The 66720-nt window shown below is 35.5% G+C and overlaps 7 protein-coding genes and 2 long non-coding RNA genes across 9 annotated transcripts in view; 5 read left to right on the forward strand and 4 right to left on the reverse strand.

Annotated features, from left to right (window-relative positions):
• Positions 1-379, reverse strand: part of LOC148768563 (uncharacterized) — a 2813-nt gene extending 2434 nt beyond the window's left edge. Inside the window, exon 1 of the long non-coding RNA XR_016033159.1 lies at positions 1-379. This exon is cut by the window's left edge and continues 362 nt beyond it. This is a non-coding gene — a long non-coding RNA (uncharacterized LOC148768563).
• A 31212-nt stretch (positions 380-31591) lies between these two features.
• On the reverse strand, positions 31592-32872 carry LOC148768564 (uncharacterized). The gene is made up of 5 exons (XM_088821132.1): positions 32646-32872; positions 32452-32544; positions 32294-32377; positions 31838-32175; positions 31592-31729 (listed from the first exon to the last, which is right to left on the reverse strand). Coding segments are annotated over exons 3-5 (405 nt in total). The 5' UTR covers positions 32360-32377; positions 32452-32544; positions 32646-32872; the 3' UTR covers positions 31592-31728.
• Positions 32873-33386: 514 nt separating this feature from the next.
• Positions 33387-33981, reverse strand: LOC148768565 (uncharacterized). The gene is made up of 3 exons (XR_016032865.1): positions 33806-33981; positions 33615-33716; positions 33387-33510 (listed from the first exon to the last, which is right to left on the reverse strand). It is a non-coding gene; the product is annotated as an uncharacterized LOC148768565 (long non-coding RNA).
• A 6895-nt stretch (positions 33982-40876) lies between these two features.
• On the forward strand, positions 40877-42797 carry LOC148768566 (uncharacterized). Its single transcript, XM_088821267.1, has 4 exons — positions 40877-40917; positions 41020-41982; positions 42503-42680; positions 42792-42797. Exons 1-4 carry the CDS (start codon positions 40877-40879, stop codon positions 42795-42797), a joined length of 1188 nt encoding a protein of 395 aa, XP_088677393.1.
• A 673-nt stretch (positions 42798-43470) lies between these two features.
• Positions 43471-44667, forward strand: LOC148768567 (uncharacterized). Its single transcript, XM_088821268.1, has 3 exons — positions 43471-43755; positions 43794-43931; positions 44054-44667. The coding sequence occupies exons 1-3, from the start codon at positions 43475-43477 to the stop codon at positions 44646-44648; spliced, it is 1014 nt and encodes a 337-aa protein (XP_088677394.1). The 5' UTR covers positions 43471-43474; the 3' UTR covers positions 44649-44667.
• A 398-nt stretch (positions 44668-45065) lies between these two features.
• LOC148768568 (uncharacterized) lies at positions 45066-46201 on the forward strand. Its single transcript, XM_088821269.1, has 3 exons — positions 45066-45524; positions 45687-45744; positions 46037-46201. The coding sequence occupies exons 1-3, from the start codon at positions 45070-45072 to the stop codon at positions 46199-46201; spliced, it is 678 nt and encodes a 225-aa protein (XP_088677395.1). The 5' UTR covers positions 45066-45069.
• Positions 46202-46535: 334 nt separating this feature from the next.
• Positions 46536-48326, forward strand: LOC105969284 (uncharacterized). The gene is made up of 4 exons (XM_088821270.1): positions 46536-46646; positions 47044-47352; positions 47648-47944; positions 48030-48326. Exons 1-4 carry the CDS (start codon positions 46536-46538, stop codon positions 48297-48299), a joined length of 987 nt encoding a protein of 328 aa, XP_088677396.1. The 3' UTR covers positions 48300-48326.
• Positions 48327-50855: 2529 nt separating this feature from the next.
• On the forward strand, positions 50856-53811 carry LOC148768569 (uncharacterized). The gene is made up of 5 exons (XM_088821271.1): positions 50856-51085; positions 51475-52435; positions 52658-53474; positions 53592-53664; positions 53757-53811. The coding sequence occupies exons 1-5, from the start codon at positions 50856-50858 to the stop codon at positions 53809-53811; spliced, it is 2136 nt and encodes a 711-aa protein (XP_088677397.1).
• A 2484-nt stretch (positions 53812-56295) lies between these two features.
• On the reverse strand, positions 56296-59540 carry LOC148768570 (uncharacterized). Its single transcript, XM_088821921.1, has 8 exons — positions 58966-59540; positions 58746-58889; positions 58522-58677; positions 57904-58404; positions 57726-57829; positions 57192-57366; positions 56853-57119; positions 56296-56773 (listed from the first exon to the last, which is right to left on the reverse strand). Exons 1-8 carry the CDS (start codon positions 59536-59538, stop codon positions 56495-56497), a joined length of 2199 nt encoding a protein of 732 aa, XP_088678047.1. The 5' UTR covers positions 59539-59540; the 3' UTR covers positions 56296-56494.
• Positions 59541-66720: the final 7180 nt, after the last annotated feature.

Consider the following 66720-nt stretch of genomic DNA (forward strand, 5'->3'; position numbering starts at 1 on the left):
AATTTGGACGGATTATGTCCAATCCAAAGCCTTGTAGATTGCGCATCCATCCGTCAATCTTGATACATACTTTGCAATCATATCATGGATTAGATTGCAATCTTGTAATGACCATCCCAACCCATGGTACTTTTCGTTTGCTGTGGAAATCAGTCGGTAGGAGACTAGGATGGGTTGCTTGCCTACCGATCTCTCAAACTCGTATACAAGATACTCGAGCTTTGGAGAAAGCTCTACCTCAAATTTGAAACTCGTCTCCTCGCTCACACTCAAATCTGGAATAGCAATGTGGATAGGATTATGTTCGTCAAGTTCCTCTACCATCATCTTCATCCCACTCTCATCACACGCTAAAGTATCTACAGAACTGGGATGAATAATTCCCTCAAGGTGCTCAACCTCGTCGTTTATACGAAAATCTGTAAATACCTCGATGTCTTCATAAAGGATGGTCGGATGTGGTTTGTGAATGTGACATCTCTTGAAATTTTCGAAAATATTTGCCAAAAAGTGGAGTTCTTCTTGTAGATAGCAGAAATGCTCATTTGTTTGTGCAATTCCATTTTCTGGGTTCAACCTTCGATGTCTTTCAATATCCTCCAACTCATGTTGAATGTAATCAGCTCTGGATTGAATCTTGCAAAGAGAGAGATCATAAATCGAGGCCATCGATGCATACAAATCTGCTATAAAAATAAAAAAAAAATCAAAAGAAAAAAAATTGTCTAAAGTAAAGTAACGATAGTTGGTAACGATATTAGTAAATTCAAGATTAACTAATTCCCCGGCAACGGCGCCAAAAACTTGATACGCGTAAAACCTACGTATAAATAACCGCAAGTGTACAGTATCGCGTTTTGTAGAATAGTGAATTCCAGATATCGATCCTCAGGGAATTAAGTTCCTAAATCTACCAAGTACCGTAGTTATACTATCCTAAACTCTATCTAGACGAAGGAAATAATGGGGGATGAAATGAAGCAAAAAGAAAATAAAAATAAAAACAACGGTCCGCCAGTATAATCGAGGAATTCCGACGTGTGATGGCTTCTAGGGTAAAATCCACCAGTGTATTATCGATAAAGATCTACAAATCCGAATCTATTGTCAATTCTATGTTCGCTAACCCAGACACTAAAGTACCCTAACCCCCGTCTCCAGTGTAGTTAGAGTCTACCCACAGGTCCGACGTCTCCGTTCAGAACCTGATATTAAGAGAGCATTTAGGTCAAGTCCTTAAGGGCTACCCGAGGTGCATCACGTCTCCGTTTCCACAACCCGAGCTATGCTTTCCTAAAATCAAACGAGAAATCCTCTCTCGAGTTCATTCCCATTTAGAATCAATTCAATTGTTGGCCAAACAATCGAAAGCATTTAATACAGGAAAACATAAACAGAATCAAAGAACGACAAATAGATCACAGATCTGGAAATCAAAATCAATATATACAAGGTTTCATTTCCCTAAAAGAAAATGCTCAGTTCATTACAAACATAGCATCAAAATGAAGAACACGAGAAATCATAAACTAAACGTAAAGAAAAGCTTATGAAAAACCCGAGTCGAAACCCTCGTCGAAGCTTCCCGCGAAGAACTGGCGAGAACCGAAGAGAAAACCGAAGAAAAAGTCCAGAGAGAGTCGAGAGATAATCGAGATGTCGAAAAATGAAAAGGAGACCTTCTATTTATAGTGAAATATCAAAGAAAAATATCTAGTCTCGATTTCTGTGCCCAGATCGCGATCCGGGCTTCTTGGATCGCGATCTGGCAACCTCGAAAACTGCGCACCGCCTTCCAGATCGCGATCCAGGAAGTGCGGATCGCGATCTGCCCCAACTTTTCGCTGTTACTGGAATTTGCCACCAGATCGCGATCCGGTGATTCTGGATCGCGATCTGGCCTCTGCATCAACTTCAAACACTTTTTTCACCCTTTTTCAGCCCGAATTCGACAATTGTGCATTTCACAAAAGTTGTAGCCCTTGAAGTTAGCTTTCTAAATCCACTTGAATCAGCCCAATCGGAGGTCATAAGCAAAAGTTATGCTTGAAATACCAAACACTGCCACAATCCGCGAGAATGCACTTTTGCACGTGTTTGGTTTGGTTCTCGGCTTCGCTTCCAAAATCGTTTCGAATCGGCAAAAATAGCTTCTCTTTACCTAAAATAGAAATAAAACAAGAAAAGCATAATATATACAAATAAAGCCGAAAACTCGGACAAACGAAGACCAAAACTCGAAGATTCGATAAGTAAAAGTTGTGCAAAACGAACACTTATCACCGACCATAAGGAAGGATGCGATACAGTTTGTCAAGAAATGCGATAAATGCCAAAAACATGGACCATTAATACACGTCCCAGGCGAGGACATGACGGTCATCTCATCACCTCACCCATTCCCACAATGGGGGATAGATATCGTGGGACCCCTACCACTCGTTAGCAGACAGAGAAAGTTCTTAATAGTCGCAAATGGGTAGAGGCAGTGGCAGTGGCAGTGGCGAAAATAACGGATTCATAAATCATGAAGTTCGTGTGGCAAAATATTTACAAGATTGGTGCGAGGAGTTAGGAGTAAAGCAAGGATTCGCAGCCATGGCACACCCGCAAGCAAATGGCCAAGTTGAAGTAATTAACCGCATACTACTCGAAGGAATAAAAAGCGATTACAAAAAACAAAAGGCAACTGGGTAGAGGAATTACACACGATTCTATGGGCATATCGAACGAGACCAAAGGAATAAACGGGAGAAAGCCCTTTCTAGATGGTTTACGGATCTCAAGCAGTAGGTCCAGTCGAGATAGGCATGCCCTCGAGCATCATTATGAATTACCAACAAACGTCCAACAACGAGCGCTTGCGAGAAAGCCTGGATCTAGTAATTGAGAGACGAGAAGAAGCCAGGTTCAGGATGGAGGCAAATAAAGCAAGAGTCAAGGCTGCATCGATAAAAGAGTGAAGGCAAGGGTGTTCCAAGTAGGAGACTTGGTCCTCAGACAAGCGGACCCATTAAAACAAGTGGGCAAGCTAATGGAAAAATGGGAAGGGCCATACAAAGTGGAAAAGGTTCTTACAGGTGGAGCGTATATGTTGAGCGACATGTCAGGGAAGCATGTGGCACGTGCTTGGATTATCTGTCATCTGAAAAAGTATTTTGTATGATATAGTAGGACGCGAAAGGACACACCTCGCGCTTAGAATTTCTAGATATTTTATGTAAATAATTAAGGCCGATATTGCCATTCACCTCGCATGGGAAATGTGAACATTTTTACTCGTAACAACGTAATACAAAATGAAGGCCTCTTTTTTGACATACTTTAGCATAGATCTAGATAACAAAAACAAAGTTATTACAAGGGCACGATCTCGAGAAAGATCCTCGATAGAATTCGAGGATCGCACGAAAAATGAAACAAGAGCACGAGCTCGAGAAAAGATCCTCGACAGAATTCGAGGATCGCACGAAAAATGAAACAAGAGCGCGAGCTCGAGAAAAGATCCTCGACAGAATTCGAGGATCGCACAAAAAACAAAACTAAGAGCACGAGCTCGAGAAAAGATCATCGACAGAACTCCAGGATCACACGAAAAATAAAAGAGCGCAAGCTCGAGAAACGATCCTCGACAGAACTCGAGGGTCACACGGAAAATGAAACAAGAGCGTGAGTTCGAGAAAGATCCTCGACAGAGTTCGAGGACCACACGAAAAATGAAATGAGAGCGCAAGCACGAAAAGGATCCTCAACAGAGCTCGAGGAACACAAAAAATGAAATAAGAACGCTCGAAAGGAATAAAAGTGCGATCTCGCGAAAAGATCCTTAGTGAAAAAAATCATCAAAGATCACACGATAGAATGGGTAGCGCAAGCTCAAGAGCAAATCCTTTATTAGAAAGGAGGGTCATATGAAATATAAAAAAAAAGGCGAGAATTTGAAAACTTCAATAAATTTAGAGGTTGAACTAGAGCGCGAACTCGACAAATATATTCCACTAAACACAACGTTAAGGAAAAGTAAGAGAAAGGAGCAGTAAATATTGATAAATAACGAAGATAGAGATTAAAGTTATAAAGAGTACAAATACATAAATAAGTTCGAATGTTTGGAATGCGAATAACAGTCAAGCAAAACCACAGAAAATTACAGGACGGAAGCATCGTCTGTGGGAGCAGTAGGAGTCAAATTATCAGAAGCAGGCACTAAAGGGTTTGAGGCTGCGGGAGCAGGTGTGGAGGAGGATGGCAAGTCAAAGGTAAAAGGATGGACAGAATCCATAAGTGCCACATTAGAGGGATCATGGGAGACATAACGATTCAACGAGGCGAGCATACTCTCTAAAACCCGGGACCACCAGTCATGATCGATAGGTTCTGAGGGATTAGCCTCCCATCCTGGGATTTCATCGCCAAGCAGATCAAGCAGATAACCAATTTCCTCAGAAGGATCGGGGTAACCATTCTTTACCGCGTACAGTCGAATCCTGCGCTCGAAATAGCCAACTCCTATGGATGCAGCGTTGGAGGCAAAATGCATCGACAAAGGATAATTGTTGATTAGAGCCTCGCGATACTTGAACAAAAAATGTTGCGCGCTGGGCGAGTAGAGCACCTCATAAAGCCCCTTGGCCCTCTCGTGTGCCACAGCACGTATGCACTCTACCTCCATGTTCTTCGTAGTTTCGCGGGCCACGACTATCGTTTGCTTTTTTTCTGCCTCCAGTCTCCTAACTTTGCTCTCAAGGGAGGATTTCATCTCCCTATATTTCTGAGCCTCAAGTTGAATCTTCTCTTCTGAGGCCTCCTTGGCTTGTTTCAACTGACGAGCATAATCTTGTAATTGGGCCACCTCTACCGCCTTCTCGCTAACCTCCTGCCTCAGACGGGTAACCTTGTTTTGGCGAGAAGAATCTTCAGCACCAAAACCATGAGCCAGAAGCACATTGACATGGGCAATGGGATAGAAACTTGAGAAAACGAGCATATAAAAAAAAACGTGAAAACTACCTTAGATGCATGAAAAAACAGGCGTGCGTGCTTTTGCTCATAAGATAAACGCTCAAGAGCCTGAGCTTCTTCGGTACACTTCAGGTGGTCGAAATAAAGCGACAAGTCCTGCACAGGAATGTCAGGATGATAGGAGGATAAAAAGCCACCCTCGCGGATGCGAGAGCGCTTCGAAGAAAGATAAGTCCCCTCGTTCTCCGCCAAAAACACCTGCTTAGAGCCACCCAAGCCCGATGGATTTCTTTCGGCCGAGACTGAAAGGTCGGGTACACCCTGAGGAGCAGTATTCTCGCTGCCCAGCTCGATCACCCGCTCCCACAAAGCAGCCATTGGAGGGACTGAGGATAGGGCTTCTGGTGCAGCGCTAGTTACAGCCTTGTTCGGGGAAGGTTGGCGAGTGGTGGAAGGTGCATGGCTAGTTCATTCTGAAACTTGGCGAGCAGAGGCTTGCGCACGCTGTTTGGCGTGGGCTGCCTTCATGGCCTCTCGCATCATCTCACTTGAGCAAAAGAATAATTAATAATAAAGAAATAATTATAATAATAATAAACAGAAGATAGAGAAAAAAGCAATATCAAGAAAACAGACGCGTGGGGAGTTAAAATACCAAGTGGACGGGGATCAGAGCAAGACATGGCCCACAGACTAGACCTGACCACGGTTCGGTTCGGTTCGGGTTCCGGTTCTAAACCGCCGGTTCCGGTTCCGATTTTGGAGGAACCGGAACCGAACCGAAAAAATCCGGTTCCTTGCGGTTCGGTTCCTAACCGGTTCCGGTTCGGTTCCGGTTCGGTTCCCGGTTAGAACCGTAGAACCGTTCGGTTCTTAATAATTTTTTTTTTGTTATGTTATATAAATATATATATTTATATATGTATATATATAACTTAAAAAATACTTTAAAAAACTTGAAAAAAACTTTTAAAAATATATTTTTTTTAAATGTTTATATTTAAATTTTTTTTTTTTTTAAATACGTCTATATATATATATATAGAGAGAGAGAGAGAGAGAGAGAGATAAATATATATATACAGATAGATATATATATACATACAGATATATATATATATATATATATATATATATATATATATATATATATATATATATATATATATATATATATATATATATATATATATATATATATATAGAGAGAGAGAGAGAGAGAGAGAAGAGAGAGAGGAGAGAGAGAGAGAGATAAATACATATATACAGATAGATATATATATATATATATATATATTTATATATGTATATGTCTGTGTATGTATATATATATATATATATATATATATATAGAGAGAGAGAGAGAATTAATATTTTTTTTTTTTAAAAAAAAACCGGTTCAAACGGTTAGAACCGCGGTTCTAACCGTCGGTTCCCAGTTCCAAAAATGAGGAACCGGAACCGAACCGGTTTTTTCGGTTCCGGTTCCGGTTCCGGTCAAACCGGTTCCGGTTCGGTTCTAAAACCGTTGACCCCGGTTCGGTTCCGGTTCCGGTTCCGGTTATAACCGAACCGGTGGTCAGGTCTACCACAGACCCGATCGAGTAAAGAGAGAAGGAGTGGCGATCAATTTCTCAACATCCCATCGCTCGGGAGGGGCGCGGGCCGATAAAAGAGCGAGAAGAGGCTTACATCCCTCGGACACCACCTCGGGTGTCGGGGAATCTAGTAGAAAGGAGGTGGGGAAAACCTCAGGAAAAGGTGGCCGGACAAAGAAAATTCTATGAGGCCAATTATGGACTTTATTTGACAATCCACTGAAGAGGCCCAGTTTGGGTCGAGAGGTCAAGTGGAAGAAACCTGAAGGGGAGTGATTGATAACAAAGGCAGAGTGAAATAAATCACCAGTGGGGTTAAGGCCTGCTTCGAGACAAATCATAAAAAAGGCGGACATAAACTTGATAGAGTGATGAAGAAATTGGTTGAGGGGACTTTATATTTATTTGCCACCTCGAGAAAGAAAGGGTGAATCGGTAGGGGTAGGCCCGAGAGAAATTGGTCTAGATACCAAGTAGTGAAATCGAGAGGGGGATGTAGGGAGTCTTAGAAGGAATCTGGAAGGGCTATATCATACAACACATCTAGACCCTGTTGCAGAAGCAGATCGGCTATATCATCTGCAATCAAAATTGACTTAACAGGAGTGGAGGGAATGTGTAGGGTGGGTTCTCTCAATTTGGGTTCGCGCAAGATCCCGCGACCTTTGGGCAAGGGAACAGCGAGAGCCTCGTCAACCACCTCGGCCTTTCGAGAGGGAACCTTACCCCGGACCTTCGAAGTCACCGTTTTCTTGTTTTTCTTTGGCATGGCGGAGCGTGGTAATACAACCGAAGGGGGGCGGAGGAGGACTCCCCTCAGAAGAGGAGGAGGAAGAAGCCATATGGATTTGGAGAAAAATTGAACAATAAAGGAGCCAAAGCAAGGAGTAAAAGTACCTGGAAGAAGGGGAAAAGCTGGGAGAATCGTCGTAAAAGGGATAACGTATGTCGGACAAGAAGCAGAAAGAAGAAAGAAATAGAAGGAGGAAGAAGGGAGGAAAGAAGTGAGAAGAGGAAGGATAGGGTTTTTATTAGGAAAGAAGGGGTAGGCGAAAAGACGGCTGTCTTATCGAAAGAGGTGTTGCGGCTTGGGGAAGTGCAATCGACCCCTCTAATAATAATAATAATAATAATAATAATAATAATAATAATAATAATAATAATAATAATAATAATAATAATAATAATAATAATAATAATAATAATAATAATAATAATAATAATAATAATAATAATAATAATAATAATAATAATAATAATAATAATAATAATAATAATAATAATAATAATAATAATAATAATAATAATAATAATAATAATAATAATAATAATAATAATAATAATAATAATAATAATAATAATAATAATAATAATAATAATAATAATAATAATAATAATAATAATAATAATAATAATAATAATAATAATAATAATAATAATAATAATAATAATAATAATAATAATAATAATAATAATAATAATAATAATAATAATAATAATAATAATAATAATAATAATAATAATAATAATAATAATAATAATAATAATAATAATAATAATAATAATAATAATAATAATAATAATAATAATAATAATAATAATAATAATAATAATAATAATAATAATAATAATAATAATAATAATAATAATAATAATAATAATAATAATAATAATAATAATAATAATAATAATAATAATAATAATAATAATAATAATAATAATAATAATAATAATAATAATAATAATAATAATAATAATAATAATAATAATAATAATAATAATAATAATAATAATAATAATAATAATAATAATAATAATAATAATAATAATAATAATAATAATAATAATAATAATAATAATAATAATAATAATAATAATAATAATAATAATAATAATAATAATAATAATAATAATAATAATAATAATAATAATAATAATAATAATAATAATAATAATAATAATAATAATAATAATAATAATAATAATAATAATAATAATAATAATAATAATAATAATAATAATAATAATAATAATAATAATAATAATAATAATAATAATAATAATAATAATAATAATAATAATAATAATAATAATAATAATAATAATAATAATAATAATAATAATAATAATAATAATAATAATAATAATAATAATAATAATAATAATAATAATAATAATAATAATAATAATAATAATAATAATAATAATAATAATAATAATAATAATAATAATAATAATAATAATAATAATAATAATAATAATAATAATAATAATAATAATAATAATAATAATAATAATAATAATAATAATAATAATAATAATAATAATAATAATAATAATAATAATAATAATAATAATAATAATAATAATAATAATAATAATAATAATAATAATAATAATAATAATAATAATAATAATAATAATAATAATAATAATAATAATAATAATAATAATAATAATAATAATAATAATAATAATAATAATAATAATAATAATAATAATAATAATAATAATAATAATAATAATAATAATAATAATAATAATAATAATAATAATAATAATAATAATAATAATAATAATAATAATAATAATAATAATAATAATAATAATAATAATAATAATAATAATAATAATAATAATAATAATAATAATAATAATAATAATAATAATAATAATAATAATAATAATAATAATAATAATAATAATAATAATAATAATAATAATAATAATAATAATAATAATAATAATAATAATAATAATAATAATAATAATAATAATAATAATAATAATAATAATAATAATAATAATAATAATAATAATAATAATAATAATAATAATAATAATAATAATAATAATAATAATAATAATAATAATAATAATAATAATAATAATAATAATAATAATAATAATAATAAAGCATATTTCGAAAGGGCATTGCTCCGAGATTTCATAGACATACTCGCAGAAAACTCTAGCTCGTTTCCCGCGAGTGGGGGACTAGTTGATTCGGTAAAACCTAATCTCTTGGCATGTTAAGGAGGATGGCCCAACAAGGGCCTAACAGAGAGGCTCCCATAAGGTCAGCCTGGTCAAAATAAAGCCCAGCTGAAAGGCGAGAGGAGGACGGGCTCTCGCTAACGGGAACAAAAACTTGACTTCTTGGAAGCGAGAGGTTTGATAGAGCTGTCATCACATTTAATGCCTGTCTCCTCATGTGTCAGAGATATCAGGGAATGTTCAGCTTTGGGCATGTGTAGCCCACAACATTGTTGCTCGAAGAAACAAGTTAAGCCCAATTGAATCTTCATTTGGGGTCCGGAATAATCTGATTAGACAGACTAAGCTGGAGTAAAGTCCGGATTCAAATTTGAACCAATTAGCAAGAGTATCCTATAGCAAAGAAACTTACTGACTTGGTCGTCGGAGTGCTTACTTCGACATAAGCCCGGTTTCTCTTTTTCTGGTCTTATTCTACAGAACCCGGTACAGAAGAAAACCCAATCAAAACAACATCAAAAGATTCGATTGAATCACTTACCATGTTAAACCTAGAGGCTGGATTTGTTGAATTCGTACATGTTGCCCTTTTATGTCCTTACTGGAAACAATTCTTGCTTGTATGTGTGAGGTATCTCCTTGTTGAAGTCCTAAGAATCTCATCGGGGGCATTCATTCTCAACCTACTAGGCCTCCCAACCTTTTTTGTTTTATTTTTTTGTACAATGGGGGTAGAAGTGCTTCATATGAAGTTCTTATGTAGTCTCTTGGGATAGGAACTGCATGTATCATGTGATTATAAGTTTTTAATTACATTATTTTTTAATAACAGTGGTCCACAAAATCTTCTACTCTCAAAATTTTATGTAATATACAAGTCCATGCATGAGGGCAGGGGTATCCATCGAGATAAACATACCACAAGTACATGTCATTTATCAAGATGAACCACATATCTATCTTGGTATGCTTGAACGTCAAACTCGTCTCCTCCACGCCATCATGGGAAACATTTCTTGCATATTTCTCATACTTGTTTATCTTTTTTAGTGTGTTTGGACAGATACTGACAACATACTACTCCATTCCCTCCCATTTCAGCGGAGAATGTATTGGTAAGAAGCTTCTCGAGGAAGAGTGGTTTTACGGCAATGTGTTAGAAGATACTAGAACAACTTCACTATTTTGGGTTGCCGATGCTTGTGACTAAAGTTCCCTTTTCTCATAGATCTTTTAATGGGAGTGGGACGGGCAAGTGTATTCATTTCCAGATCTGGCCTTTCTTTGTGTAATTTAACCATCTCCGAGAGAGGCACAATACACACAAATTTTAACTCAGATTTTTCTGAACCCAAACTCGCAATCGGGTAGCAGATGGAGTACTTTCCGGTGGTTATTTCTCAACTTCTCCCAAAAACATTTTATTCTACTATATATATTACGGTGTGTTTTGTATGCAATTGCCCTTTTTTATGTATGAAAGAAGAGAAATGATGACAAAGTTTTGTGTCTTTTTCCGTGTTTTTAAGTACTTCGTTAGTTGTGTTTTGGCGAAGGAAATCTAAATGAGTTTTTTTGTATGGCGATGTTAAGTGAACAAGATATAGCACGATAGTTATGAAATAGGAACACTACAGTAATGAGATAAAAAAAATCACATATTTAGGAGACTGATTGAGAAGATATTTAATGTTTGAAATCATGTAAATGTTGATTAAGGGTGAAACTGTTGTTACAGATAAGACAATGAGAAGATAAATTTGTGAGTATGATAATGGATTAGGTGATTAGCTACCAGTTTTGTTTATGTATCTTGATAGAAATTTGAACAAGCCTAAGTAACTACATCTTAGCGCTATAAATCAAGTGGAAGGCACTCATCATCAATTATAACTGTATCTGAAAAGAAAAATTAAAAATATTAACCTTTTGTAACTTCCACTTAATTCTTGTGGTATTGTCGTGTTCTGAAGTGCTTTTTAAAGTTGTATTCCTTGCATATCTGGATTCAATAGTTGTTGCATTTTAATTTTGTCTTATTTTAATTAGGCGATGAGGTGAGTATTTTTTTAATTGTTTGGAGTAGATGCTCCTATATCTTACTATTTTTCTATTGTGGTATAAAATGGAGAAGCCCTGAGAATTTCTTGTTTCAAGTTGTTTTGTCTATCTTAATTATGTTCATTGATATTCGATGATTGTGACGTTTTGATGTCGGATGCCGATATTATTTCCTTAGTTATGTGATTGTCTTATCGTAGCTAACCAATTTATCCATTGTCGTAGCTAATTGCCTTATCCATTATTATCCTCACCAATTTATTTTCTCATTGTCTTATCTGCAACAACAGTTTCACCATTAAATAACATTTACATGATTTCAAACATTAAATATCTTCTCAATCAGTCTCCTATATTAGTGATTTTTTATTATCTCATAACCGTAGTGTTCATATTTCATACGTATTGTGCTACATCTTGTTCACTTAACACCCGACATACAAAAAGAAAACCATTTAGATTTCCTTTGCCAAACACAACCAGCGAAGTACTTCAAAACATGGAAAAAGACACAAAATTTCATCATCATTTCTCTTCTTTCGTGCATTAAAAATGAAAATTACATACAAAACACACCGTAATATATATAGTAGATTAAATTTTTTTTGGAAGAAGTTGAGAAATAACCACCGGAAAGTACTCCATCTGCTACCCGATTGCGAGTTTCGGTTCATAAATGTAAATTTTGTGAAAAGTCTGAGTTAGAATTTGTGTGTATTGTGCCTCTCTCGGAGATACGGTTAAATTACACAGAGAAAGGCCAGATCAAGAAATGAATACACTTGCCCGTCCAACTCCCATTAAAAGATCAATGAGAAAGGTAGCTTTAGTCACAAGCCCGGGCAGCCCGCAATAGTGAAGTTGTTCTAGCATCTTCTAACACTTGCATGTAAAACCTCTATTTCTCGAGAAGCTTCTTACTAATACATTCTCCGCCGTTCGATCACATCTTAAGTGCACGCGAGTCAAACTATTTCCCATGCTCTTATCCACTCAAACATACTAGCAATTGGTTTTTTTCTTGCCTGAAGTATGAACTATGAAGTTATTGAAAGACTCACATAGGTTGTTCACAATTACATCATAGTTGCATCCCGGTCTGAAAAAACCTCTACATCAATGGTAAGGCTCTATCTCCCTCAACCATTTTGATGCATCAATCCTCTCAATATCCTTCAAGTGTCGTTGAAACTCATTAGCATTTCCATTTGAACCACTCCTGCACAACAACTGTTTTAAATCTAGTGAAGAATTTGTTTAAAATTTGGTATATGTGTCTCAAACAGAATCCATGAGGACACATAGGTCCAAGCTCCTAAATAGTATTCAACAACATTTTTGTCTATCTGAAATGAATGTCCACTTCCCATCCCCAATACCAGCAGTCACATCCAACAATTCAGAAATAAATCATGTCCACATATCTCTATTTCCAATAAAAGCCATAACCAGAGCAATTGGGAATAAATTGGCATTCCAATCCCTCCAACTACACACAACTACTGCCCCCGTGTGGTTTTTTGAGAAAACAACCATATAGACCAATAAATGGTCTCTAAAAATCCCATCCTCATGCTTTGAAGACCGAAAAAAATTATTTCAAATAGAGGGGGGGTCTGAGAGATACACTTTCCTAAGCAATCTTGGTTCCAGGATTAGTGCTTGTAATTGTCTCACAGTAATCCCACAACTAGGTGTATTCTTTCTCATCTTGGCATCTTATGTTATTCATTGCCGATCTTTTTTTCCCTTAACGCTTTCGAATAACTAGATTCAACCCCAATCTTCTTCATCGTACAGTTTAGAAACTTTTGAATACCAATATCTGGATTGCCTTTAATCCCTTGTTCCATCCCCATTCCAAGATACCTAGCAGTGGCATTTATGTTCTCTCTTTTTCTTAGACATGTGTGATCACCTATTAGGGTCTTAACATGCACAAATAAAATTAAAATTTATTACAATCTGTGGAAAAATAAATAAAGAAACAAATACACTAACAGTGAAAAAAAAAATATTATACCAGTAACTTTTGACCTCCCTGAACAACAGAGGCATGGATCCTCCATTTGCAAGCCTCATCCTTGCATGTTTCAGTTACTCTTTTCCTTTCATTCTTTAAGTATTCGAATTCACATCCATTTCTGACTATCCAATCTATGAGATTTGTCTTATACTTGTCTACATTTGTAAACTTCATGCCGACTTCAAGATTCTATTTTTTTATTGATTCACCTTCACTGAAAGTATGAACTCTTCTAATACTCTCATTATCTAACCAAGTAAGGTTTTCAATGTCATATTCATCATCCGCGTCACTATACCAGTTAGTGGTTTGTTGAGTTGGATTTACGCTGCATTTTTTATACCTCTCAACTGGCCTATTTTCCTTGTTCAACATGTGCCTCAACTTTCTAGCTTGATCTTTCTTACTAGAATATGTATCCAAAAATATATCACAACAGAGGAGCCTTCAATGTACTCAAACTCATTACTTGGGACATCAGAGAGTATATCATCATCACCATCTTCATTATCAGTTTGAACATAGTCTTCATCTGAAGAGTCATCTTCAAATATTGTTGCATCTTAATTCATTTGTCCATCCTCTTTATTCATTGGTGCATCATATTCATTCATTAGTGCCTCCTCTTCATTTATTGGTGCATCATCTTCATTAATTGGTGCCTCATATTCATCCATTAGTGCATTCTGAACATCTTCAACGTTTGGTACAACATCTTCAATGTTTGGTGCAATCTAAACACCTCCGTCCCTTGCAGTCTCTTTTTTCTCTCTTGCATTTTGTTCACAGTCTTTCGGTATTGTTTCATCTCACTCTCCAATATCTTTAAGCAAGAGAATTGTCTCAGGCAGTTCCTCATCCACAAGCACATTTCCATCAACATCAACTGTCTCTTTTGTATTCTTTGCATTTTATTCAAAGTCTTTATGTATTGTTTCATATCCTTCTTCATTGTCCTTAAGCAAGAGAATTGTCTTAAGCATTTCTTCATCCACAACCACATTTCCATCAACATCAATTGCAAACAATGGTTCGCTGTCATTTTCCTTTGTGTACAATATTAAATGATCCAAGTCTACATGTATTGTCACTACGAATTGGATACTAATATAACTTTCAATGATCTTTAAGCCCACATCAAGAGATTTCCCAATTTATAAGATATAGAACTGAATAATAGTATTTATAATTCTCTCCGTATGAGAGGAGAAAATTCTCTCATCTTGAGAGGCCTGATTTCTAGTTAGTTCTCCCTTTGATCATATGTTTTTTTTATCCTCTCATTAATTAGATTTGATTTGTTCTCTTTATCGATGTGCTATTTGGTTTGATTGTGTGCACTTACTTTCTGATTATTGTCTTTTTATTCCTACGCCTCTAGGTTTTATTTATTAATATAGGGTAGCCACCTCCGTTCATTCCTATCATACCCTCATCCGTCTATTCTCTTTCTCAGCCCTAAGATCTCCTGTCGTCCGTAAGGAATCTCTTGCTCATGGTAAATCTCCTCATCTCATCACTCTCTCTTTCTCATGGATGGTATCTCGGATCAGATGGCCAAAAGTTTTACATTGGCGAAGGAAGAAGAAAAGGGTGTTACCATTCAGTCGCAAGTATCGGAACCTAGGGTTTTGGACAAACGTTTTCGTTTGGTGGGTAAGGTGGTTGCCTCACGAGAATTTTCCCATCACACAATCAAGGAAAATGTGTTACGCCTTCTTCAACCTGTGAAGGGGTGCAAGATTCACCCAGTAACGGTGAATAAGTTTCTAATTGCTTTCGATCATAAACTTGATCACAAAAATGCGAAAGACGGCTTTCCATGGCTCATTGACATAAATGCCCTAATCTTCCATGATCTCGAGGAAGGTGACAATGCGAGTGATGTGATGGTAAACGATATGAATATTGTTATTCGCCTTCATCACGTCCCTTTGAACCAACGTCCGGTGGAAGTAGCGGTGGTGGTGGGTAACAAAATTGGTTATTTACTCTAATACATGAATGCCACACAAGCGGATACGGTGCAGTACATGAGGGTCAAAGTCAGACTAGATGTGACGCGGAAACTTCTTAGGGGAATTTTCTGAATGACTTAGATGGATCGAAGAAATGGACTGACTTCATCTATGAGAAGCTTCCAAACTTTTGTTTCCTCTGTGGCATATTAAGATATGGTGAAAACAAATGCCTGTTGCGCTATGAAGAGAACTCCGTAGAGCCCGGCGACCAAGGATGAGGGTGCAGGCAAAGAAGGATATTTCAAACCCTAGAATTCCGTTTCAACCTCTCTCTACAAGAGTTCAAAACCATAGCGCATTAGTGCCACGCCCGAACCTGAGGGGTGAGAATATTTTCAACCTTTCTCTACAAAAAAATGAAGGCTCGCGACACGCTCAAGGCTTAATTGATAAAGAGAGTGGGACACAAGGAATAGACATAGAAATAGGGTTGATCAACAATCGTATTCAGATTTATATTGACGGAGTTGAGCAAGCGACAAGACGCAAGGCAATAGTGGCTCATAAGGGACGGAAGAAGAGGGCGGAGGACAATCACACTCATGAAAATAACAGGATTCATAAACGTCTCCCACTGTGCCTGCATGACAACGATCTCATCTCAACGGCGGAGACTACAAAAGAGCAGTCCCCCCGATCGACATGAGTTGCATTTTCTAGAATTGTCAAGGGCGCGAGGCACCCTTGACAATTCATACGGTCGGAGACATGCTTCGACGACACAACCCCAGTTTGATGTTTCTCTCGAAAACGAGGGCGACATCGAAGCGCATAGATGAACTAAAGACAAGATGGAATTTGAATGGTATCGCAGTTGATAAGGTTGGCAAATCTTGTGGTTTAGCGTTACTGTGGAAAAAGGACGTTCAAGTAGACCTTCTTAGTTTCTCTAATAATCATGTCGACGTGGAAATTTTGAGCTCTTACTCCCCAGTTAAATGGGGAGTGAGGAATTTATGGTTTTCCGGAACAACATAGACGAGATAGGACGTGGGCCCTTATGCATACTCTGTGCGATCGAAGCAGTTTGTCATGGGTTGTGGGTGGAGACTTTAATCAAATCCTTGGTAACTCGGAAAATGAGGGGGGTCCCCTACGTGCTCCGGCACATATTGAAGCCTTTAGACGAGCTTTGGTCGAATGTAACCTGTCGGATTTGGGTTACAAAGGACCACCATACACGTGGTCTAACAAAAGACAAGCTTCGGGAACTATACGATCTAGATTAGGCAGAATATGTGCGAATGATGAATGGATATCCCATATTTTGCAAGCTCATGTGCATCACTTGAATTAGCTGGCTTTAATCACATCCCCGTCATCTTAATTCTTCAGCCGCCAAATCCAGGCCAAAGACAAAATGGTTGAAGACCCTTTCGGTTCGAGGCCTTCTGGATCTGTAAGGAGGAGTGTGTTCGGCGAAAACCTACACGCAAGTGCACGTATCGTACAAGTAATATAGTGGACTAAAAGTCCGGATATCGAACCCACAGGGAATATTTAATTATCTAATCCTAGACGCTAAATTCTACCAATTATTATCAAGCCCACCCTACACAGTCGACTTTAGAGAGAATTAACTAAAATAAATTAAAAAGCAAATTAAAACGACAAAGCAAGAAAGCAAATTAAACACGAAGATTTATCAGAGTAAACGAGCCTAGGATTTTATTCTTCCCCCTATGTGATTATTATTCCCCCAATTCCTTCAATTATGCAAGCAATTAACCCGGATTATTAACCTGAGATGCTAAAATAATCATAACCCGCTTCCGCGTGTATTACGATTCTAATACTCTAGATTCAATTACTATATTCCTATGCAATTAATTCTAGAACACAGCGTTAAGCACAAATCTCAATAATGGCTACCTAAGAGATTAACTATATTCCTATGTTAATACCACAAAGGCTCTTCTACCACAGTTCTAATTATTAACCCGATCTTCCGATTCATGCGATTAACAATAACATAAAAGCACATAAGTTGATCAAGTTCATGCACTTAATAAAACAAGTAGAAGAAATAATCCGGAATTAAAACTTGCATAAAATCATAGAATTGGGTTCATAAATCCCACATAGGGTTCCAAATAAAATCCTAGAAACAAATAATTTAGCTACTCATGATTAAAGCAAAAACGCAAATAAAATAAATCATAGACGGATAAATCTATGCTTGAAGTCTTCGAGGCTTTGTTGCTCTTGAAATTGCATAAAAGATCCCTAATTGTGTGCTTGGATTGGTCTTATATAGGGTGAAGAACTTGGGGAAGAAGGTAGTTTCCTTGTGCAATTAAAATCCCTTTACTGCGCAACTTCGGGGTATGGGACGGGGGTCCCATAATTTGCACTAAAACTGGGACGGGGGTCCGAGCCTTGTTTCTTCAGAATTTTGATATTTTCACTTTTGACCCATATTTTCGCCAAAATTGCAGTTTTGACCCCATACTTTTCCAATTCTTCAATTTGTACCTAAAATACAATAAATCAACTTTTTAAGCACCAATTATCATTAAAACACACCAAAAGCCCAAATAAAAAGATACGATAAAGTGTAAAAATATACACTTAACACACCCCCAAACTTGAACTTTTGCTTGTCCTCAAGCAAAATCTACCAATAAGCAAATAACTCAACTATTACATCTCATCACATAGATCAATGATCAACTTCACGCTTTCAAAACTCGTAATTATAATGACAATTCTTAGGCATTCGCAAGCTTAAAATTCAACAACACTTAGTCACTCACCATTACCAAAAACCACAATTCATACAATTGCTTCAAGCATCCAATATTTGCAAATTAAAGATAGAAAGAATTTATACTTACATGCAAATGCTTGACTCCAAATACTCACCAAATTTTTCTACTCTACTAATATCGAACATTAAGCTATTGGGATCATTGGGGCTTTGTGGCTTTCAATTGTTAGGCTCTTTGGTTCGAGGTAGGAAATATGGGTATATGTGGCTATTCTTCTTGAATTGAGGTGATTGCGCAAAAAATTGAAAGATAGGCGTTTGAAACAATGAATTCGCCTCTACGGACTTTAGTAAACTCGATTCTCAAAAGTTCAAAAGTCTCCACTTTTGCTTTTGAGGCAATGGACCGAGTTTTCAAAAATAATTCAACAACTAGTCCTTATTTCTCCCTTCTAGTCTCTTCTTCTTCTCTTTTTCTCTCTTTCTTTTTTTTTTCTTTTTTTTTTTTTTCTTTTTTTTTTTTTTCTTTTTTTTTTTTATATATATATAGAAGCATAGATATTTGTCTTCTTTTTTTTTTTTTTTTTCTTTTTTTTTTTTTTTTTTTTTTTTTTTTTTTTTTTTTCGAAGAAGAAGAAGGACCTTATAAAACTTTCCGACCGATCTCCAAGGGTAATTTTCGAGAATCTCCACCAATTCTACCTCACACATTGGCTAAAAGAAAGAACACCTTTTCTCCGAAGCTCAAATCAAGGTTCTAAGGATAATTTCGATAAAACGGTCGGCTTGAAAGGCTCAAACGGTTCAAAGAAGGCCCAAATCATATCCCAAATCACTCACTACTCAATACTTCGTATCATAAATTTCCTAAGGTGAGTTCTAAAACCGAACATAGCATGATCTAGCACAAATAAATTCCAAATTTAAAATACAAAACATTCAACCAAAGCAATGCACAAAATGTGATTCTTAGCAATAATTCACTTCTAAGTCCCGTTGAATCGAAAGCTAAACAAACATCAAATCCTTATCACACAAAACAAGCAATCTCATCATCAAACATTGATCATCTCTCATCATCATAAATCATCGATGCATTCGACTCAAGCACATTTTTTTATTTTTATTTTTTTTATTCCGGAAAAACGAGAAAATCAATAAAAACGAATAAAACCTAATGCATGCAAACTAAAACAAATAAGCACAAAAACATGTTTTTCACCCCCAAACTTAAAATTTTCGTTGCCCTCAACGAAATTAGCACAAAGTTTAAGGATAGAAAACACCTGATTTAGTCGGAGTCGATGTAATCGGGGTGCTCCTCCCTCGCTCTCTCACGCTCGTCCTCATCGGAAAGCTCTCTCGCTCCATCTTCATTTGGAATCGTCGATCGGCACGGGAGCTTGAGGCTTCGGGGTCGTCTCGGGCTTGAGGAGCGGCTTTGGAAGAGGAATCGTCGTTTTGGTGGCACTTTTCTTGCCTTTTCCTTTGCCTTTAGAAGATGAAGCTTCACTCGTGCGGCTTCTTTTGTTGGACAAGAAAGTTGGGAGAGAGGTTGGAATAGATTCGGTAAGAATTGGTTGACAATCGAACTCAAAATTTGGTTGGAGCAAATTATCGAACACCTTGTGGGCGTGTCTTGAAAGAGTAGATATTGAAGATTTTGGTTCGATTCTCTTGCCTCCATTTGTGTGTGGGAGTTTGAGAGAAGGAATGAGGAGGGTTTAGGAAATAATGGGGGAGAAAATCTGATTTTTAAACATTTAAAACGCCCCAAATAGGTTCGGACGGCCGTCCCGGTTTTTGTGCTAAATTTCGGACGGCCGTCCGAAATTTTTTTTTCCTTACTGGTTGTGGGACGGGGGTCCCACATTTACACCTATTTGTGGGACGGCCGTCCCACAGGCAGTGGTGAATTTTTTTTTTTTTTTTTTTTTTTTTTTTTTTTTTTTTTTTTTTTTTTTTTTGCGGACGGCCGTCTGGACTCCCCGATCATGTTTTCGACCCTGAAAAGTTAAAATTCAAATAAACTAATTAGAATGCATGCCTATGAAAATAAAAACGAAACGAAAAATTAAAGAAAACTACGAAAAACAATAAAGCTCGGGTTGCCTCCCGAGAAGCGCTAAGTTTAAAGTCTTCAGCCGGACGTTGCTTCATTATTTTCAAGCAAAAGTGACCGAGGTCACGTGGCATTCTTCACTCGCTTCCCAATACGGTTTGAGCCGGCTCCGTTTTACGTTGAACGTACGATTTGAATCTCTCTCCTTTATTTTGACCACCTCGTGAGGAAGAATTTCTTGGACAACACACGGCCGCGACCACTTTGATTTGCGCTTCCTTGGAAATAACCAAAGATGGGATTTGCACAATAACACCAATTGTCCTTTGTGCAATTCCTTTTTGATTTTCTCCTTACGACCACAATAGCTTGACTCATCCTTCTCTCGTGATTTGCTCGAGTGTTTGGGTGGCAACATCTTCCTCGCATTCTCATCGTAGTCGTTAAGACCTCGAATCGTATGAATTTCTCTCGGAGGATTTAAAATTGAGTTCATGAAGTAAACTTGCTCCGTCCGATTCTCGTTTCTGCCATCATCTCCTGCACTCAAAGATACTTTCCCATTGTCCAAGTTCAAAACATCAAATTTTTCATAGGTTGTAAAATCCATAAGCTCAATAGCGAAACAATCATTATTATCACATGGATTTTTATTAGCACTAAAAACATTGAATTTGATTGTTTGATCATGCACAGTCATTGTAAGATCACCACTAGCACAATCAATTAGCGTTTTCGACGTGGCTAAAAACGGTCTCCCTACGATAAGAGGTATCTCCCTATCCTCATCTATATCTAGTATCACGAAATCAACAGGGAAGATAAATTTATTGACTTTCACTAGCACATTCTCTAAAATACCTTTTGGGTAAACTAAAGATCTATCGGCTAATTGAAGAGTTATAGCCGTCGGTTCAATTTCTCCTAACCCAAGATTTTTAAAGGTTGAATAAGGCATAAGATTAATGCTAGCGCCTAAATCAATGAGTGATCTAAAATTTTTACCTCCTATAGTACAAGGAATAGTAAACTTACCTGGATCGCCGAGTTTTTGTGGAAGAGGCCGAGTAAGAATTGCACTAATTTGCTCCGTGAGTTGGATCATCTCGTTCCCTTGCAATTTCTTACTTTTCTTTACGAGGTCCTTTAGGAACTTCACCCACTTTGGCATCTTTTGAAGTGCTTCAATGAAGGGAATATTTACGCGAATTTCCTTCAACTTGTCCAAAAATCTTTGATATTCGGCATCGAGCTTCTTCTTTATAAACTTTTGAGGATAAGGAATTTGAGGGACTCGTGAAGGCACCGTTGATGGTGGCTCTTCATGAGTTGATTCTTTTTCCTCAATCACTTTCGGCTTCTCAATTACCGTGTTTCTCTTCTCTTTTCGTGGGGCTTCCTCCAATTTCTTTCCATTCTTCAAGGTGACTGCTTGGCATGTCTCGACCTCGATCTTTTTCGTTAGCAATCTTTGTGGATATGGGATTGGCTCGACCCATTCGGCAACAGTGACTTGCGGCTTGATTTGAATTTCTTCCTTTTTCTCAATCTTGAAATCGACAGCTTGGCACGTCTCGAACTTTTGCTTTTGAGGATCTTCCGTATTCGATGGCAATGCTCCTTGCGGACGGTTTTCTTGATTCAAAGCTAATTGAGCGAGTTGATTCTCCAAATTTCGCAACGAGGCTTGGGTAGCGGTCATGAATTGGGCCAATATCTCATCCGTGCTTGATTTTTGGGCCGGTGGATTGTTGCCTTGATAGCTTTGTTGAGGAGGGGCTTGATTTTGGAATTGACCTTGAGGTCTTTGATATCCTTGGCCTTGTTGATTTCCTCCATATTGCCCTTGTGATCTCCAACCTTGATTTTGGAATTGGCGAGGCGCGTTGTTGACGTAGTTGAGCGACTCCACATCTTGTTGGCATTGGAGCGTGTAGTGATTTCCACCGCAAATTTCACAACATGGAGAATCGATTGCTTGGACCTGTTGTGGTGGACTTGCTTTGATGTGCTGTAGAAGGAGTTGATTTTGTTGAGCAATTTGGGTCACTTGAGCTTGAAGGGCCGTAATTGCATCTAACTCCAACACTCCGGGAACTTTCTTGGCTCCACTAACCATCCTCTCGCTTGACTTGGCAAACCGATTTTGAGCAATTTGATCCAACATGATGAAAGCATCCGGTATCGATTGGCTCATAAAATTTCCTCCGGTTGAGGCATCTAAAACGGTTCGTGCATTCTCGTTAATCCCTTGGTAGAAGATGTGGATTTGCCGCCATTGTTCGACTCCATGTGTTGGACATTGCCGCAAAAGAGTTTTAAATCTCTCCCATGCCTCGTACAATTGCTCGCCTTGCTCTTGGACAAAATTATGAATTTCTCATCGGATTCTCTCGTCCTTCTCCGGTGAGCTGTAAACTTTCATGAAAAGGTTGAGGAGTTGAGACCACGACGAGATAGAGTGGGGAGCTTGGGACATCAACCACTGGCGAGCTCTTCCTTGTAAGGAGTGCTTGAAGAGGATTAATTGTAGCGCCTCTTGGGAAACGCCGTTTTGACGGTGAGAATTACAGGTATCTAGAAAATTGACAATGTGAAGATGGGGATCTTCACCCGCCAATCCGCTAAATAGCCCGTTATTTTGGAGCATCGTCAAGAGGCCTTGCTTGATCTCAAAATTGTGCGCCTCAATAGGTGGATATTGGATGCTCGGGCGGAATCCATCATGAGTCGGGATTATGTAATCTTGAAGTGCCCGTGGCCTAACTGCTGGCTGTAATGGGAGTTGAGGGGGTGGTTCTTGGACTTGGTTTCCGTTGGCCCCGAGTAAATTACCCGCTGCCCTGCGTTCTTCGTCCTCCATTATATTGTTTGCGCGTTGAAGTCTCCTAGCGGCTCGAAAAGTACGTTCGATTTCGGGATCAAACGGTTCTCTAGCAAGATCGAGTCTCCTACGCATACACAGTACCTAAAAATAAAAATAAAATAAAACAAAAATTAGATGGGTGAATCGTGAAAATTGTTCAAATCTAGAGCTAGAATAAAAATAAATAATGAAAATATTCCCCGGCAACGGCGCCAAAAACTTGTTCGGCGAAAACCTACACGCAAGTGCACGTATCGTACAAGTAATATAGTGGACTAAAAGTCCGGATATCGAACCCACAGGGAATATTTAATTATCTAATCCTAGACGCTAAATTCTACCAATTATTATCAAGCCCACCCTACACAGTCGACTTTAGAGAGAATTAACTAAAATAAATTAAAAAGCAAATTAAAACGACAAAGCAAGAAAGCAAATTAAACACGAAGATTTATCAGAGTAAACGAGCCTAGGATTTTATTCTTCCCCCTATGTGATTATTATTCCCCCAATTCCTTCAATTATGCAAGCAATTAACCCGGATTATTAACCTGAGATGCTAAAATAATCATAACCCGCTTCCGCGTGTATTACGATTCTAATACTCTAGATTCAATTACTATATTCCTATGCAATTAATTCTAGAACACAGCGTTAAGCACAAATCTCAATAATGGCTACCTAAGAGATTAACTATATTCCTATGTTAATACCACAAAGGCTCTTCTACCACAGTTCTAATTATTAACCCGATCTTCCGATTCATGCGATTAACAATAACATAAAAGCACATAAGTTGATCAAGTTCATGCACTTAATAAAACAAGTAGAAGAAATAATCCGGAATTAAAACTTGCATAAAATCATAGAATTGGGTTCATAAATCCCACATAGGGTTCCAAATAAAATCCTAGAAACAAATAATTTAGCTACTCATGATTAAAGCAAAAACGCAAATAAAATAAATCATAGACGGATAAATCTATGCTTGAAGTCTTCGAATTCTTCGTCTTCGTTATTGCTTTGTTGCTCTTGAAATTGCATAAAAGATCCCTAATTGTGTGCTTGGATTGGTCTTATATAGGGTGAAGAACTTGGGGAAGAAGGTAGTTTCCTTGTGCAATTAAAATCCCTTTACTGCGCAACTTCGGGGTATGGGACGGGGGTCCCATAATTTGCACTAAAACTGGGACGGGGGTCCGAGCCTTGTTTCTTCAGAATTTTGATATTTTCACTTTTGACCCATATTTTCGCCAAAATTGCAGTTTTGACCCCATACTTTTCCAATTCTTCAATTTGTACCTAAAATACAATAAATCAACTTTTTAAGCACCAATTATCATTAAAACACACCAAAAGCCCAAATAAAAAGATACGATAAAGTGTAAAAATATACACTTAACAGAGTGCGAGGCCTTGTGGATTTGTTAGTAGGAGTGCGAAGAGATAATATGAAAGCAATGGGCGGATTCAGCAGGGGTTGACCCAATGGACACCCTTATCAGCAACACAGAAGGTTGTAGGGTGGCCTTCGTGAAGTGTAACAGAGAAGTAGGGTACAGTGGATGCGAAACGGCGACCAAAACACAAGTTACTTCCATGCTAAAGTCACTATTCGAAAGAGGGTGAATCGAGTGAGTTGAGTTAAAGATAAATGGGGAAATTGGCAGAAGAACCCGAGGGATATTGAGCACGTCATCTCCAATTACTTTGAGTACATCTTCCAGACAACTTTTCCGGAGGAGAGAGTGATGGACGAGGTTATTGCTCATATCGAACCAAGAGTTTCCGACGAGGCAGCTCATACTCTTTCCCTCCCATTTTCTGCGAATGAGGTAACCCGAGCCATTTCCCAAATGTCCCCAATTAAATCCCCCGGTCCTGATGGAATTCCTGTTCTTTTCTATAAAAAATATTGGCACATTCTTGGAAATAATGTGATTAGTTGCGTATTAGATTTTCTCAATAATCACAAACACCTGCCTCTCTTGACTCAACCTTTATTGTGATGATTTCAGAAGTTAAAAATCCCGACAAAATGATGGAGTACCGCCCTATAAGCCTGTGTAATATTATATACAAATTTAGATCTAAGGTCATTGCAAATCGAATTAAACCTATCCTTAATGATGTCATATCCCACACTCAATCTGCCTTTGTCCTTAAACGTTTAATTACAGATAATGTCCGTGTAGCCTATGAGGTTAACCATTTTATTAAATCAATCTCTAGGAGGCGTACGAACTATATGGCAATAAAATTGGACATTAGTAAGGCATACGACCAAGTTGAATGGTGCTTCGTAAAGAAAGTGCTTTCTCAGTTAGGTTTTCCCATCACATTGATTGACCTTATTATGCTTTGCGTTTCTTCTGTTTCTTATTCTTTCATTTTTAATGCAACTCAGTTTAGGTCTCTTAGCCCTACCCGGGGCTTTCGGCAGGGGGGTCCTCTTTCCCCATACTTGTTTAATTGTTGCACTGAGGCTCTAATTGCATTGTTGCAGAAGGCAGTTAGTTACCAATGGTGAGTTGCAGGGGGTGAGTCTTGCTCCTACAGTGCCAATAGTGTCATCCATGTGCTTCGCCGATGATACCCTTGTATTCACTCATGCCACAAAAAACAGATGCCCGAGCACTTCAACAAATCTTGTCGAGTTACGCTTTAGCATCGGGACAAGAAATAAACCTTAACAATTTGACTATGGTATTTTGTCCATCAAATCCACAGGAAAAGAAGGAAGAGATTCAAGCAATTCTGGGATTTCAAATTTTAGAAAGACATGAGAAGTATTTGGGTCTGCCGGCATGCATGGGAAATCCAGCAAATAAATTTTCGACTACTTGCGCGATCGGATTTGGACGAAGATGAAAGGATGGGGTGAGAAAAATCTATCACGAGCGGGTAAGGAAATTCTTATTAAGTCAGTGTTACAGGCGATCCTAGCGTACATTATGAGTTGTTTCCTCCTCCCTCGGGGAATAACTTGTGATCTGGAGTCAAGTATTAAGAGTTTTTTGTGGAGTAATAGACGTGAAAAGTTGATGGGATGGTTGGCATGGCCTAAGCTTTGCAAGTGTAAGGAACTCGAGGGTATTGGATTAAAAGAGATTTACATTGTTACAATATGGCCTTGCTTGCCAAGCAGGTATGGCAAATCCTTACTAATCTGACAACTCTTTTAACACAAATTCTTAGAGCACGATATTTTCCCTCGAGAGCTTGTGGTCGGCGGTTGCAGGCTATAGACCCTCGGCGACATAGTGTAGCATTCTTGCTGCTAGAGATGTCCTTAAATTGGGTGTTCGGGTGCGAATAAGAGAGATGGTTCCGAGACATCGATTTGGAGCTATCCATGGTTGGTGGGAGATGGCAATTTCGTATTATTACCATGCTCCCTATTCACTCAATTTTTCCCAATAGTGTAGGCAAACTTCTTGACCCACTGTCCGGCTCCTAGAATAATGTACTGATTGACGAAATTTTCTAGAACGTTGATGAGGACCGAATTTTGGCAGTCCTTGTTGGAGGAGTAGGGACACATGATAAATTTATTTGGCATTACTCTAAGACATGGTACTTCTCTGACAAAACTTGATATCACGCAATTTTGGAACATCAAACTACACTTCATAACTCTAGACGTTAGAAGGATGGTTCCCAATAGTGGGAGTTCAAGTCAAAATTGGAATATTATCTAGCATCTTTCTATCCCACCCAAAATTTGGCTATTTTTATGACGAGCTTGCACCAACATCATTCCGACAAATTTGGAGCTTTTTCGTTGGAAGATTTGTCCGTCCCCTTTCTGTACAAGATGTAAGAGTAAATGCGAGGTTCTACATGTGCAGTTTTGTCGTGGCTTGCAAGATGTCAAGAAGTCGCCACCCTTTCAGATGGATTACTCGTATGAATTTCCCTCATTTTGGAATTGGTCTGATGAACTGCAGAAAAAGCTTGCTCCTGAACGTTTCTTGGTGGCATTGGTAATGATGTGGAAAGCCAAGGAGTTGCGTAATGGAGAAGTCCATGGGGGGGAAGAGTCACGGAATTCGAGACGTGGTCAAGTCGAGCGAGGCTTATCTCCATTCTTTCCATCTAGCAAACCTAGCGCATTAACTCAGCCCCAACAACAGTTTTCCAAAGTCGATCGACTCCGCCTAATGAAGGACAAATTAAGGTTAATTTTGATGCGGGAATTTCCCGGAGAAAGGACTATTTTATGATAGCTATGGTGGCGCGGAGCTGGACGGGAGAGCGCATTCGGTGGGGTGTTGAGAGAGTTTACGGAAGGCCAGCGATCGTGGAAGGTGAAGCTCGCGTGGCACAATACGCTTTATCTATTTCGGCGGCTAAAGGCTGGCGATCGCTGATCTTAGAAGGTGATTGCAAACAAGTCACCGGTTCACTGTAGGAAGGAGATCCATCTTTTATTCCGTTCAGCGTTTATATTACGAGTTGTCTTCTTCTAACTCGACTTTTTAATTTTTTTGGTTTTTCATTTGTTAAGGGACAAGGTAATCGCCTTGCTCATACTTTAGTGAACCATACCACGTTGGATGGCTCTTGTTTGCCTCAATCTTTGGCTTTTATAGCCTAATAAAATTTATATCCCTGTTTCAAAAAAAAAAAAGAATAATCTTACCCCCAACCAACACCCCCCCCCCCCCCCCCCCCCCCACCCCAAATCGCGTCCAAATTTTTATTTTTATGGAGAGCTTGCACCAACATCATTCCGACAAATGTGGAGCTTTTTCATCGGAAGATTTGCCCATTCCCTTTCTGTACAAGATGTAAGAATAAATGCGAGTCAGTTTTACATGTGGTGCAATTTTTCCGTGGCATGCAAGATGTCTGTCTGGAAGTCGCCACCCTTTCACCTAAACTACTCGTATCAATTTCCCTTCTTTTGGAATTTGTTTGATGAACTGCGGAAAAAACTTGCTCCTGAACGTTTCTTGGTTACATTGGTAGTGATGTGGAAAGCTTGGGAGTTGCGTAATGGAGAAGTCCATGGGGGGAGAGTGACGGCATTCAAGACGTGGTCAAGTCGAGAGAGGCTTATCTTCATTCTTTCCATCTAGCAAACTTAGCGCATTAACTCAGCTCGAACAACAGGTTTCCAAGTCGATGGACTCCGCCTAATGAAGGAAAAATTGAGGTTAATTTTGACGTGGAATTTCCCCGGGGAAAGGACTATTTTATGATAGCTATGGTGGCGCGGAACGGAAGGCCAGCGATCGTAGAAGGTGAAGCTTGCGCGGCACAATACATTTTATCCATTTCGGCGGCTAAAGGCTTGTGATCGCTGATCTTCGAAGGTGATTGCAAACAAGTCACCGATTCACTGCAGGAAGGAAATCCATCTTTTATTCCGTTCGGCGTTTATATTACGAGTTGTCTTCTTCTAGTTTGACTTTTTAATTTTTGTGGTTTTTCATTTGTTAAGAGACAAGTTAATCGGCTTGCTCATGCTTTAGCGAACTCTACGAACCATACCATGTTGGATGACTCTTGTTTGCCTCAATATTTGGCTTTTAGTATCTCTTGTATAGATTATCCAGTTTGATAGTCTAGGCAAATACGATCACCACTTCCATTATGCCCCCGACATAAGCCATTTTGGGCTTATGGACAAATTTACCATCCAATCAAATAGATATTGTACACAACTTGTCCATTCTGCATAAAATAATGAAAAAAATAGTCAAACACAAATGTTCAATTAATTAAAAAAAAATTCACAAATCAAAAATTTTAAAGCAATCTCACTAACAAAATTTTGAACTAAAGTGTCCTACTTTTACATACCCCATAATATTTTTTTAAATATTCAATTCGCTCAACATGACCACATAAATAATGGTCCCAAAACAGTGATACCAACAATCACTACAACAAATGTATTGTTTAATAGCATTTGTTTATAGCGTTTCCAACATAAGTGTTGTAATAAATATTTAGTATTTTTAATTAATATTAATTAAAAAATAAAAACGCTATAGTTGATTTTTGCTGCTATTTGTCAAAAAAATTGGCAAACAAGAACAACTCTGTCGCGTATTAGAATTCTTAGAACATTAGAACTATGTTGTCTCTCCATATTCCCTTAAACACGCAGCAGTTTGAAGAACACCGTCTATCAATTTCGAATCCTCTCCACGCTGAATTTTTTTCCGATCACCTAGCATCGCTCACGCAAGCAGATAAATCTGAGTCGGTGCCCCAAATTATCGCCCCAAAATATTCGTCATATAGACAACCGTCTCTCTGGTCCAAATTGTTGGTGTTTTCTTGCCCACTCCATTCTTTTTAAGATATACCCGGTATGGACGTTCTCAAATTTTAGATTTGTTTATTAACCTTTTATTTTTTTAGAGAAGCCCTAATTCCCTAAATTAATTTCTCTTATTTGTGATTTTGGGTGTTCTTTCATGGATGGGGACCTAGACTTCACGAGGTACTAAATTAATTGTCATTCGTGCTGGGGATCCTTGTTGTGCACTGGAAATTAAAGGTAATACTTGTCCTTCTTGTCCTTCGTTTTGTAATATTGTACATAAAACAACTTGTATGTGGTAGTGATTAAACTCAGTATCATGTATTTAAATCTCTCACTCTTAAGGAATATAAATTGATAGAATCCAATTTATTAAAGACAATTTAAATTTTCAAAATTTGTTGATAGTATATGGATATATGCAGTTTTTTTTTTTTACTCATCTTGATCTGCATGGTACATAGTTTATCATGATTCTCTCAAATATGTGTATCTTGATTTAATTAAATATGTTAAGGATATTGTTTGTTTTGATGAAACACTACAAGAAAAACTAGCTTTAACGACCAAATTTTTAGCGACGATAGACAAATAGTCGCAAAATATGTATATATAGCCACCAATAACAATATGGTTGCAAAATTGAAGTTACTTCAATTTCTTTGCGACCAAACAAGATTTGGTAGCTATAAATGGTCACTATTAGTTGTCGATCCTTGAGCGACCATGATTATAGTCTTCAGCGACTTGTTTTAAAACGGTCGTTGTAAGAAATGTTAATAGTGACCAATTTAGTAACGAAACAAACAATGGTCGCTATAATTTTTTTAATAACTATCAACGACCAATTAATTTGGTTGCTAACGATATTTTCATAGCAAGAATGTAGCCACCAAAAATAATTTAATTGCAAATGTTAAGTTGTTTATTTTTTTACGACCAACTGATATTTGGTAACTATCGATGGTCACTGTAATTTAACAAGACTCGAGTACTAGTATAGCGTCCAAAGTTGGAGTATTTAGTGAGAATTACATTTGGTCGATATAAATAAATATTAACAGTGACCAATTTAATAACAAAAATACTGTATATATAGTTGCTACATGTCTTTTACACAAAACTAAAGTGTCTTAAAATCATTAAATTGTACGCATAAAAATTCAGCTAATTAAATTTATTTAAAAAAATGACAGAATGTAACTACATTGAACTAATGATTGGTTATGGAACTAACGTTTACACAAAATACTTGTATTATACAATAATACATCTATATAATAAAACATATACAATATGAATAAATTCTAACACATATGTTCGATCACGTAGTACCAATTCTAATAAAATCCATAAGTTGGTCAGATTCGCCATTGAACTTTAAAATTGTTCGAGCAGAAAACAAAATTGACTTTTCTCGAAATGCTTGAAATAATGTTTCTTCGACTTCCTTCTGCATGAATAAAATAAATCAAATGGAAAATCCAAATTCAAATATATACTATAATATAATAGATTGAGAATTTTTTTACTGAACCTTGAACCTCAAGGACACTGTGGAAAAACATGTCTTCTGCAATACAACAGCAATAGCAACCATTGCTATTCAATTTTTTTTTTAGGCAGAAGAGTTCCACCGAGATCATGTCTCATTCTTCGTTGCCACCTACTCTGTTTTCCCTTCCCCTTTCTTTCGTTTCTTCCCTCTGTTTCATAGTTCGCTCTCTCTCATAATTCTGATATATTTCCACTCATATTCTTGTGTACTCATAGTGTAAAATAGGAAAAAAATTTGAAATAATACGAGAAATAAATTAATAAGCGAAACTCTTTGTTTTCTAATCTCTTTTCTCCGGCGGAATGCAAACTTCCTTCGCAAAACAAGAATTTTTTTTTCATTTTTTAAAGATAATACGACACTAAAGAAAGCAGATAACCATATCATAAAAAAAACTCATAGTGTTAAGCAAAATCACCATAATTCATATCCGAATTTATAAGACAAAGATCCCTATGAAACATGCCCAAAATATAAACATCAACTAAATTTAAAAACTTTAATCATACTTTGCCCATGGCAATAATACGTCTCATAAAGTAAAATCCACCTCAATCAAGTTACTTCTTCATTTCTTCTTAACTAACTCTGCATGATAAAATTAAGAATAGCTTGAATAAATGCAAAAAAAATTAATTATAAATAATTATGTTATTAATAAAATCATACCGGGATTTATTCTAGTTTTGAACTCACCAATTAGGTACGTTTATAATTTCAGCAAAGCTTTTGCCAGTCATCTGCTCCATGAATTTTACTACCGCTTCTACAGTAGTTTTCTGAATAGTCATCTCAGCTTTCGTACTTGTCAACTCAGATTGTGTGTTCGCCAACTCTTCTTCTAACCGTGCTCGACTGCTAGAAGCTTCAAAAGATGAAATAGCATCAACTCCAGATACTTTTCGATTAAGACCTTTCGATTTAGCGTATGATGAATTTTCCCCTAAAACTGTTATGCAAATTTCTTCTGTGGTCATTCGATCAACGCCTTCTGGCAAAGCTCTTTGTTGTTCTCTCAGTTCTTTCATTCGAACCTATTTTCAAATATGAGTCAATATGTTAATCATTTTATAGATAAATTATTTACTTTTAACACACAAGTATAATTGATCAAACAAACTAAGAAATAACCTAAATATGAATTATACTTACACTATTAGCCTCAAAATCTTTGTATGCCCATCCATTTTTAGGATTATGATATTCAACCTCATACATATCAATATCATCGAAACCCTGTGATGTAACAATTTAAATGTTAATTTACGTCGACAACTAAATATTTCATAGTAAGAAAATATATGACTAACTTTCTCATGTTGATGTGCTGCACGAGACTTTGTTCCCAATTTATGACTATATGTCAGTTTCTTCCTATTGCTTTTCTGAGTATTTGAAACTTTCTGTAAATATTGACAAATAAAAAAAAATAATGTAATGAATCACTTTTCTAATCAGTAATATCCATTTATTATAACAAAAATTGTCTAAAATAATATAGTACCTCAAACTTTGCTGTCTCCCAAAAATCGCACAACCAAAGCCAATCGTCACGACGATCACCGAGTTTTTCGTATATATTCTGTCTGGCTAGTGTCACACCACCTCCTTCTTTCCATTTTAAATAATATTTATGAGCATTTGAACGAAAAGATGAATACTGTTTGGCAAAAGACTTCCAAATGCATTGAACAACATGAGGCTCCTCCAGTTCATAACTGAGCTTATTCTTTTTGACATTTAGAAAATTTTAAACATTTGAATTAGGTTCTATGATATTGTTAAATATGGACTAAAAGAAAATTTTAAATGAAGATAACTAACAACATCACTTACTGTCAACTTCCTAAGAAGATGATCTTTTGTTTCATTCGGAATTTTCGCCCATCCCTCAACTTGCATTGGAGCTTCACACCTAATTAAGACCCCAATCTCGGTTGCATGTTTGGAGCTATGCTCCCCAACGGGTCTGTTTATTCCTTTAGGAATAACAATTTTTGGCTTCTCCCCCCCGGATTTGCGTTTATACTTTTGGGTATTTAACCCCCTTGTCAGTCCACGGCCTCGTTTTTGACCCACTAATCCATAATTAACATTAGTTAATAAAAGATAAATCAATAGTTAATATACCAATACAGATTAAAAAAAAAAGAAAAAAATAGTATGTTTAACATTACCTTTTATGGCATCTGCTTTATCAACCGTATCTGTGACTGATTCTACAATTAGTTTTTTAAAATATAAGTTAGAAGTAAAAATAATTAAAAATAAAATATACAACTTAACAAAACCTGTAACAGCAATTCCAGTGTGCTCATTCGAAGCATTAGTCACATGTTGTACGTGAAGGTCTTCTGTATGCACTCTAGCTGTAAATATTGATTACATTTACATGCGTTAAGGAAATATATAAATTTATACTATTTAATAAACAAAGTTTACAAAAATAAACTCAATCATAGAAAAAAAATACCTTTATCGCTAGTTTTTGGGTTTGTTGCCGATTGTCCCGTCAAAGAGTTTGAAATACTTGATTTAGTCGGTGGTACAAACACTCTCTTATTTCTACTTGAAACTACAATGTTCAAAGTACAAAATATTAACTTAAATTAACTTTTTATATATAACTGCAAATAAATTAAAATAACATGTTAATATCATTACCATTTAAATTTCGAAGAGACGAATTCCCAGTTGGCTCATTAGCGATACCATTTGCAGTTAAAGCATTTGCTAACTCCTTCTTACGCTTCAAATTTCCGGTATTGTTTGTTGCTGCCATTGCTGTTAATAACTCCATTCTACGTTTATGATCTGTACTCATTATTAGACTTGAGATCTGAAAAGAATTAAGATATGGATATCAATAAAAGAGAAACATAAAAAATATTTCATACAATTCAATACTAATTAAATATATACTAATATAGCTATAAGGCTTAATTTGTACAAATATTGATCTCTGTTAATTTTGATTGTATGAATAAGTGCAACATAATTTTTTTTTTCATAACACGCCATCTCCATCACAGATAATAGAAAAAAAATCAAGAGTCATTTTACCAATATAACATGCAAATGCAAACCAATTCATATGATAAATCCAATTATCCGGTAAAATGAAAACCACAATAACATAATATGGATTTGAAAGAACAGGACATATTAAACACAATTTCAAAAAAACTTCTAACTATTATAATCCAACAAGATTTTGTATGTTATGGGTTATTCCAATAGTTTAGAATACTCTAATGAGTCTCCTTGTTGTCGGCTCCTTAGACAATTCAAGACAAATAATGAAATAAACAGGACTACATTAGATGAAGTAAATTTACCAGTAAAAAATCCTCTGTTTATTTCTCCTGTTCTGTTTCTAGATCTGTTTCTCGGTGATTTAATGTAATATGAAAGGTCAAGGGAATGAAAGGGAGATATATATTTTGGGAGTAGATCACGATGGATTCTATCGTGGGAAACTTGGAGAGGTGGATTTACCTTATCAACTATTATATTACCGCCAAATCTCTTCTTTGGCGCCAAAAAATTGGTGAAAATTTTTAGATGGCCGCCAATTGTTAACTTTTCGATTTCTATCATTTTTCTTCTTTAACTACATATACATGAGAAAATTGTTGAATTCCTGAACATAATAAATAATTTAATTATTTTGTGTAAAAAAATAGTTGATTATGATTAACCAGCCGTCCAATTTTTCAAGCTCGAGCTCGAGCCGAAGCTCATTTTGTTTTTTTTTCATTATTACAAAGCTAATAATGAACCGTAATTATATTTTCTTAATTTTTATATGTTCTTTTTATATTATATTTATAATATAATACATTATAAAATACAAAATAATATATAAAAAATACAAAAAAGGGTCGCGAGTCGGCTCGTGAGTTCATGAACAACTAAGAAAAGGCTGGAGTTTGAAAAACTCAAGTTCGAGTTCGAGCCTTTTTTCGAGCTGGCTTATCGAGTTCACGAGTCGGCTCAGCTCGTTTACCACGCCCTATACTTCATATTACTATATATTATTTATATTTATAATAAAACAAAATAATATTGAAATTAAAAAGAGCTCGGAAGTTTGCTTGTGAGCTCACGAACAACTAGAAAATCTGGAGCTTGAAGAACTAGTGCTCGAGTTCAAGCTAACCTCGAGCCGACTCATCATGGCACGTGCCGGCTCAACTCATTTGCACTTCGATCTAATAACCAATAAAAATTATAAAGCTAATACATTAAAATGGTGTATGACTATAACCATATTTTAATCCTATTACTAATCGAGCCAACTAATTCATGTCACGTGCCGACTCTAGACCTGGCCACGGTTCGGTCCGGTTCTGGTTCCGGTTCCGATTTTGGAGGAACCGGAACCGAACCGAAAAAATCCGGTTCCTTGCGATTCGGTTCCCGGTTAGAACAATCCGGTTCTTAATATTTTTTTTTATTATATATATATATATATATATATATATATATATATATATATATATATATATATAATATATATATATATATATCGGGTCCAGTTTCTCATTTTCTGAACCGAGAACCGACGGTTAGGAACCGAGCACCAATAAAAATTGCGATACTAATTTTTAGTTGACATAATAAAAAGTTTGATAATAAATTAAAATGTATTATAATTTTGTGTTTTTTTTAAAATATTAATAATACTAATTTATTGATATTTTCTTATTGATATAGGTAACATTATTTAAGTTAATTAGTATACATTTTTTTCTGGAGATATTTTGAGTGCCTAATAAAAATTACTTTAATAAAACTTTCTTTTTTGTTTTATAGAAAAAAAGAATGAAAAATCGTGTTAATAACCTAGCCAACAAAAGGCCGCATTGAAGATTGCACCAGACTTTGCTTCTTTAAGAAAAAAAGAGACTTGGCTTCTTCACCACAACAGCACATCACCGTACACGGCCAATACCCCCAATTTTCTGAAAATCAAATTTCGCATCCAATTCCAGAATACAACAGCGCCATCATCGTTTAACATCCCAACACGGACACAAGTAATTTACACGATCTGGAGACACAAGCATCAGCGGTTGGTCGACATTGGTAGAGGTGGTTCGGTGAAAATAGCGACATTAACTTTGGAGTCACACACTATTTCGGCATACGGGTACGAATAATTAATTTGCGAGGATTTGTTTGGTGAATAGTTGGATTAAGAATTTGTTTATTTTTTGTCTTTAGTTGTTATCAGATTTCGATAGATGGAAATTGGGGCTTTAATTTTCTTCTGCCAAAAATCAGAACACGAAATCATTACTTCGGTTTCTAATAATCCAGAAACCAAAATACAAATCTCAATATGCTATGTTAACTCAATTAGTAATCTCAATGTTTTTTCTTACTTTTTTCTTTATAACAAGAGTCGTGATGTGCCTTATTTTGAAAAATTCAGTCTGCATTATTTACATCAATCCTTACACACAGTCGATTTCTTTAAATGTAATGCACATCTTTTTTTTTTTTAGGATTAAACATTGTAAATGGACAAGAGTTGGATCAAGCTCAATGATTTTACATCAAATGATTTTGTTACTGGAGTTAAAAATTTCATGAGATTTGCTCTAATGCATATTGGAGAGAGAAAGGTTATGCGTTGTCCATGTAGTAATTGCTTGAATCAGATTGTACATCCACCTCCATTAGTCAAGTTGCATATACTCACTAATGGGATGGATATTGATTACAGCGAATGGGTGCACCATGGTGAAGATCCTAATGAATATTTTAATTATTTTTTTAACTAGTATCTTATTTCTTGATTGCATGTTACTCGCATTAATTTGTTATTCAGATTAAAAATTTAAGGAGTTTAAAATCCCCTGAAGCTACAGATGAAATTCTTGCACTTGCATCAGGACCTGATTATCGTCATAGTAAATGTAGTGGGTGTGTCGTGGAAGGAGTCAAGTATCTAACTAGCAAAAGAGAATCTAGACGAGTGACACAAAATAGTGGAGTGTGTACAGATTCTATTCACAAAGGTAAAATGATCAAGTTTTACGGAGTCTTAGAAGAAATGCGAGTAACACAAAATAGTGGAGTGTGTACAGATTCTATGTTTGTCATGTTGAATAGTAAAAAAAAATGTATGGTTTGTGTAGATAGTAAATGATTCTTTTGTTTTGTTGTTCAATGGCTATGAATTAATTAAATTCAATATGTTTTTAGTGTATTTGGAAAACTACCAGCATGTGATTTGATAGTTAATTGATGTGATATTAGAGGTAATGAATCATTATGAAGATGAGTGAAGAATTAGTGTGAGTTAAACTTGAGAGATGACAAGGTCTTCTGTTTGTATGCAACACATAATTGATGCAGTTTCTGGCTTTCTGCATAATAGTTTGTGATTAAAATGTAAGTGATAATTGAAATTTAAGATTAACTGATAGTGTGTTTACATATAATGAATTACAAAAAGTGTATTTAATTTTTCACTAATAACTGTGTTGTTTCAATGTTTCCAGGGCGGAGAAACACATCTTAAGGACATTCCTAATGGTATGCTTTCTTTTTGTTTTTTTTTTAACCCACACTTGACTATGCCTTTGGTTTTGGAAAAATAAATGGAAAGCCTTCAATCAATTATTGTTTCTACTAAGATGGTTGTTCTGAAACTTACGTGCACTTGTGCTATAGTCATGGTACTTTGAATAATAATTATATGAGAATTGAGATTATTGGTTATATCTACCAAAAGGAGGATTGATAAGGTTCTATCAATTACTGTGAGTTTACTCATGTATTTTAATTGTTACAGGACAAAGAAACATTTTGGTCTTTAATATGAAATTCTATAGATATTTAGTAGCATTAAATTGGAAACATTTTCATTTTATTTTGATAGAAAGTGTTGTCTTACAAATCTCTACTCTTAGCCTTTTGTCAGTTGTACCTGACTCTAATTTAATTAGTTGTATTTCCTATGCTTCAAGTTTTTCCTGTATGGTCGGTTAGCATGTATATTTGATGAGGTTGATCTATTAATTTCTACCATGATTTATAAATAGCATGTGAAAACTTAAAACTGCATCATATATGATTTCGTGTAGCTTCTTTGTCGGAATTGGTATAGGGTCTGTGATATTAGATGATGTAATAAGATTTAGCACACACCTTCTTTTTGATAAAATGAGCTGTTTTAATGTGATTTTTTGCAGTGGCTTTCAAGTTGTCGAAGAGAAAAGTTGATGAGAATTTGGAGCTTCTTCATACAGTTCTTTTTGGCAACAAAGCAAAGGTTTATTATTTACCTTTACATATTTAAAAATTGTGCTGCTTATCAATCTTATAATGGCTTCACGAAAATTTGATATAGGTGGGAGAAACTCTTTTAAAGTAGCACAAGAAGAATTTACTAAAGCTGGACTTCTCTTTAAAACTCCTTCAGCACAAGTACTGGTGACATCATCTTTTATACTTTTCCCTCTTTCTGGGTCCCACGAACTTCTTCGAGATTTACACTTACTTTTTCGCAAAATTACGACCAACGGGAGTGGATAGAACCGATCCGTCATTCTTTGTTTTCGAATCGACAATGTCTATTCTTTTTATATTTAAATCATGTGCTTTAGTAATTTTTGGAGCTTCGATCATTTTAGTTCTTTGTGTTTATCAAACTCCATGAAGAATGATGTGGATGTTGACAATTAGTGTTCGTTTTTTATTGTATATTTATTATCAACCAGTTCAAATTGTTTTGCAACCATATTTTGGTGTTTGATATATATAGATTAGCAACCATGTCTACATTATTGCAACTAATTACATGGTTCTTAAATAGATATTATGTAGTAACCAAATGGATGTGGCCACTAAATTATAATTATAGCAACCGTGTTAGTAGTATATTGCTACCAACTTATGGATTGCTAAATAAATGTTATATACCTACCAAAAGAATAGGTCACTAAACGTTAAATTATTGAGACCATACTAAAAATATATTGCCACCAATTTCGTGGTAGATAAATAAATACTATTTATCCACCAATTATATTGGTCACTAAATGTAAAATTACAGCGACCGTGCTAATATTATATTGGCACCAAGTTCTTGGTTGCTAAATAACTATCATTTATCCACCAAATAGATTGGTCACTAAATATAAAATTACAGCGACCATGCTAATATTATACTGCCACCAAATTCCTGGTTATTAATTAATTATTATATACCAACCAAATTGATTGGTCACTAAATGTACAATTATAGCGATCATGCTAATATTATATTGGCACCAATTTCTTGGTTGCTAAATAAATATTATTTATCCACCAAATAGATTGGTCACTAAATATATCATTATAGCAACCATGTTATGATTATGTTGCCATCAATGTTTTGGTCGCTAGAGAAATATTATACTGCAACCAAGATGATTGGCGACTAAATGTATATGTATAGCAACCATATCAATATTATAGAGACCATATTTTTTTAGATTAGCGATTAATTAATTGGTCGCAAATAAATTCATCTTTAATGACCATGATTGTATGGTCGTAAAAGAAGTCACTTTTGCGTCCAACCGATTAACTGGTCGCTAATACTTTTAGTAGCCACCCTGTTGTGACCACGAGTGACCAAGCTTAATTTGCTCGCTATACGTTTTAGCGACCATTTTTTTGCTTTTAGCGACCATAAAAAGTCGTCCCTAAAGGCATTATTTCTTGTAGTGAAACTGATTTGGGATATTAGGATATTCATATGTGAGAATAATTATGTGCTACATACTACTTTAATAATTGTGTGTTGTTTAGTGGAGTTTGTTTTTTTGAAATTAAAATCCAACTTAAGATGGAATTGCCGGGCTCAATTTCAATCATATTGAGCTTGCTCGTTCCTATTCTCGAACAACCTTTTCGACAGTAAATAGATTCACACTAACGTATTAAACAATATAATTTGTTAGATTCGTATTTGATGGTAAACTTTAATTAGTTTTTAGGGATTAATCATGGATGCTTAATAGTTTAACAAAAAAGCAAATGGTGATTAAGTTTTTTATGTCCACTAAAAATAAATAAATTAATTTTATAGGTAATAACTCAGCTTTGTGTGAGGTGAGTTAGAACTTGAAACTTACTGTTTTAAAACATAGGTATGAATATATGTAATCACTTTACTGGTTGATAGTCTATAATAATTTTTTTAGGATAGTCAACAACAATCACTAAAGTTATTGTGTTTTTTGTAACAAAAATATTGGCGTCAAGAATCTGATTTTTGTCTGTTCATATTTCACTACTAGAGAATAACGAAAGGGGAAGGTTTCTGATATTTTACAATAACTATATATTTATTATAAGTATCAATTAGTATTGATCCATGATAGTGATCCCCACAAATTTAAAAACTATTTATTCTAAATGATTAAGCTGAAGCATTGTGTCTTGTTTTATTTGTTTCAATTTTATTTTATAAAATATAATTCAACTTTTCTCTATTTCCTAGCACATAGTGTTGCCGGAATTTTGTATTTGTTGGTTCACTTTCAATTTTTGATTGTGTAATTTATGTGCTATATTTATGTGATGCTGGTTCTTAAAATCCGTTGCACGCATTATTGTGATAGTGTAGTGTATGTTGTAATAAAATCTCATTTTAGTTTCATTTTTTGAACTTGCATAACTTACAAGTAGTTTTTAATGTTTGAATTCTAGAATTTGCTTTGTTTAAGTGGTATGTCCAATATGCTGGATAAAAGTTGGGTGCGTCTTAGCAGGTAAAAAAATTATTATGGTAGTCATGATTTTTGTTTTAAATAAAGATCTCTAGAACAATAGTTTTTCTTTTTCTGTTTTGGTGTTGTGTTCTTTTTTCATAGAGCTGATCCTGAATATGAGAATGGAGCATGGAATTTTGTGAATACAGTGCTAAAAAACTTAGGAAATCTAGAGATGATCTTATGCCCTTGCATAGATTGTCGCAATGTAGATCACCAGTTTGCTAGTACTGTTGTTGAACATCTAATTACAAGGGGAATGGATGGCAAGTATAAACAAAGACAAGACTGGTACGTGCACGGCGATGATATAACTGTTGAAGATACAAATAACGATGTAGTTAAGGATGAGGCTTATAACTTGTATCGGACTTCCCATTTCTTAGATGAAGACTATATGAAGTCTAATCAATTTGTTAATGAAAACAAGTACGAGCCTACGGAAGACATTCATGATGATGATTTTAGAGCAAAATTAGAAGAAGCAGCGTCACCTTTGTACCCTAACTGCTCAAGTTATAACAAATTATCAGGCAATGTAGCTTTACTCCGACTTAAAACTCGTAGTGGGTGGTCCAATAAGAGTTTTAATGAACTACTTAATATATTAGCTGATATGCTCCCAAAGGGCAATGTAGTTGAAAAAACATTTTACTCGTTGAAAATTTTTATCAAGACATTTGAAATTGGGTATGAGAAGATTCATGCTTGTGTCAATGATTGTTGCCTATTTAGAAAAGAGTATCAGGACTTGGAAAACAGCCCTAAATGTGGTGTATCGAGATGGAAGATAAACAAGAGGACAAATGAGATTAGAAAAGGTGTTGCTGCTAAAATTTTGAGATACTTCCCTATTATCCCTAGGTTTAAAAGGATGTTTAGATCCGAACGAACAGCCGAAGATTTAAGGTGGCATTTTGGTAAGAAAAGTAATGATGGAAAAATGCATCACCCGGTTGATTCTGTAACATGGGACTTGGTTAATGATAAGTGGAAATCATTTGCAGCTGACCCACGAAGTCTTAGACTTGGTCTATCTACCGATGGTTTCAATCCATTTTCTATGTTAAGTTCTAGATATAGTTGTTGGCCAGTTATGCTAGTTACATATAACTTGTCTCCACTATTGTGTATGAGTAAAGAGAATATTATGTTAACACTACTTTCCTGGTCCAAAGCAGCCCGGTAACGACATAGATGTTTATTTACGACCACTTATAAAAGACTTGCAACAATTGTGGCAAGATGGAGTTCAGGCGTATGATGCATTTACTAAGAGTATTTTCAAACTTAGAGCAATTTTGTTGTGGACCATCAGTGATTTTCCAGCATATGGTAACCTTGCTGGGTGTTGTACAAAAGGTAAAAAAGCATGTCCGCTTTGTGGAAAGTATACAGATCACAAATGGTTATCAAATAGCAGAAAATTTGCATATATGGGCCATAGGAAATTTCTACCACCTACACATTCATATCGCGAAAAAAAATCGTGGTTTGATAATAATGTGGAACATGGTAGGAAACCGAAAATCTTGACAGGCCGGAAAATTTGTGCTGTTCTCAGAAATTTTGTGAATGATTTTAGAAAAATTAAAAATACGAAAAGAAAAAGACCAACCAATATCATTGATGAAGGTGATAATGATGATGATGATGTTGATGATGATGATGAAAGTAATGATGCCAACAACATAGATGATGATCAAGATGAGCTTTTAAGGTGGAAGAAAAAATCTATCTTTTTTGATTTGCCATACTGGGAGGTTAGTTTTTATTTCTTAGTGTTTTTTTTCATCCAAGTTAATATTTAAAACCATAAATAATAAGTTTTACTTTTATGATTTTCAAGGAACTTCCATTGCGTCACAATTTAGACGTAATGCACGTAGAGAAAAATGTTTGTGAAAGCATAATAAGTACAATATTGCATTCTGGCAAGTCAAAAGATGGGGTTAATGCTCGAAAAGATCTACATGACATGCACATCCGAAATGACTTACACCCACAATTTCGTGGTACCAAAACATATCTACCACCAGCTCCTTGGACATTATGAAGGTTTGAGAAAAAAAAAATTTTGCAAGAGACTATATGATTTCAAAGGACCTGACGGTTATTGCTCAAAAATCGGCAATTGTGTGGCAGTAGAAGAATGTAAGATTATTGGTCTCAAATCTTATGATTATCATGTTCTAATGCAATAGTTGCTCCCAGTTGCTCTACGAGGATTGCTTCCAAAAGGTCCTCGAACCACAATACACCGGTTATGTATTTTCTTTAACAAGTTATGTCAACGTGTAGTTGATCGAGAGAAAATTGCAATACTCGAGAAAGAGGTTATAGAAACTCTATGCATGCTTGAAAGATATTTTCCACCATCTTTTTTTGATATTATGGTACACTTAATAGTTCATCTAGGAAGAGAAGTTCAATTATGTGGACCTGTTCACTTTAGGTGGATGTATCCATTTGAGAGGTAATTATTATTCTATTTTATTTTTCTGATTCATATTTAAGTTTAGTTACACTTTTTACAAGTTGTTTCTTGTTTAGATATATGAAGATACTCAAAGACCATGTAAGAAATTATGCACGGCCAGAAGGGTGTATCGCTGAATCATATATTGGAGAAGAATGTATTAGATTTTGTAGTGAGTTTTTGAAAAAATCTATACGGGTAGAGGAAAAAGAGATTCGCAATGATGAATTTTCTAGTGAAGTAATATTTGAAGGCCGTCCAATTTCTGGAGCCACGTCAATAACATTAAGCAACCGAGACAAAAGAATTGCACATCTTGCTGTTCTTATGAATACATCTGTAGTGAATCCATATTTAGAGTAAGTACGATTTAATTTTCAAATTTATATTTTATAAGAAAATACTTAGTTAACTTTCTTAATAGCATGCACTTGACGGAGTTGCAAGACTCAAATGTGCGTTTAAGAAAAGATGCAACATTGCTTTGGAGTCGACATACCGAAAAATTTGCAGAATGGATAAAAGATAAGGTTAGGTGAAGTTGTTAAGAATTATTTTTATTTATTTAATTACTGTATACTTATTTCAAAATACTTTGTATACCTTTTGATGACTTAAATAATCTACACTATTACAGATCCCTATTGATTCATTTAGTCACTCCGATACATTGAAATGGATTAAATATGGACCACAGGAAAATGCGTTGTCTTATACTGGATATATTATCAATGGACAACGATTTCACACAAAAGATGTCCATAAAGAAACCCAAAATAGTGGGGTGGTTTACGAGGCAACTAGCTTGTGTAGAGCCGGTGCAAAGGATACATCCCAAGTCACTGATTTGGTTACGTACTATGGAATATTGACAGATATAATATTATTGGATTATCACGTATTTTATGTTCCGATATTTAGATGTGACTGGGCAATTGAAGGTAATGGTGTTAAAGTTGAGGATGGATTTACTCTTGTGAACCTTCACCAAAGTCAGATGTCGTTTGCAAGAGATCCATACATCTTAGCGTCTCAAGCAAAACAAATATTTTATTCGAGAGAAGACGATTCTTCTAATTGGTACGTTGCGTTAAAGGCACCACCAAGGGGCTTATATGAGTTTGAAGATGGCGATGAAGATGATGATAATATAGATGTTGCTTCAATGCCACTAGCAATAGACGTGGACCTTGATGAGTCTGATAATGAAGTTAGGCATATTAGGGAAGATTGTGAAGGACTGCTAATTTAATTTTATAGTTACCTCGTATCTAAAGTACTTATCTTTTTATTTATTTTTTGGAGGGTGATATCAGGTTTGAAATATTTTGCGACATATTGGCTACTTTTGTAGTGCCTCTATATTTTGTTGCTTTGCTTTGAGTTTAATGTCACTGTACAGGGACTACTGTACGTCACCGTCGTTAACATTTTCTTGTATTGCATCCATCATAAAATTTGGACTGTTGATAATTATTATGTGATTCTAAAATACATGTATCTAAATATTAATATTTACGTTGTGGTTTGTAACTGAAAATTATGAATCATGTGTCGTGGTAGTTTTAAAGTAAAGTATAGTTCTGTTTATAAATCATATTTCTTGAGGTTCCTATCTCCTGTATAATCATTTAATCAATGGTATATTTACTATTTTTTTATGCAGGTAAACCATGGTTGCTAATGGCAAGAGCAGGTGTTCAAAAAAAAGAAAGTCTGGTGGAGAGATCACACAAGTTGCTATTCATTCTAATACACAAGATGATATCGTGCAAGTAAACCTGGAAGTATGTCGAGATACATCAATGCCCAGTGAAAATAGTCTTCAACAATACTCAAATTCCGTCAAAGAAATGAACCAAGAAGATGTATCATTATCAGAAGATTCAACAGAAGGTAGATCTAAAAAGACTAGGGGTCCAACTAAAATGAGAAAGATTGCTATAGAGCCTGGAAGTCGTGTACATGTCGACTTTACTGATAAAGGTCAACCATGTGGAGATGGGTCAATTAAATTATCTTCTTATTTAGGTCCACTGGTAAGAGAACATGTACCTGTAACTCTTCAAAATTGGAGAAAGCTTGGTGAAAATATAAAAGTAGTTTTATGGAAATCAATTCAGGTATTATAAGTCATTACTTTACTCTTAATCTTATATAGATGTCGGTTGATATATGTTGAAAATTAAGTGTAGATAAATAACTTTTTTCAAGCTTTATAGTGTTTCACTCAAATGAAATTTTTTCCATATTTTAAATATTAGTCAATGGCTTTGTTTTTCTATTTCAGGCAAGATTCAATGTGGATGGAGAATGGAAAAAAGAAGTTTTATTTAGATCAATGGGATGTCTGTGGAGGGCTTCAAAATCAAGGCTAGTAAAAAAAATACGAGAAGCAAAAAATGAAGAAGAAAGACTTCAACTGCAACCTAAGAACATTCAAAATAGAGTTGAGTGGAGAAAATTTGTCCGGGAAAAAATAAGTTCAATATTTACGGTACGTCTGAACTGAAATTTTATAATAATACTCATGTGATAGCTTTGTTAAACTGATACTTTCTGTGATGTAGAAATGCTAATTTAAGTGTTAAATTCATGTTACTTAATAATTGAACATCTGCTGACTTAAAATAATTTCAGGGTGTCAGTGAAAAATATAAGGCAATGAGGCGTAAACAAATCCCACACACATGCAGCCGGAAAGGAATGGCACGACTGGCAGAAGACATGGTAATCCTCAGTTTTTATACAATACATTATTACTTTGACGCTTTTCTTACTGATTACAATCTTTCATTGTTATAGAAACTAAATAGTGCAGCCTCATCTTCTGTGTCGAGGGTCAAAGTTTGGATTAAATCACGTACCAAAAAAGATGGTACACCAGTTAATACAACAGTTTCAGAAACTATAGTAAGACAATCATTTTATATTGTTTGCTTATTTCAAAATTTATGCACCACATTTGTATGATCTTTCAAAATTGGATATTTAAGTACATTAGTGGTTATTGTAGGAGAAACTCAATGAATTTGAAATTGATTCACCATCCTCATCAACAACAAATGTGAGAGAGGACTCTCTTACCAAGGTCCTTGGACAAGATAGATGTGGACGCGTGCGAGGAATGGGAAGAGAAATGAAAATGAGCAAATTGGCATTGTTTCAAATCAAGAGTGATTATGTAACTGAGATGGAAGAAAGGATAAAAAATTTAGAGAATATTGACAACACAGGGGTGAAAGATAAGGCAAGTTCTATTAATTGGAGAAAATTATGTAATGATTTTTTTTTTTATTAACACCATCTAAAACTATTTTATTAGATTCAACAAAATGCAAAGGTGGACAAAATACCTCCAAAGGCAAGTATTAACATTCAGTTTTGATTATTGTTTATATGATTTTCATATATTATATTTATGAAGTTTGTGGCTTTGTGAGGTCAATCACCATTGTGTTAGCATAAGTTTCATTCATGTTCTACATTTTTTTCTTGAGTTAGAAATATAGTTGAATAATATTAGCTATTGTGATTATCGTACTTTAGCTTTAAGAAATATGTTTGATGGATGAGTTGTTATTTCACTGACATATTTTTCTATTTATTTTTTTGATCCTACTATTTTTTATTTTTTTTATATCTAGGTTGTCAATACCATGTCGGTGAATAAGTGTAAGTTATTAGATTGGCTTGGAACAGAAGATATTGTTGTTGAAGGACATTTGATATCAGATGATCCAGAAGATCTAGTTGATAAAATTCCTTTGGGACCAAATGCATTGAAAGTTTGCGTTGATAATTCAAATAAACCTGATGCTTTTCTATGGAGACCTACAACTACTATGACTTGTATGAAACAAGCTCAATGTGAACCGATTGCCTGGCCTGTTGACCGCGTTATTATACAAACAGAGCAACATTCCGAGAGGCAAGAAAACATGTCCTCACATTCGGTAAGATACTTTTTTTTCTTTATTACAGATTTTTCTTATTTGTAGTTTGTTGAATAAACACCCATTATCAAAATGTTTGAAATTTTGTAAAAAGATGGCTCATGTGCTTAAATTATTTTCTCTACTCCTCATTTATTTATTATGGCATTGATCTCTTTTAATTAATTGAATTTGAGCAGGAGTCAAACTTTTGTATTTTCTTTGATCTTTTTTCTTTAATTTGTGGTGAAATTTCATGTAATGAGTTGTGTTTAAGTAGTATGTACCTTGTGTGATATGCATTTCTCTTTGGTAGAATACTTCAAGAACTAGATGTATATTATTCGATTGGAGTGGAAAAAATGAAATAGTTGCTGAAGGTTTCTTGCAATCGAGTGACCCAAATGCTTTGGTCAATAATATTCATCTCGGACCCAATGCCATGATAGTTTGTGTAGATGTTGCAATAATTCCTGAAGCATTTCTCTGGCGTCCTACAGTGGATTTGGTACGCGTTAAAGATGCAGTTAATTCAGCTATAGCTTGGCCAGCTAGTAATGTAATTCTTGAAAAGTCGACAGAAACTCGAGAAGAAAATCGATCATCTCCTACGGTAAAGAGTTTTTTTTTTATGTATTATAAATTTATAATTCGTTTGAAATTTATGATAAGCTTTTCAATAATGTTACATTTGACAGAGTGTGAATACTAACAATGTAAGGAAAAAGTGCAAGTTGTTGGATATTCGTGGATCTGGCGAAGTAGTTGCAGAAGGACGAGTTAGTTCAAGTGATCCAAACGAGTTAGTTCATTTTGTTCCTTTAGGTCCTAATGCTATGCAAATTTGGATTGATACTGTGAAAGTTTCTATCGCATCTCTCTGGAGGCCTACATCTGAAATGGAATTCATGGAAGATGCATTTGGAACTACAGTAGCATGGCCATCAGACAAAGTGATTATATTTTAGAGCTTGGTAAGCAACCAAACTTTAAAATATATTGTCTTCTATCTTCAACATACTATATATATTCATATACTTTCTTTTGTGTTAATATAAATATATATATTTTTTTTCTTCACAGGTAGAAGAATGATTATGGGTATGGATAATGAATGTGAGGTGCAATTCATGTAGACATGACTTCTTTGTCGGAATCTTTTCGTTTTTTAATATTATTCATACATTTTTATATTTATATGTTTTTATATTTTGGTAATATGAATGTTACTAGCTAGATAGCTATTTATTGTTTTTAGATTTTTGACTTTGGTTGAGATTATATTAAGGAGAATGATTGTATTGTGTCATCTTGATCAATCATGATGGTATAAATTTCATTCTGTCACATGTTCATTTTTTAATTTCTCGATCTGCTGTAGAATATTATAACACGCTATGGAAAAGGTAGATGTAGCAGCAGCGAGAAAACGCTATTTGATATTGATTATAGCGTGTATACACTATTATACTAAAGCTTATAATAGCATCCATTCTTCGCTATTGTATGTTAATATTTTAATAGCAGTTATTAAACGCTATCAAAGGCCCACATATAACTGCCAAAAACTGTTGTTATAACTTTGTTATAGCCTTAATAAAACGCTTTCATAAATTTTTTCACGGCTTAACATAAACGCTATTGTAACACAAGTTCTAATAGCGTTACGACGATACTGTAATATACCCTCAACCTACGATAGCTTGACAATACATAGCGTTCAGTAAAACGCTATGAAAACATTTAATAGCGTTTTTTACGTGCTATAGATATAAATTTATGTTGTAGTGAATTAAAAAAAAAACATAGAAAACAAAAAATATTGTTGTCACAAAAAACCAAACAAAAATAACATATCCCAAAAAGTTCTCACAAACTAAAATATAAAATGTCAAATATCCTAAAAAACTCCCAAATCACGAATATAAATAAAAAAAAACCCTACATACATCGTATATTTCCAACACTCACTTGTAGTTATCGTTACAAGACAGTGAGGCATAATAGTACAAACCTTGATTCTTGTTTAATTTTTAGTGCGAATTGACTAAGTGTCTTAAATACGATTTCATGTTGCCTTCAAACGGAGAGAGAGGAAGTTATTGCAGTTCTAAATCGACGCAACCAACATTCTTCCACAAACAGGTTTACAACATTTTTTGGGAGTCGCGTTTTTTGATCTTTTAGATTAGGTTTTTTCTCGCACTGTAATTTGGGGAGGGAGAGTGAATGGATTTATTATTTATTCGTTGAGGGGTATACTGATCTTTTTCACAGGCAGTCAACATTTAAAAAGCCAATAGGTGCGGTGAGCTTCGAATTCGGATACACAGGAAGGAGCTGGTGCGTGTTCTTTTCTTTTCTTTTTTTTTCGACATGAGGTATGTGCCAATTAGAGATTTCACAGGGATGAGAATTGCAATAAACTCTAACTGTCCAATAAAAATAATTTACTCTCGTGACTAACCCATCCGAATTTGGGTGTCAAGACAATGTGCAACATAAAAACCATTCTGAAGGGGAACACTAACTTTTTTGAATTTTGAGGTGGGTGTTGGTATATATATAACAATCTGCGTAAACGAAAAATACTTACTTGTTTGTCGAAAAGAGGAATTGTGAAAACCACAAAGAACGATCGAGGCTTGTCGAAGCAATTCCCTTAAGACAATATTTCCGGGTTGTCAACGGTGCACAGTCTCTTCCCGGTAGTCTCCCAAGGTACAACGATCGGTTGTCGAATATTTGCACGAATATTCGACACACGGCTAACTTGAACAACGAACGGAACTTTGACGAAGAGAAAGGAAAATTTGAAGAACTATCTCTCAATTGCCGATTAAATTCAGTACAGAATTGGCCAGGCCAAATATTTTATTATTTAGATTTTGGATCAATTAATTTGACTAATTATTAAATGTCCCCAAAAGTAATATTTGTGGACATCTAAACCCAAACTAGTCATATCACTCGATCACATCGAGCGCACATCTTTTTGAACTTTAATCATTTACTCAAGACAATTTTCATTCACTTTACTTCATGATTATGATCAAGTAAATAAATAAAATTAATCTTTACATAATATAATTAATATTAGGGGAAACTACAGATAAATCCCTAATCCAAAACTCAACTCACAGATCAGTCCCTAGGTAGTTTCCCCAAGCAATTCACTCCCTATTCACGCGTCTGACATGCAGATCAGTCCCTAATGTGAATTTTGAATATTTTATTATATTCTCTTTTCACTCTCACCCTTTTCTCTCTCCAGCTTTTCTCTCTCCTGCTTTTCTCTCTCTTCATCTTCTCTTTCTTTCTTCATCTGCTCTCTTTCTTCTCTATTTCTTCTCCCTTTCTCTCCTCTGGGTTGCTCTTTTTCCAGCGAAAAAATCACTGTAAAACCCACCCACCCCACAATGGCTACAAATGATGTATCAAATGATTTACCCACTGTGATTCTTGGAAGTTGTCGATACAAAATGGAACTTCACATTATTTCCATAAAAAGTAATTCGACCTTAATGGAGATATATGGTGCTATTATCAACAAATGGAATCATATCCATCCAGATGCACTGATCCTCCAATACTTGGCTCCTCGGGAAAGATTGTATGTGACATTGGGCAGTGATGAAGATGTGGAGAATATGGTTGCATTGCATCTGATAATGAAGATGAGTGTGGTCGACATTGTCGTGACCCGCAAAGATGAAGTTAATTCGCGTGGAAAGAGGGTTCGCACCGATGGCTGGTAGGTCTCCATCTTTTTCTGTACTGCTGAAATGCATTTCTTTATGGTTGTTAATTATTGTGTGATACATAGTATACAATATGGCACATAATAGTATCATGCTAATATAAATATGGTATGGACGTATGGTACTTACAGTATGGGTGATAGGTAAATTTGGTACTGCTGGTGGGAAAACATAGTATCATATAATGGGGAAGATAGTACGTAACCTTCATCTGAATAGTATGGGTGATAGGTAAACTTGGTACTATTTGTGGGAAAACTTAGTATTATATAATGCAGAAGATAGTATGGAACCAGTGCATTGTTATGATATTTTCATGTACATTGTTATTTGGATTCCACTCTATTGTAATCCATTTTTAAAAAAAATTTGAAACCAAAAGCGGCGATCAATCGATGGAAATCGAGGGTAATCCGCTTGGAAATTCAATTGATGCATGGAGACATTGCATCCGTGGGGAGAATCAGTTTTTTAAAGATCCTGATGATTTTCGGCATATGCTGAAAAACTATTCTATTGCTAATAATCGATCATTTAAGTACATGAAAAATGATCAACAAAAGATCATAGCAGTATGCATTGACGAAAACTGCAAATGGAGGGTTTATGCATCATTGTACAAGTCGGATAAGTTATTTAGCATTCGCAAGTGCAATCTTGAGCACACTTGTGGTGATGCTACTCTTCGTACAAGGGGTCATCCTAAAGCCGATGCTACATGGATTGCTCAAATTATGAAACGAAAATTGAGAACGCAGCCAGCTTACACACCATGTGGTATGTTAGAAGATATCCGAGACGATTATGGTCTGGAGCTTCAGTACTACACATCATGGAGGGGTAAAGAAAAAGCAATGCGTGATATCCATGGTGATGAGACGACATGTTATGATAAACTGAGACGCTATTGTCGTGCATTAAAAATGCATAACCCTGGTAGCATGGCAGAGTATGAGATTGAACCTGCTACTCAAAAGTTTATTCGAATATTTATTAGTTTTGGGAGTTCTATTTCCGGCTTTCATCGGTGTATGCCGATGATATGTTTGGATGGGACTCACATTAAAAATAAGTACAAAGGATGCTTGCTTTCTGCTGTGTGCAAGGATCCAAATGATTCCTTATATACATTGGCATACGCAGTTGTTGATGCTGAGAATGATAAAAACAGGGAGTGGTTTTGCATTAAACTGAAACAAATTCTAGATCTTCACAATGACAATAGATTTTTTACCATTTTCTCTGATCGTCATTCGGGGCTTCTTAAAGCCGTCCCGCTGGTATTTCCTAGTAGCCACCATGCATATTGTTTGCGACACTTGGTGGATAACTTTAGAACTCAGGTATTTTGATTCTCTTTAATATGCAAATTGGAACGTACCATTTGTCACCTCATGTCATACTTTTGTATAACATGTTTGATACTTTTGTATAACATGTTTCATACATTTGTGTAACATGTGTCATACTTTTGTATAACATGTTTCATACATTTGTATAGCATGTTTCATACATTTGTATAGCATGTTTCATACATTTGTATAACATGTTTCAAAATAATATAGGTCCTGAAGAAGTACCCATTGCACAACAAGTCATATTGGGCGAGTGTTTTACATAATGCTGCATATGCTCCTACTCGGCAGGAGTTCGATGCAACTATTTCTCGTATAGTGCAATCTATGCCTCTCGCTGCATCATTTATTTCGAATTCTGATCCAAATCATTGGGCCAATGCCTATTTTTCTGGAGAAAGATGGGGAATCGTGAACAATAATCAGGCAGAAAATTGGAATGGTTGGGTTAAAGATGCCCGATCTTTGCCTGTTCCATCCATGATTGATCACATACGGATCAAAATAATGGAGATTCTAGTTAAACGACAAGGAAAAAGTTTGGCAATGACTGGCATATTGTGCAAGAAAATTCTAAAGAGATTAACAATCAATCATATGGCCTCTCGTTCCTTAAAATATTGTAGATCAAGTAGTACCGCTTTTGAGGTATATGATGAGGACAAGTCGTATAAGGTTGACTTGCAGCACAGGACTTGTTCTTGTAAAGCATGGCAATTAGAGAAACTTCCATGCAAACATGCATGTGCATGTTTGGAGTCAAAAGGATACTCAGTATATGAGTTTGTTGATCCATGCTTTCATATTGATACGTACAAACAGGTATATCAATTCACGATTAACCCAATTCCCTCGTTTGATGAGGACTTTGACTTGTACGATGCGTGTAATGCTCCGCCCGATGTCTTTGTTAATGCACCTGATTCGAGAACTCGACCGGGACGTAGAAAGACAAAAAGAATTCCTTCACAAGTGCAAACTCGTAAACTGAAGTGTACTCGTTGTGGGAAGCCTGGACACAATCGTCGTACTTGCACACAACCAATCTGACTAGCAATTTTTTTTTAATGTAAATACTGTCTGCATTTGTGTTACTTAAACTATCTAGTTTTGTTTTTAATGTAAATTTTATGTTTTTCATCAGGGAGGACAAGATGGAGGAGAGCTTACATGATTGCCCATTATGTTATTCAAGTGATTGAAGTGAATGAAAACTGGTTGTTTGTACTTTATTATTATGTGATTTGTACTATGTTGATTTGAACTTTGTACTATGTTTCAATTTGCACTATGTTTTTGCTATTTGTAGTTTGTACTATGTATTAGGTACTCTGTTCATTGATGGTTTATCATTTTCAGTCTAATGGTACTATTTTTATTTACACATGGTATTATCTATGAGATAGGATGGTATGACGTACTCAATTTATGACCGTTACAATATAGCCGTTGCTTATAATATAGCCGTTGCTTATTGTCAGAACTAGTCAAGTCATAATATGACCATAAATGACACATAGGCTCATTTGTTTCTAATTCATGGCTTCTTCGAGTAGCACCACTCAAATGAGTGGATTAAAATACAAAAAAGGGAAATGCAAGCGTCTTGATTGTGGGAAGAAAACAATAATCATGGTTTCAGAAACTATTTCGAATCCCGGAAGGTTATTTTACTGTTGCCCACACCATGGCTACTCCCATTGGTGTGAACCATTTGAAGTTGGGCAAACTTTTTCCAACTCAAATCGTGAAGAAAATGAAGCTACAAGTGCTTCGATGAACCAAGTCCATCAAGAAAGTGAAGTGAAGAATTGCAATTCTGAAGGTGGAGTAGTTCATAGTTTGATAGTGTTGAATCTAGTAATATTTGCAGTCTACATGCTATGTAAAACCTATGTACTGTTGTTTAATTAGTGAACATAAGAGTACAATGTATAAGCTGGTAAAGTTCGGATTATTCGTGAATATAGTACGCTTTGTTCACCAATTAAGTATAATGTATAAGCTGGTAAAGTACAAGTGAGTCGTCACTATAGTACCATTTGTTCACTGATAAAGTATATGTTTGCCATTCATATAGTATTTTTACACTCTATATATTATTGTCGGGCCAATGCATCCATATGATCGCATTTTAAGACACAACTCTTCAGTTTAAGACTATTAAGAATGAATGGAGACAATGTGGGAGTCGATCAACATCGACTATGGTAAGAATTGAGGAAAGTATTAGTTTTACACTTGAGCATTGTAGACTTGTATGAATATATTGTATAGTATATGAGTATCATGTATGAAATTCAACATATTTATGGGATCTTGTATTCCAAACGCAACAATAATGCTCACCTACCTTAAAATAATCATTTAAAACATAATTTATGCAACTCCCGTACTTATTGATCATTAAAACGTCGATGAAATTGGTACAATTCAATTCATCAAAAAATATAGTACGCTTTGTTCACCAATTAAGTATAATGTATAAGCCGGTAAAGTACAAGTGAGTCGTCACTATAGTACCATTTGTTCACTGATAAAGTATATGTTTGCCATTCATATAGTATTTTTACACTCTATATATTATTGTCGGGCCAATGCATCCATATGATCGCATTTTAAGACACAACTCTTCAGTTTAAGACTATTAAGAATGAATGGAGACAATGTGGGAGTCGATCAACATCGACTATGGTAAGAATTGAGGAAAGTATTAGTTTTACACTTGAGCATTGTAGACTTGTATGAATATATTGTATAGTATATGAGTATCATGTATGAAATTCAACATATTTATGGGATCTTGTATTCCAAACGCAACAATAATGCTCACCTACCTTAAAATAATCATTTAAAACATAATTTATGCAACTCCCGTACTTATTGATCATTAAAACGTCGATGAAATTGGTACAATTCAATTCATCAAAAAATATAGTACGCTTTGTTCACCAATTAAGTATAATGTATAAGCCGGTAAAGTACAAGTGAGTCGTCACTATAGTACCATTTGTTCACTGATAAAGTATATGTTTGCCATTCATATAGTATTTTTACACTCTATATATTATTGTCGGGCCAATGCATCCATATGATCGCATTTTAAGACACAACTCTTCAGTTTAAGACTATTAAGAATGAATGGAGACAATGTGGGAGTCGATCAACATCGACTATGGTAAGAATTGAGGAAAGTATTAGTTTTACACTTGAGCATTGTAGACTTGTATGAATATATTGTATAGTATATGATTATCATGTATGAAATTCAACATATTTATGGGATCTTGTATTCCAAACGAAACAATAATGCTCACCTACCTTAAAATAATCATCTAAAACATAATTTATGCATCTCCCGTACTTATTGATCATTAAAACGTCGATGAAATTGGTACAATTCAATTCATCAAAAAATATGGTACGCTTTATTCATCAATTAAGTACAATGAATATGCTGGTAAAGTACACGTGAGTCGTAACTATAGTACGATTTGTTCACTGCTAAAGTATATGTTTGCCATTCATATAGTATTTTTACACTCTATATATTATTGTCGGGCCAATGCATCCATATGATCGCATTTTAAGACACAACTCTTCAGTTTAAGACTATTAAGAATGAATGGAGACAATGTGGGAGTCGATCAACATCGACTATGGTAAGAATTGAGGAAAGTATTAGTTTTACACTTGATCATTGTAGACTTGTATGAATATATTGTATAATATATGAAATTCAACATATTTATGGGATCTTGTATTCCAAACGCAACAATAATGCTCACCTACCTTAAAATAATCATCTAAAACATAATTTATGCATCTCCCGTACTTATAGTACCATGTGTTCAAAAGGCAAGTACATTTCATCGAAACATATAGTACAATGTATACAATGAAAAAGTACGAGTAGAGCTAATCAATAGTATTATTAGCTCTACAACAAAAGGACAGATTGTTTATGGCGTAAAAACACATTCACCTGTTCATTAATTAATTACAAAAAAACACAAAAACCCCAAACCACTTCCACTCCCAGTTTTTTCACAATAACGCCAGATCTATTTCATATTTAGCTTCCACTTCTACTCCCCGATGCCTCAGAAAGATAGCTGCTAGTTTTGGGCGAAGTGTTTTGATATCGCAAGTTTTTGCCTTAAACCAAATATCTTCACTGTCTACAGCATGACAATATGCCCACATGCAGACAAACAAGCCGCAATCAAGGTTCCCATCCTGCTGCCTGCATCCATGAACCCATTTAGCTTCCGATTCTATCTCCAACCCAGACCTTCTTTCAATCACCTTGCTGTAAAACGAGGCCTACGAAAATAAAATATTATATTAGTCTACAACAATTCGCAAGAATAAAGAATAACTAATTACAATAATATGAGCTTACGACATAATTCGCAATTCCTGGGAAATTCGGAGAATAGTCTATGGAGTTCCAATGGTAAATACATTTATCTATTGGGTTCAGAACAAGCAGGAACATGTGTTCACTGGAATTGAGAGGTATCATGACAAACTTTTTACTGAAGATATTTGCTGTGTTTAGCTTGTCAAAAGCCATCGTTCCAAAAATAGTAAAATCATTGAGAAGACTATCAAACTTGGCATCGCTCATTCGTTCTACGTCCACCCGAGGTCGCGACAGTAACTCTTGCTACGAAACATAATAGAGAATATTAGATAAACATTGTAATGTATGCAACATATTTGTTAAACCACTATATACCTGGGCAGGGGAGTCAAGGTAATCAATCTCATGTCCATGCTGGTTCATGATAGATTCGGAACATAATAGATTCAAGTACAAATCTATGTGTTCTGCACTCAGCATGTCATCAAATAGAAGTTCGCACATATGCCTTCCCGTCAATTGATGCGGGCCTCTCTCCACAATAGTTTCACTACAGTAAGACATAACCACGTACTATTGGATAAGTAAACTTGTACTATGTACAAAGTTACTACATACTATAACATGCAGTGAACATATACTATTGGATAAGTAGACTTATACAATGTACAAAGTTACTACATACTATAACATGCAGTAAACATGTACTATTGGATAAGTAAACTTATACTATGTACAAAGTTACTACATACTATAACATGCAGTCAACATGTACCATTGGATAAGTAAACTTATACTATGTACAAAGTTACTACATACTATAACATGCAGTCAACATGTACTATGCATTCACTTGACATATACCATTAAAGACATTAACATGTACTATCAAGGTGGTTGTGCTCTTACCCTAAATCAACACTTTCCAAGAACTGATCCAACAATATCCTATCTTCTTCGGATATTTGGTCACGACGTACGTAGTCCTTTCTTCCCCGGTAATAATCGGCATTCTATATAACGAATAAATCACACCAATTATGACAAAAAATAATAATAATGTAATACTAATATTAGATAAAAATACCTTGATCCCAGGGACTGAAACCGAAACCTTGGACACAGGAACTTGTTTACGGCCACGTCCTCGTCCTCGTCCTCGCACGCGTGGAACTTTGGCCTTTGACTTTGGCCTTTGACTTTGACTTTCGTCTCCTTGATTTCTCTCTCTTTCTTCATTTCGTTCTCTTTCACCTTCCATCCCCTCTACTTCATTTTTTTCTCCTTCCCTTTCCATTTCCTCTATCTCTATCTCTGCCTCTATCTCTATCTCTTTCTCTGTCTCTGTCTCTCTCTCTTTTTCTGTCTCTCTCTCATTCTCTCTCTCATTCACTCTCTTTGTCTCTTTCTCTTTCTCCTTCCCTTTCTCCTTCTCTTTCTCCTGCTCTTTCTCTATCTCTATCTCTATCTCCTTCTCTTTCTCTATCTCCTTTTCTTTCTTTCTCTTACTCTGCATTTTTTTTTCTTTATTTTTTTCTTCTGTTACATTCCCCCTCTTCCTTTTTAAGTTATTCTTCTTATGCTGCAACTAAAAAAAACAATAGTACGAAACATGTTATACAATAGTATTATATTAGTTGACATATAGTATGTTCCAATGTGAATGGAAGTATGAATTTTAGGGTTTATTGTATTAATGACTTACAGGTGTTGCTTCCACGTCTCCAATCTCATCTTCACTACTCTCAGAACTTATTTCAACAAATCTGTCAGCACTAATTCCAACAACTGGACCAGAAATTACTTCCAAAACCGGAGAAAGCAACGCTTTCTCTTTCGGGTACACAGAAAATGGTATAACCTAATAAACGTAAAAAAATTGTTAGCAAATACCTAATACATTATATATTTTGTAACTCAAAGTGTTACCTGCACTTGTTTTATCTGATCAAAAAGCAACCTAGCTGCTTCTTCATCGATTGGGATTTTGCTGTCTTGCCACCGGAAGAACCGGGGAAATTTGTAAACACTGGTGCTAACCCCTAGTAACGTGATCCTTTCATGCACCCATGCCTGCGTATTTTGGAATCAATATTAATTGGTATATTCAATATAACATAATATATATTCACTATTAGATATCACTTACCAATAAGCCGATAGTGCATCCATCAAAATACTTCAACCCCCCCTTCAGATACCCCTCCATATTCTCAACAAGAATATCATACACCAACTTTCCCCATGCAAAAGACCCTAAAACCTCCAAATCTTCTACATGCGGATAAACCCACATTTCTAACGTTTTGTTCCCCTTTGGCAGTAGAATAGTATTAAACAGATAAATAGTGTACAATCTGCTGAAATCTTCAACAGATTGTTGATCGGTCATAACTGCATAGGCCTCCAGTTTATAACCAATATATGGCCTCGTCATTAAAGATAACTTTGTTAGAGTAGGTGACCAACAAGCCAACATGTGGCTGTGGTTTTTCGTATTTATTATTGTAATAAACGAACCTTTATTCGTATTAATGATAAAACACCTTGGCATTCTATATCTTTGTCCCTTTGTCACAAGCATAGATATAGTCCTTACAGTTATTACAAGTACTAGTAATTGATCGTTAGGATCGTGAGATATTAACTTAAGTATTATAACTGTTAAACGTGTTCCTAGTCGAAGGGTTACGCCACTAATGAGGATATCGGCCTTTCCCATTAAGACTAGCACTTAGTGTATGTGTACTGCATCTCATCAGTAAACGGTATTGTGATATCGGCATGCATAAGTGGGTGCTCGTAAGTTGACGAGTTCACTGAACTCCCTCACCCTAGAAATCTCTAAGTGGTTCCCAATAATCGAGTAGAGATATCTATGGTATAGTTGTACACCATTAGTCCTTATGACCTAGACATCACCGTGACTTCACTAGAGGACCAGCTGTATCGTGACCTGTCCCTGAGTTCCACCGAGGACCATCCCAAGGGCCAGTGTTCGTGCAGTCCGAAATCTAGTGGGAGGTCTGTGCATTTTAGTCGGGGATTCGATCGCTAGAATTGTCTTGGATGTCCTGTGTGTTCTGAAAGTTTGTAATCATTCTAAGTCTCTGGCCAGAGCTGACTAAGTGATGATTAGAGAATTCGATTCTCTAAGTCATGCACGTAAGGATTACAACACTTAGAACGATCGCACCGTCATCGAACATATAAAGAGGTCTCGATGAACCAATGCCTCTAGTTCGATCGGGACATATGAATCGAAGGGACCGTACTGTACGTTAACTATATCTGAAGGTTCTTGCAGGCACTTCATTTGTATCTAGGGAATCATGACGCGTAGTTGCTAGACGCCAATCTTGATTCGTTGGGTGATTAAGGTGAAACGAGCTTCATCTTAATCGTAACTCGAAGGGGACGAGTTTTGACCACAAAGGGTTGTGGGCCCACGGCTAGCTTACACCTGAACCATCGAGGGTCACACTGCTCGTGCACATGAGATCTTTGAATAAACGGTCAGAGATAAAATAGTTTATCTTTGCATGATTGGAAGTCAATATGATTGAGTCCAACATTCGTAATTTGGAATTATGAATGAGAATAAGAAAAGGAAAAGAATAGGCGAACGTATTAGTGAACTTTCTAAATCGGGAAGTTTCCAAATTTAGAAAGTGCACTGAACTAGGGTTTCCACTTTTGGAAAGTTGGAAAATGAGAGATTGCACTCGTAATGACGAGGAAGTTATAATGAATCCGAAAATGTAATCGTTGCAATTTTTCGGTCATTGAATTAAGAAAGACGAGCAAGTAAAGATACTAACGGACTTAAGCTGTTGGGCCCGGTCCAACTTAAGCCCGCTAGGGTTTTATGCAAGACATATAAATACTTGATTTATAGCCGCTCACACTCTCTCTCTCTCGGCCCTCTCTCCTCGGCAACCGCGCCGCCGTCGTCGGAGCTTCACCGGAATCGGCCATTCATTGGCCGATTGTTTCGGTATTGTTTTTCCTTCTCTTTTTCTTCCGTTTTATTCTAACTACTTCGTGTCTAGTGCCACGTTTTAGTAGATCGAAGTATACGAGGTGAAATCCGAGAGGAGGAAGACTGTAGATCGAAAAATCGAGGAGCAGCGCACGAACCGAAGCCGCACGCTGCCCCAGCGCCGCCCCGAAGACCGCGCGTGTACCTCACGCGCCGCCGTGACTTCACGCGCCGCTGCTGCCGCTGCACCGCTGCTGCCCCGATTGTACGGATTGGTTTCCGTAGCAATCTCGACTTGCTAAACGCTCCTACCTCACGCTTCAAGAGGTAAACACACGAAACCCTAGTTTCGATTCGTTTATGTTTAAACTATGATTTCATGTTTGCTATCGTATGATTTTATGTGATTATATGTAATCGTTTTAATCTTTGCAAGCATGTTAATTGGTTTAAACGCGAGCATGTTAATTGATTTAAATTCGGTTAAATTATTTAGCATGTATGTTGTTTTTAATTTCGCTGGAAGCGCAAAGGTACGCAATTAATTGATTTAATTTGTCGGGCATGTACATGTGTGATTTAAAGTCGTTTAATTCGCATAAAATTTTTGTTTTCCGCTGCGTATGCGTGCCCGAAACCCAACAAACTTACCATCAAAAATACGTGTGATGAAATCAGTGTCTCTGCCATCCATATTCACATCCACCGGTACGCCTTCGTACTGCAGCCCTAATACGATAGATAATTGCTGCGGAGTGAATTCCAAGCGTATAGTATTTCCCCCAAACCAGAAGGCCCGATCTTCTGGATTGTACGCTTGCATGAGAGACACAACCCTATGGAAGCTGTGGTTTATTTTAGGCATGTCCATGTAGTGATAGAAGGGATTTTTCTTCAGTACTTCATGATGTTGTTTCTTCATCACTTTTTTCACACCTTCCATAGTTGTTTGAAAGGCCCACGGTGAGCACCTGCAGCCTATTGATAGCTTGCTGCCTTCTTCTTTTACAACAATTCCTGCAATTACATACACATAAAACAAATACAATTATAACAAATACAACGTACTATAAAGTTCCACATGTCAATACCATCCGAAGTCACTTGTAATACCATTCAAAGGCACTAGTAATACTATTATGGCATATGACTTATACTACAGGACAATCAAACATTATACTTCTAGTACCACATGTCAATACCATCCGAAGTCACTAGTAATACCATTCAAATGCACTAGTAATACTATTATGGCATATGACTTATACTACAGGACCATCAAACATTATACTTCTAGTACCACATGTCAATACCATCCGAAGTCACTAGTAATACCATTCAAAGGCACTAGTAATACTATTGTGGCATATGACACATGCTACAGAACCATCAAATATTATACCATCTAAATGCACTATTAATACCATTACTGCGCATGACACATACTATAGAACCAGTACGAAAAATACAATAAGCCTCTTTCCCATATCCTATATGAAACCCTTGTTAGGACTCAAAATGCTTTGGGGACATGCTAATGTCACCGAAGAATAATACCCATGAGAAAACTGATACAAAATCATGAAATTCGACAACAAATAAATGATCTTTGCAAACCCAAACAACAGAACAACAAATATTGGAACCGATTTAATGATTAGGGGAAACACCGAATAAAGTCGAGGCATAATACCCATGAGTGGATATGTTCAAAATCATGGAATTCTATAACAAATAAACCTTTTTGCCCTGCTTAAGCAACACCCAAATGGGTCTGTTTCCAAGAAAATGAAAAAAAAATAAAAAATCAAACCTTGTTGTTTGCCCTGCTTCACCATTGTTTATAAATGGGTTTGTTTATTTCTATTTTTCCGTTCGCTTTATACTATTTTTCTGCGGTTTGTTGATTCTTCGTGCTTCGTAATTTCTTCCTTCTTTGTTGTTTCTCTGTTCTTCTTTTCTCTGTTGCGTTTCTTCTTGGTCTGAACAGTGGTTTTTTTCTGCGCCTTTTTAGCTTTTTTTTTGTTGTTTGATTTTTGAAATGTAACGGGCAAAGAGCGTGTAACACAAACGGCGCGTTGGAAGTTGAAAAGAAGTTATGTAAAATTAGTATAAAGTAAAGGGTATTTTAGTATTTGCACATTTTATTAGGGACTGATCTGCATGTTAGGCGCGTGAGTAGGGAGTGAATTGCTAGGGGAAACTACCTAGGGACTGATCTGTGAGTTGAGTTTTGGATTAGGGATTTATATGTAGTTTCCCCTTAATATTACTCAATATTAATTATTGAAAATCATGAAATGTCCAACAATCCCCCACATGAATAAAATTGTTCTTCCAATCTTATCGCATAAAATCTATTTGTCAAAATTCCTTAGTGAATAGTACAGCATCGGGATAGGTGAAATATTTCATCTTGAACCTTCCCTAGTTAAAGCTTATCGGATTTACTTAGCCAATCGGTGAATTATTTCATCTTGAACCGTCGGCTGTTTGTGTAAACCAAGACAATAAACTTAACACCATACTAAACGAACTTGTTCAAGTTCTCGGTTGTGTTCGTTTTGGCCCTGAACATCCTCGGGTTCTGCGAGTGCTTTAGAGAATTCCAGACTTTCAGAATTCTCAACGAGCCGACCCAGCTCACACTAACATAGGTGACCGCATCTATAAAGAGTATCCTACTATACCCCACTTGTAATATATTTACAAGATATAGACGTCATTAAAAGCAATAGCTTAACCTTTTTGAACGTCGTAGGTTCCACTTATTGCATCATAGGAATAAGATGGAGTTAAAACTCCTAAGTGCTCCATTCATTTAAGTTACACAGAACTGGTTGTCCTATTGAACTTGGTCCGTGGGATCTCCAGTCGCCAAGTTAGGTTTCCGTATAAGGTAACTTAGTTATTTAGGCTTTAAACTTATTCCCCTCAACGCACATTTAACTCTCTCGCTAGATAAACCTTATTAAATTGATCCGCTAGGTTATCTTTGGATTTCACAAAATCCGTGGAGATTATTTCATTCGAGAGTAAATGTCTCACATTATAAGTCTACGTCGAATATGTCGAGACTTAGTAAAGTATAAGAGCAATTATTAATTGATTATATTCAATTATATTGCCTCACTATATCCCTCAATGACATATACGAACATATGTACGTGACTCGTAGTCAAAATACCCCACATTTTGAGATATTTATAATTGATTTTGACATTTCGATGGTTTCATTTCTCTTGTGTTAAACTCTATAAAAAGCTTCCCCCACAAGTCGTCGAATAACATCAAATTTCATTATGTCGATAAAGACCCATATTGGCATGCATGCTCTAAAGTTTTGAGTTCTTGAAGTTAAAAGATTGTTTCACAAACTTTGCCTCAATGCCACAATTGTTATTCAATCCTTTCGTAATTTAATAATTCAAAGTACTTGAATATTAAGAGTATATTTAAAATTAGAAGTAGATATTAAAATATCTTGCAAATATAATATAAAATTATAGGCAAGAAAGAATGTATCCACAACTATTTTAAACAAAAATATAAATAATATAGAAGTTTGAACCAATGCGTATTATGCGAAAGCATAACTGCACAAATTTTCATCTACTGAATAGTTTTGAAAATCATTTTGATATGTAAGTTTTATAAAGACTTGTAATATCACAAAGTCAGACGGAAAAAAAATTTAAAGAAAAATTATTGGCCAAAATAATTTATAAAAATTGTTTTACAGGCTTAAACACATACGACATAAAAATAATAAGTTCTTACAAATCATACCACAAAAAGAGTCTAAATATTACTAATATCATTTAGTAACTTAGTTCTTACGGATAACGGCTACATTCGCCTTAAAGAGACCGTCACATAGGTACCCTTTTCCGACGTAGAACCCTCCTTTGGTTAGCACAAATTTGTCCGATTCAAAAGCCAACTTGAAACCTTTCTTGGTTAGGATAGAACTACTGATTAAGTTCTTCCTAATATCCGGAACATGTAGCACATCGTTCAAGGTAACTTCCTTTCCGGAAGTGAATTTTAGGAACACATGTCCTTGTCCTTCAACCACCGAATAAGCATTATTTCCTATGAAGAGCTTTTGTCCTTGCTCCAACTTTTTGTAGGAGGAAAACATGCTCTTGTCATAGCAAATGTGACGTGTAGCCCCGGTGTCTACCCACCATCCTCTCGTATCGCTCATTTGGTAGGCCTCCGTTACAACTGCCGAAAAGTGCATGTTGTCGTTCTCGGAAGTAGCTAAGTCCACGGTGACATTAGCTTCATTTTTATTATTTTCTTTGCGGTGGCGGCAATCCTTCGCAAGGTGTCCATTCTTTCCACAAACGAAGCACGCTCCGATGAACCTCTTATTTTTCTTGTTGTTTGGTCCTTTGTTAAATGTAGGACTCTTTCGCTTGTTGCTCTGTTTCGAGCTCTCCACTACGTGTGCCTTAGCCACGTATTGACCACCATTGTCATTAATTTTATTATCCTCCTCGGTCTTGAGCCTTGCTATGAGTTCCTCCATTGTCCATTTAGACACTGATTTCTTGTGCCTTAGGTAGTGTTTGAACTCCGTCCAACTCGGTGGAAGCTTTCCAATTATGGCAGCCACTTGATAAGATCCACTCACCTCATGACCCTCGGCGAGAATATCGTAGATCATGAGTTGGAGTTCATTCACTTGCTCACTCACCGTTTTGCTGTCGACCATTCGATAAAATTGGAATTTGTCCACTATAAATTTCCTATAACCCGCATCTTCAGACGTGTATTTCTTGGACAAACTATCCCACAAAAGTTTAGCAGTCTTTATAGGACTATAAACTTTGTACAACGGTTCGTCCAAACAATTCAAGATATAGTTACGGCATAGGAAATCAGAGTGACTCCACGCATCAATGGCTTGGAAGACTTCCTTGTTATTTTCGGGAGTTTCTCCTTCCTTCGCCTTAGGTGCCTCCTCATTGAGAAACTTAGCCAAATTCATGGTAGTAAGGTAGAAGAATATTTTGTTCTTCCAAGTAGCAAAGTCCGTGCCCATGAACTTATTTGGTTTTTCGGCCGCGCCGACAACCTTAGGGGTGGTATCATTGATTGAAGCCATCTACACAAATTTATTGAAATGTGAAAAAAAAAAAATTAATCTCATAATTTTAGTTTTGGAAAACAATGAACTGAGACGATAAATTCAAGATGTAATATGGTATGCAGAAAATTCAAGAAATTCTCTACGCAATATGGATTCAATACAATAGTTAAAACTAAAATTACTTTCAGACCTTATGCAATTTCTTAAAGCCAGACTTTTGATTCTAATGCAAATTTTATAAAATAATGTGATTGCACTCAGAAGTGCACACAAAATAATAATTTTAAAACATAAGCAGTCTAAATATTTTGGCATAGTAAACACCTTTTCTACCAATTAGCCCAGTATAGAAGATTTCGGCACAGACATTTACAAATAAACAAATCTTTATATATGTTTACATTTACAGAAACTATGAAATCAATTTTTATTTTATTTTCTTCCCAAATCACATAAGCATATACAATATATACACGCATATATTGTGAGTATATTAAATATATAATAAAGCAAATTTTAAAAAACGTATGAACCTCATCACAAGTTTCGAAAATCAGATTTCAATTAACGCAGAACTTATAAAAACTAAATAATAGATATTGTCTTAAGATTGTTGGTACATAAATAACAATCTGGGTAAACGAAAAATACTTACTTGTTTGTCGAAAAGAGAAATTGTGAAAACCACAAAGAACGATCGAGGCTTGTCAAAGCAATTCCCTTAAGACAATATTTTCGGGTTGTCAACGGTGCAGAGTCTCTTCCCGGTAGTCTCCCAAGGTACAACGATCGGTTGTCGAATATTTGCACGAATATTCAAC

The sequence above is a fragment of the Erythranthe guttata genome, chromosome 8 (genome assembly GCF_056151865.1).
Source record: "Erythranthe guttata isolate IM_541 chromosome 8, IM_541, whole genome shotgun sequence".
NCBI lineage: Eukaryota > Viridiplantae > Streptophyta > Magnoliopsida > Lamiales > Phrymaceae > Erythranthe > Erythranthe guttata.

What these genes read in the sequence shown, in the direction of transcription:
- LOC148768570 (XM_088821921.1), bottom strand. Translation starts at nt 59,538, where the DNA reads ATGGGAAAGGCCGATATCCTCATTAGTGGCGTAACCCTTCGACTAGGA. An exon ending in TTGGAAAGTGTTGATTTAGG is followed by an intron (nt 57,367 to 57,725) that starts GTAAGAGCACAA and finishes GTCTTACTGTAG; the next exon opens with TGAAACTATTGTGGAGAGAG. An exon ending in ACCTTGACTCCCCTGCCCAG is followed by an intron (nt 57,120 to 57,191) that starts GTATATAGTGGT and finishes TATGTTTCGTAG; the next exon opens with CAAGAGTTACTGTCGCGACC.
- LOC148768568 (XM_088821269.1), top strand. Translation starts at nt 45,070, where the DNA reads ATGGTTGCTAATGGCAAGAGCAGGTGTTCAAAAAAAAGAAAGTCTGGT. An exon ending in TGGAAATCAATTCAGGTATT is followed by an intron (nt 45,525 to 45,686) that starts ATAAGTCATTAC and finishes TTTCTATTTCAG; the next exon opens with GCAAGATTCAATGTGGATGG. An exon ending in TTTATTTAGATCAATGGGAT is followed by an intron (nt 45,745 to 46,036) that starts GTCTGTGGAGGG and finishes AAATAATTTCAG; the next exon opens with GGTGTCAGTGAAAAATATAA.
- LOC105969284 (XM_088821270.1), top strand. Translation starts at nt 46,536, where the DNA reads ATGAAAATGAGCAAATTGGCATTGTTTCAAATCAAGAGTGATTATGTA. An exon ending in AAAACATGTCCTCACATTCG is followed by an intron (nt 47,353 to 47,647) that starts GTAAGATACTTT and finishes TCTCTTTGGTAG; the next exon opens with AATACTTCAAGAACTAGATG. An exon ending in AAAATCGATCATCTCCTACG is followed by an intron (nt 47,945 to 48,029) that starts GTAAAGAGTTTT and finishes TACATTTGACAG; the next exon opens with AGTGTGAATACTAACAATGT.
- LOC148768564 (XM_088821132.1), bottom strand. Translation starts at nt 32,359, where the DNA reads ATGTATGAGGTTGAATATCATAATCCTAAAAATGGATGGGCATACAAA. An exon ending in AAGATTTTGAGGCTAATAGT is followed by an intron (nt 32,176 to 32,293) that starts GTAAGTATAATT and finishes ATTTGAAAATAG; the next exon opens with GTTCGAATGAAAGAACTGAG.
- LOC148768569 (XM_088821271.1), top strand. Translation starts at nt 50,856, where the DNA reads ATGGAGATATATGGTGCTATTATCAACAAATGGAATCATATCCATCCA. An exon ending in TGGATAACTTTAGAACTCAG is followed by an intron (nt 52,436 to 52,657) that starts GTATTTTGATTC and finishes AAAATAATATAG; the next exon opens with GTCCTGAAGAAGTACCCATT. An exon ending in GAAGCCTGGACACAATCGTC is followed by an intron (nt 53,475 to 53,591) that starts GTACTTGCACAC and finishes GTTTTTCATCAG; the next exon opens with GGAGGACAAGATGGAGGAGA.
- LOC148768566 (XM_088821267.1), top strand. Translation starts at nt 40,877, where the DNA reads ATGTCCAATATGCTGGATAAAAGTTGGGTGCGTCTTAGCAG. An exon ending in AGTTGGGTGCGTCTTAGCAG is followed by an intron (nt 40,918 to 41,019) that starts GTAAAAAAATTA and finishes CTTTTTTCATAG; the next exon opens with AGCTGATCCTGAATATGAGA. An exon ending in GGTTTCAATCCATTTTCTAT is followed by an intron (nt 41,983 to 42,502) that starts GTTAAGTTCTAG and finishes GAATGATTTTAG; the next exon opens with AAAAATTAAAAATACGAAAA.
- LOC148768567 (XM_088821268.1), top strand. Translation starts at nt 43,475, where the DNA reads ATGAAGATACTCAAAGACCATGTAAGAAATTATGCACGGCCAGAAGGG. An exon ending in GTAGTGAATCCATATTTAGA is followed by an intron (nt 43,756 to 43,793) that starts GTAAGTACGATT and finishes ATATTTTATAAG; the next exon opens with AAAATACTTAGTTAACTTTC. An exon ending in TGGATAAAAGATAAGGTTAG is followed by an intron (nt 43,932 to 44,053) that starts GTGAAGTTGTTA and finishes TGATTCATTTAG; the next exon opens with TCACTCCGATACATTGAAAT.